At 36.1% G+C, this 72,089-nt stretch overlaps 1 protein-coding gene across 3 annotated transcripts; it reads right to left on the reverse strand.

The window, feature by feature from the left end:
- Positions 1-28,401: 28,401 nt before the first annotated feature.
- Positions 28,402-47,876, reverse strand: MBIP (MAP3K12 binding inhibitory protein 1). 3 transcript variants are annotated; one of them, XM_054588594.1, is made up of 9 exons: positions 47,768-47,876; positions 43,922-44,041; positions 41,905-42,129; positions 41,721-41,817; positions 39,174-39,239; positions 38,782-38,934; positions 35,110-35,207; positions 29,972-30,010; positions 28,402-28,995 (listed from the first exon to the last, which is right to left on the reverse strand). In XM_054588594.1, the coding sequence occupies exons 1-9, from the start codon at positions 47,849-47,851 to the stop codon at positions 28,888-28,890; spliced, it is 990 nt and encodes a 329-aa protein (XP_054444569.1). In that variant the 5' UTR covers positions 47,852-47,876; the 3' UTR covers positions 28,402-28,887. The 3 variants fall into 3 exon arrangements, with proteins under 3 accessions (XP_054444569.1, XP_054444492.1, XP_054444415.1); XM_054588517.1 differs by having other exon boundaries at positions 28,402-28,992; positions 47,723-47,876; XM_054588440.1 differs by having other exon boundaries at positions 47,723-47,876.
- Between the last annotated feature and the right edge of the window lie 24,213 nt (positions 47,877-72,089).

Below are 72,089 nucleotides of genomic sequence, written 5' to 3' on the forward strand. Positions count from 1 at the left end.
TTTATTTCCTGCCTTACCTAGGTGTGTGATGTTAGTGGTGCTATGCTTACCTACAACTATTGTTTTCTGGGTTTTTTTTTTCCAACAAGTGGCTGAATTTCAGCAGTGGGTGATTCCAGGGTAGAGGTCTAGCTCTTTTAATTAATTTGGCAGTCTTTTGCAGTTTATAAAAGATGTTCCCTTAACAGGTGACATTCAAACGAAGGAGCATTAGGATTTTTGACCTCTTAAAGACAAGCATACTAAATTGTTTGAATATAATTTTCAAACAGGCTTTTTATATATTCTTTAAGTTTATTGGGCTAACATTGGTTAATAACATTATATAAATTTCAGGTGTATACAACATTATAATTAGACATTTGTATACTCTATTATATGCTCACCACTCTAAGTCTAGTTGCCTTTCATTACCACATATTTGGCCCCAAAACGGCGTTTTTAAAAACCCAAAAGAAAAATAGTTGTGTTAGAGAGGCAAGGCTGGATAAACTGAGTAAATACACAATCCCCGGTGACAGCGAGGGCAGTCTACATCAGGGTGCTCCTGGAGGGAAGACGTTAAACCAAAAAATATTTTCAAGGATTTAAACATTACCTGGAGATTAGCAAATTTCTTTGAAGAAACTGATGTTTGTGCCTTTTTTTTTTTCAGAAACTGGTTATGAAGAATTTGCAAGAAGCAAATGCTAAGTGATTTATACAACAGTTTGGTTAGTTTCCTGTTAATTGCGTTCTTTGGAAGCCAGTAGCAATGGGAACTTCAGAATGAGATTTTAATGACATATAGAAACCTTTACCGAGGGAGGTTTTTAAGATTCTATCCTTAACTAATATCAGTTCGCTAAATATGATAGCCCAGAGAAGTAGTAAATTGAAAAGAAACTACATAGAACTTTCTAGATATAGAATACATCTAAGCTTTTAAATGCATAGTCCTTCAAGTATTGCATGTACAGACACGCACACACACACACACACACACACACATATGTGTTCATGGAAATCTCAAGTAAGGGTTTGCAAGAGAGTTTGCTCCCAAGTAGTTTTCTACATAAGCAGTTGAGAGAAAGTAGAGAAGGGAAGACAATGAATCCTGAAATGCAAAAAGCTTTTGTTAAATGGCAGGTTTAATCAGTAAGAACGCGTAAGTCAGCTTTTAGATGGTATGTCTTAGCGAACCTGATTGGTTTCAGGCTGGTAAGTTCCGGCTGTGAATTCTGCACAAGTTCATTTCAAAAAGGTTCCAGGGGAAAAAAACAAAACAAAAAAAAATGCTGCAATAACATTTCAGCATTAATAGATGGGGTTGCCATGGGCACCAGAGAGATCAGGCTAAGGACGGCTGCCTGAGGTTACTTGTGGGGGATGGGCATAAAACAGGAGGCACAATATGTGGGGCCTGGCCTCATCAGCTGAGTGGCAGTGTCTTCATTCCATGGGGACTCAACAGATGCAGGATAGTGCTGATCAGTGGAAAAGAACAGGTCTATATGTTTGTGATATGCTTGTGAGGTGAGACACACCCGGTACCCTTGCATTTATAAAGAGATAAACTGAAGTTCCTTGTCCAGGTGATATGAGAGTCAGTTGCTCCCATTCCTAGGTCCTGCTCTCCTGTGCCACAGTTTAGGGAAGTGGCTGGACAGGCGTCCTTTCTGATTGTAGCTTAGCTTGGGTCAGAATTAACCCCAAGTCGCAAATAGGGACAGAATTTGGTTATCTCATGTGGTCCTGCACCAAAACTAGCAAAAGAGCCAGGTAAGGACTAGTTCACTCCAGAGTCAAACCCAGAATTTGAGTTTATTCAGGGAGAGATCTGGAATAACCCAAATAAATCACTCCTTATGATTCTTGGGACTTCCCACAGGATGCCAGACAGACCCCAAAGGATCAGAAATAAAATGTGTCATCAAGTTATAACCACAACCCTGGGACTGAAAAGAGTTAATTCAACTTATTAAATCACATTCCATGAACATATAGAAAGAGCTTTATTGATTAATGGTAAGTTCACAGTGTAGAGTCTGTTAGTATTAGCATCATAAGAAGAGTGTCTTAAAGACAATGAAAATGATGGCTGTTAATAGGTTCAGCAGAGAAAATGAGCAAATACTCAAATGTTGATGAATAAGACATTCCCATCTTTCCTAAACTTGGGACTGAAGAGGTAGGTAAGAACCTGATCTTTATGCATTCTTTCAGCCAATAGGGAGAACTTTTAAAGAAAAAAAATCCATTGAATAAATTAGAAATGTGCCTCAAGACAGACAAAGGGAATGCAAAATTAAATTCTTGATGTGAAAGGGAAGACACAATGAAACTCTCTAGATGAGATACCTTTGGAGAAAATTTCAATTTCACTGTTTTCTTTTCTTTCTTACTTGCTTTATTTTTTCACAGATATGCTCTGTGAAATGCCTGAAAGCCTTTTTATTCTTTTTTCTTTTTACTATGTGGTATACATTTATTTATTTTTTTGTCTCCCTTCTATATTGAAGTAGTTCCCATTTTTCTAGTTTTGTTTCTGACACCAGGCTGTGACCAACAATACCTTCCATTGAATCCTTTCTTTCATCTGCTCAGTTCCTCTTATTTCCTCCTCTCTTTTCCCTTCACCTCCTCCTTACTTCTTATTAACCCTTGCAGTTCCAGGTATATTGTGACTCTCATAAAGACACACTTCTCTTTTTCAAGCCTGCCCTGTTTTTCAACATAAACTCAAGTTTATATCCATGATTCTATTTAACTCGATTCATGAACTCAATCTTTTTAGAAAACAGGGAACTCATATTAATTTATTATACATTACATAATTTTGCCTTTGTTTTCTGGGTGCTTGTAGGACGCTATTTTCCTTAGGAGACTAGAGTATGGTTTAGCCTTCACAAACAGCTTTCGATTGTACTAACCTGCTAAGTCACTGACTTCCAATGGTCTCTAACACTAAATTATGACTTGACATGACATGATGTCCTTTGCTAATTTTCCATATGGTTTTTCTTATGGAAGGCTGATGAGTATTCCATTGAGTGGCACTTATGTCAAGAAAATATCTTTAGGAAGCTAAACTTATGTGAGATGAACTAAAGTTTAAAATTGTCAGTAAATTTCAGTATCTTAATTAAGCGCTTTTTCCAAACACATACATGGGCATGACATTTGGGTGCATACAGAATTATTCACCATAAAAACCCAAATTTACAAAGAAGAGTTATCTCATTTACAGTATCCAACCTAATTGTGAATATTTGCTCTTTGCTATATTCTTCCACATATTTATATTTGGATGCTATATTCCTCTATATAAGGCTCTGAAACATAAGGAGAAAATAATATTCTTGAAAACCAGGGATTATCTTTGCTTGTGGATATGGAAGATATAAGCTTTTCTTCAAATAATATAAAATAAAGTCAGAAAATATATAATCTCCAAATGTGCTTATTTATCAGAAAAAAAGTCTTCCTTTAAATCTAACCAGAGAGGAATTTTTTAAAAAATTCACACTTTGACTAAATATTCAGACTTTAATGAACTTACTGGAACATTGAGAGTGGGGAATGGGCTGGGCTGGGCAGGGCAAAGAGGGAAAAATTGGGACAACTGTAATAGAATAACAATTAAATATTTTTTTAAAAATTGATAAATGTGGCACTATATTTTGCATGACTCAACTATGAGATATTTTACAAACTTAATCAACTTGGAAATTTCCTTTTTAGTGGTCTTTTCTATTTTGGAAATAAGGTTTATGGGAAGCAATTTTATTTTTTTCTCTCTCAGGGAAAAGTTTGCTTTTAGTATAACAGAAATAATTCTTTACTTTTAAAAACGCTTATAGAAGTAAAGCCTTGAGTGAATAGAAACTGAAAAAATTAGGGATAAACTTTTTGGATATATCTCAGTGACAAAGGAGTGTTATTTTTATGACAAGGTAATTACTAAGTAGAGCAAGTTGAATAAGCGAAATAAATCATGCTGAGGAAAAGACTATAATTAAAATTAAATTGAAATATGAAATATTTAGAAAATCTGAGAAACTATTTAATGCAATATTTAAAAAAATATTTTTAAAGTTATATTTTCCAAATTCAGAAAATATGCCAACTCTATAGGCTCATGTACCCCTAAAAATCATGGCATAGAGAACCGAGCTTCACTATACTATTTTAAAGTAGTCACAAACCTGGAAATAGTCATGCATCCAAATTATTTGTTCATACACCACAGATGAGTTTTTATGGATTACATTTAATGTCAAAAAGCATAGTTAAAAACTACGAGAAAGATAGTTTTAGGCAAATTATCTTTTTGTCTTAGAAGGAGTGTTTTTATTTTAGTATTCTCTTTCCTCTTAGTTGTCACTTACAGCATAAACTTTCATTTTCATCAATTGGACTTAAACAATTATATTTTAATTTCCACTGTGTTCTAGGGGGATTTTTAGAATTTCTTTCATTCATGAATGAGAAAGTATTGTTCCAGTGAAATGTGCTTTCAGGACTGCTGAGGATATCATATTCTTTTAATAGGCAACAGTCATTTTCTCCAACTACATTATGTCTCTCTGTGTCAGACTAACAATTATATGCTCTTGGTTTGTGTCATTACCTCCGGGATTCCCTGTCTCCTATGCACCACTTTTGACCATTTCATTTTATTCAACATACTCTCTAATTGCCATATCAAAGGTTTACTTGAACTCATTTTTAAATATAATGCATTTGACCATAAAATCATGCATTTGCAGTTGAGTATGCATTTACATCAAACTTGTAGCTTTAATTTTCACTTAGGAGAAAAGCCTCATATTTTAATGCAGGTTTTGAATGCAGATTTACTATAAAATAAGTGAATAATAATGCCAGGTTATTTTGGAAAGTGTTCTTTATGCAATCACTGCATTTAATACAATCACAAAATGGTCACCCAACAGGTGGTCTTTTCAGAGTGTTAAGCGACAACAATCAGAACAAAAAGGACTCCAGAATCTAATGTTCTTCAGAATTTAAAAAGCTGTTCACTTTCTTTTGTTAATTTTCAGAGTTAGCCATGTTCATTGTTGTTGAGTCCCAAATGCAGGGCATTCTTTTTTGACATTTTGCCCTAAATAGACACTGACCGGGGCTGACTCTCCAACTAGCTGTTTTGTCACATGCAAGCGGAAACTAGTTGTGAACAATGAGTGTGCATTCTTGGTACTTTAATGGCTAAGGAAAAAGCCAGTTTTGACATGCTGCAAATCTGGCGAAGTCTTGGTTAACAAAAGTGTATTTGACAAAAGATAAGGTTTCCTTTCCTATATTTTCCTCAAAAGTAAGTATTTAATTATGTCGTAACATATTTCCTTCTTTTTTGCCTGGAGGATTACATGTCCTAGTGACAAGCTCATTCACTCTCTGAGGTTATCGGATGGCATTTTGGACTGTAGCATTCAAAGCCTTTTGGGAAGAAACTATTCTTTAACCAATAATTATTCAGCTAAGGGAGAAGGATTACAAAAATACAAAACTTCATTGTAGAGTTACCATTACACTGTGGTGCTCAGTATTTTATAAGGTAAAGTTGTTTAAGGAAATTCTCAGAAAATTGATAAATATGGCAATATACTTTCCTAAGCAAAAGGTCTGGCTACATTAAATACAATAAGAACATTTCGAAGGATCTGAAGTTATAAATTCTCAAGTGAATCAAAGAAGAAAATAAGAAATTATTTTTTATGCTTAAATGTAAGACTTAAAGGTCACCTTAGAGTAAGTTATTGACTGTCTCAGCCTTCATCATAAAATCTGTAGAATTTTAGGTTGAGGTTTTAAATATTAATATGCACAGAGCATGGCATTGTTTATATTTCTGTAAAGCTAAATAATCCTTAGAGAAAGAGGCTAGTGGTAGGTGGTTGTGAGAACATGAATGTAGATCTTATGAATAAATTCAATTAATGTATATATAAGAAATTCTCATTTATCTGCAACAAATAAATAGGAAACTAAAATAGCTAAAGTGTTTTTGTCTGGGTAGTGTCACAGAAAGAAAAACGCTATAAAAATCTTGCATTTTTAGGTTCTATTTCAAAATACAACTGAGGGAATGTCATGGGCTGCTCCAGATACAACCAAGTCACCCTTACTTTCTGCATCAACTGCATTGTTCACAGAACACTGATGTTCAGAACGGTGAACCTGAAGCATTTGGAATTCTGACTTGTCTGCACAGTCATCAACAAAGATTGTATTGTGCCTGGCTGAGTTTTAAAAAGCCTCTCTATATTATTGTATCTTAATCCTTGACACTCAGTAATGCATGTACCATAAGTAGAACTTCCAGTTTCCAAGATACACAGTCTTTTTAAAAAAATGAAGCTATTATATGATGCTAACAGCTTTTACCAGACTGGCCTAAACAACTTTCATACTTGAAGCATTCCAAAACTTTCTGGTTTTGAGAATTTCAGGCTAACCATCTAAATCTCTCTCTGAATTTTAAAGTAGACTGAAGTTTCCCCATGTAAATTTGAACTTATCTCAAAGAAAACCTGGTAAGAAGAGGCCAGGGATATGACGGCCAAACCAAAAAATGGCTTACATGAAATCCGTGGTTCATATCACTTCTACTCACACTCCATTGGCTGGGACTCAGTTGCATGGTCTGTATCTAGCCGCACAAGGTCTGAGAAAGGTAGTCTTCTCTCATGCCCAGAGAAAGAAAATGGTATCAATGAACAGATCTCAGCCACAGTGATCTTTAGCAAAAGATTAGAGATCATTAGCTTTTCCTTTCAGTCATTTAGGTATACACATTTCTAAGCTTGGCCTTCTTCTGCACACATCTTTAGTATCTTCTTGACGTTTCTGGTCTTCACTGTATACCGCGTTGATCACTAGCACTTGAGGAGAAAAATTAAAACACCCTTCCAGTCCTTCCAAAATATTTTTAACTGACCTGGAATTTAGGAAAATAACTTTAATATTCTTCTGGTGGCATAAAGAAAAAAGTTTCCTGTTTTTTTCCTAATAAACACTGGCCTTTCAACTTGTTTAGATTTATGAAAGTGTCAAATCCAAACATAAAAAAAATATAAATTTGTATAGTATACCTCTGGAGAAGAAAGCCAAAAGGTTCTTTATAGACATTGTGTTATTTCAGTGGTACTAATTATAATTCAAAACAAGACTACAAAGGTATGAGGTTTAACATAGTATATTGTATATTACTAAAGTAGAAAAAATATATTCATTGAAAAAAAGAGGATCAGTGCTATGCATGAACTATTTGAATAGATGATGGCTTTCTGGATTATCAAACAAACATATCTCTTTACTTATTTTTAACAGATGATTATAATTTTTTACACTCTGGTTCAAAAGTGTGAGAAGTTTGTCTTCAATATGAAATTAAAATTTAACATCAAATAGCATTGGAGATGACTGTTCTTTTATTATGCTCTTAGAGACTTTGCAGTATATTGTGGAACTAGAACACTGTGCCATAATTAATTTGGGTAGCTAGACCAGCCACATGGAAAGAAGCAATTCACTTGCACTTATGAAGCTGATTGGGTAGAGAGAATCTATTTTACTGCTGAGATCAAATAGATTTTTCATGATATTGTTATGCTAAGTTGAACATCACACCTTTTATGTTCTCTCCATTTGTCCTTGAATAAACATCAGTACAATAATAATCTAAATGGTTTGCAAGTGGTCATGAGTAGTTGCCCATCTGCTTTGGACAGAATTATACAAATCAATTACATGAACATAAAAGCCAAACAAATGTGGGTGAATCAATAACAGAAATGAAATGGATGAACTCTTAAGTTTTGTTCATCATATATAACCCCTTTAGTAACCAAAGATGGGTAAATTACACTCATTAACCTTGAAAAATTAGATGATTTGTACATAATAGGTTTGAAACAATACCATTCTATTCCCGGTTATGATGAGGATTTTGTCCATGACTCAGCATAGTTCAATTGAAGATCTACAAAGGGAATTGTTTCAATATGGTTTATTTCCTCCTGGAGATTATTTGATAAATTAGCTTGTATTTGTTTTTCTCTCTATAACTGAAACAAAACAAAACAAAACAAAACAAAAAAACCCCAAAAGAATGAATTGCTCAGTTATGTTTAGGTAAAAGGGAACATTGACTTCCTAGGAGTAGATGATGTACGTATTTCAAGAAATCAGTACTGAGCCTGTGTCCAGAGGCTTACCTTGAGAGAGCCCAAAGGAAACCCTGTTTAAGCTTCCTATGAGCATTTGTCAAGAAAGTCTTACATTATTTATCACTGCCACAAAAGAAAAAAAACATCTATCAACAAAGAAAACTTGCATGTTGGGATTCAGCTTTTCTGATGCTATTCTTCTATGATAAAAGTAAGACTTACTGAGATGTTTTTTTCTGGTCCCGAGATTGTTGCGGTCTTACTGGGAAAATCTGAGGGATACATTTCAGGTCCAGGCTCTCTGATTCTGATAAAATGAGACACTTCAATATTACTACATTTTGGTGCTTCCACCCCTGTCAGAGAAGCCTCCAATTTATAGAATCTGGACTGAAAATTCCAATGGCCGTCCTCTCAGAAGGGCTTTGGAGGAAGCCTTTGGCCACAGGTTCTCCAAACAGAAAAACCTGTCTATGAAGGAACAAACCAGCTTCTATTGCAGAAAAAGGGTATTATGCTGGCATAGAAGGAACAATTTTATTGAGTGAATTGAAATAGACTTTGTAAGTTGACAGTTATATTGTTATTGTTAATCTTATGTGTCAACTTGACTGGGCTGCAGGATGTCCAAATAGCTGGAAGAACATTATTTTGGTGTGTGTCTGCGAGGGTGTTTACGGGAAGATGAGCATGTGAATCAGTAGACCGAATCATAAAGATCACCTTCACCATTGTGGATTGACATCAGTCTGTTGAGGGCTTGAATGGAACAAAAAGGTAGAGGAAGGGCAAATTTGGTCTCTGTTGAGCTGGGACACCCATCTGCTCCTGCCCTTGGATATTGGTGCTCCTGTTCTCAGGCCTTTGGGTTTGGACTAGAACGACACCATCAGCTTTCTTAGGCCTCTGGCTTGCAATCATTAAACTTCAGTCTCCAAAATTTTGTGAGCCAATTCCTCATAATCAGTCTCTATCTCTCTTACCTATTCATCCATCCTATTGGCTGTTTCTCTGAAGATCCCTGAGTAATACACACAGCTAAGACAAGTCATCTGATGTTACCAGCCTGGACAAAAGATGCCTTGTTCCCCCTTCTGTGCTGCAAATCTACTTAAAATGACCACAGAAAAATTTTCTTTCCATTCCTATATTTTTTCACTACTTGTTATTTGTCTCATGCTAGCTTTCCTTGAGTACTTACTTTTGCACCAGGGCCTCTGCTAAAGCTTTGCATCTTTTATATTCTTCATACCCTCCTCCTCCCATGGTTCCTTCTAAAGAGAGATGTGATATAAATGTAGCATATTTGAAGCCTTAAATTCTCAGGTTGTTCTGACAGTGTGTCTGGGCAATCTTTCCAATTTCCATTTGCCATCTTTCTGCATATTTTTTTTTTACTAGCACCTGCACACATCTTGATTTCTTAATCACTCTGAGTTGTTGCTTACCATTGTTATGTTTTTAAAGCTCTTCATGCATCAGAATTAATCCAGAGGATGTAAGCTTGGCACTGGGGGAGTTAAAACACTTGAGGAGTAGTGTACGTTCTTAATTAATACAGAAAGAAGAATCACTTATAATTTATTTAAAAATATCCAATGCTGATCCAAATAATATTTTGGAGTAAATGGGTATGTAGTGAACAGTCTTCTATGGTTCCTCATTCACCGATTCTTCCTGCTGGTGTGAGGGCTGTTCAAAACAGCACTTCACTTTTTGGTTTATTTATTAAGATCCTGCACTCGACTATAAGAAATTAGCCTCCTAGAGGTGAATCACTTCCTACACTGCAAAGAAGAAATCTGTTTCTATAGCAAAGAAGAAAGTCCTGCATACATTTCTGAAGCGTGCACACACACAAAGATCGAATAGGTTTATTGCATAGCCTATTCCAAGTGTGAAATAGGGCAGCTGGATGTTTAAGTAATATGGATTGTAGTGTCTGAAAGAGTGATCTCGTTACTACCCATTAGACAAGGGGTACGTAGGAGATGGGAATGTGATGGGTTTTATTTGGTGAACTTTTAAACTCAAAGCTCTTTAATAATTGAAAAATGGAATAGCTTGAAGAAAAGTGTTTCCCCCCATGTAGGATATTCTGAAAGCTAATAGCATAACTGCACTGGAAGAGACATTGAGAGAGCTCTAGTCGAGCCCTATGTCAGGTATGTTAAAAATCATCCTGCTGAGAGGTAAAGTCTGTGCTTTAATTATCTGCAAAATGCCCTGGCAGCGGGAATGTTTCTCTTCCCTCCTGTTCTCATCTAGTGTACTGGCTGCTGGTTTATTGCCTCAGAGTTTTCAAAGACTCCCCCGACTTCCCTTTCTGGTAGCTAATGCCAGTTAGACTGTAAGTCTCTCTGCAAATACACTCCTCAGTAAAGGCCACCTTGGGACATAGGTGTACTGATTTATAGTTGGCTGGCCTGCTGGCCTAAGTGATGCTACCTGTAAGCTCAGAGAGGCCAGACGGGCTGAAAGAATGATTACATTTGGGTTTGCCTCTCTTCCCTTCCTCCTCTTCCATCTTTTTGCTTTGCTGCTTTGTTGATAAGTAAAAAGGCACAAACATGTAGATCTATATTTAGAAAAACTCACACGTGGCTCACACCAAGTCCCACAGAGAGGCTAGATATGCTTTCACTTTGCTCAACTAAGCAATTTTTTTTTTTTTTTTTTGCTTGTTCAGATACAGCTAGTGAAAAACCTGAGCCTTAGCCTAAGGGCTGACCCCTAATTCCTACTTGTCATAACACATCAACAATTATTCCAGAAACACTGAGTGCTGACCTGTACACAGTGCTCTGAGGTATGTTGGATATTCAGCCCTTGTTCTCATTACCTAAGTATAGATGCTCCTACTTCCTGACTCGCTGGCTGTCTCTGTGAGGCAGGCTAATGTGGGCCAGCATTCTCCCCTTGCACCCTTCCTGTCAAAGCTCACTGGTCCCTGAAGTTTTTGGTAGTTGATGGGCCATTTAATGAGATGTGTCACATAATGATGCAAACAGGCATATTGCTCTAAGATCTCTACCATGTAGCAGGGAGGCTGGTTTCAGGAAGAAGAAATCTCCTGTGCTCCTCAAATCTCAACATGTGGATGACCATTGGTTGTCCAGCTGGCCTTGGGTCAGACTGTCTCTTTGACATGCATTGAACCTTCAGAGTAATGGGATCTCCCTCCAAAGTGAGTCTGTATTCTAGAATTTTTGGCGCAAATCTGGGTGAAATTGTCTTTTGGGGAGGGGAGGCCCACTGTCCCCTGCAGCAAGGAGTGTTACCCCGCCAGGCAGCTAAATTACTAAGAGCAGCTGCCATTTGGAGGACTTGGATGCTGACCAAACCTCCCTGCCCAGTGACAAATACCAAGTTCTGTGAGAGGGGCTGTGTTAAATAAGTTAATAAGTAGATTTATTTTCTGTAACATTTTATCTTCAATATTAGTACCTCAGCAAGAAGGCCCACTCTTGAATTCTATAGATCAATAGAAACTATGTTTATGGTTGTACTTGTGGTATTCCCCCAAAATTCAAAGTTGATACCCTCCAAGCTCCATATTTCTTCTTTTGAGAAGCAAATCACTTCTTTTGCTCCTATCAAAAGGGTAATTCCTCATGATTTTATTTATTTTTAATTAAGTTTTTCCTTTTCCTCTAGTGGATCATTTCTCCCTTTTCTTGTTTTTATTCAAGGTTACTCCAGCCTTTCCCCTCCCCATCTGCTGCCTAAATTAGCTGCACTACATACAAGTGTATTGGCAGCTTTTTGTAGAGGCAAGAAGGTGAGGCTTCAAGAGGCAGGGGGTAGGGGGAGGGGGGGAGGGCAGGACTCACCCTTTTCATCCCAAATCCCTCATCTGCAAACGGAGATATTGATACAGCCACCCCTCTGCCTTTTGTAAGGATTAACTGAGATAATTCATGAGAAGGCCTTCATCCTCTTCTGGTTTGGGTGAGAGTATTCTTAATTGCCTGCCAGTCCTTTCTTCCTTTTTCTCCATTTTTAACTCTTACCTCCATCTTAAGGTTGAGGCAAGGTATTGGTATTAAGGTTAGTGTTATAGTTTAGTTCAGTGTTTGGTTTAGGTTTAGGATACTATTAGGTATAGGGTTAGGGCGAAGCTGGGTTATGGTTAGGAATAGGTTTAGGATTAGAGTTAAGGTTATGGTTAGAAAGTTAAGGTTAGGGTTAGAATTAGAGTTTGTTGAGATTCACAGAGATAAAATTGCAGATGTTTGCTATACAGATAATGACTTTAAAAACTGCATTGAAATAGACTAATGAGATATTTAAAACAGATCTATTGTGGTTTCTTCAAAGGGGCCCTTTTTTTGAAATTTTCACTTTAAGGCCTTGAGTTTAAGGTTAAGACCATGTTTATAATAATAACTTTTAAATCAAGTATAATGTACCTAAGTATAGTAATCTAGTCACACTGGGGCACAAGCCAGAGCACTTTTCCTGCCACACGAGTCTGATTAGGCCCCTCCCCCCTCCCCTCACCCCCGCTCCTCCCACTGGCTTCTTCAACTGATGTCCAAGGCCCTTTGGACCTGGGCCCTCTCCTCTCTCAGGGTACCTCTCCCACTCTCCCTCCCCACCCCCAGCACCTGGAAGTGCTGCACACTCTTAAGCTAGACAAAGGCAGGGTGTTGAATGAGTAAGTAGATGAATGAATCAACAAAGAACAAGGTGGTTACGTATTCCATAGCTGGTATTGAACTCAAGAACTCCACAGGTGACTTTTTTGCTACAGCAGGAAAAGTTTATTTATTAATTTAAATACAGGATGAGGCAAAAAGAGGTTTACAGTGTGAGTATGCAAAATAATTTATTCTAGTGTTATTATTTATTAATTATTGTTTTATTTTCCACATGAACAAGTAAACCTGTTTCTTCCCACATGTAAACCTGTTTCTGCCTAACCCTGTGTATATCTGTATTTGTCTATTAAAGAAAGGTCATAATTGGACAATTCAATCAGTGTTAGGGTTTTTCTAAGGTAGATTTTTTCTCTCCATGGGAATTTTCTATTTTGTGATTTATGTGTCTGGTGTATTTTTTGGAAGACAAACTTTTTTTATAGATTACAGCTCCAAATGGACAACAATTATATTAACATAGATGCATATGTATTAGATGTGTAAGAACAGTGAGCGGGGAGAGATAGAAGTGCCTATGTTTCCCTAAGTGTTTTCAGGAAAAACTTCCAACTCTTCAAAACAATGGAAAAGAAATATTCCATTGAATATAAAATAAAATTCTTTAACTATAAAATAAGTCATGCCAAAACCATTCACATGGAGATGATTTTCCAGAGGAGGGAGACAGACAGTAAACATGATAGTTAAGTAAATTATGTAGTTTGTTAGAAGAAACTGAGTGTTATGAGGAAAGAAAAAAATAAAGCAAGTAAGAGGGATCTAGCTAGCATCTGGGGGCAAAGGGAAAGCAAGATGTACTTGGGTCAGGGTAGAACCTATTGTAGGCTTTCCAAATTTAGATAAAAACAAAACCCAAACAACAGGATGCCCAGTTAAATGTGAATTTCAGGTAAACAATGAATAATTTATTTAGTATACATCCCAGGCAGTATTTGGGACATATACTAAAATGCTATTCATTGCTTGTCTGAAGTCCAGATTTAACTGGCCCCTTGTATTTTTTCTGACACCCCTAACGGCACTGAGAGTGAGACCTGAGCAAAGATATGAAGGGGACATATGACAGTATCTCAGGGAAGAGTGCTCCAGGCCGAGAGGTGCAGCGTGGCGAGTGCGTTCCAGGTGGAAAAGAGGCCAGTATGGCTGGGGCTGAGGAGTAAAGAGGAGCCGGTCAGTGAAGGAGGAGGCCCGGAAGGCCTTAGGGAGGATCGTGTTTTCTCTCTTGAGGGAACTAAGAATCCATCGTAGGGTTTTCTGTACAGAAGTGATGTGAACTGACTTCTGATTTTAAGAGCTCACTCTAGCTGCTGTGTTGAAAATAGAGAAGAGAGGGGCAAAGGGAGCCCAGGGGGATCTTGAGATAATCCAGGGGCCTAGAGTGATGGTCACTCAAATTGGGGTGGTAGCAGACAATTCAAGAGAAATAGCTGGATTGTGAAGATACAAGTATTTTGAGGAGACAACAGAATTTTCTGACAAATTGAATGTGGGCTATGAAACAAAGATAGGAGTTAAAAATAGGAGTCAAAGGTGAGTTTTTGACCTAAGGGCCTAGAAAGTAGGGAATTGCCATCCATTGAGATGAGAAAGACGTGACTGGAGCAGGTCAGAGGAAAAGATCAGGAGTTTATAGTTTCCAGAGTGCTGAGTCTGATATAAGTCAAGACATCTAAGCAGTGACTTTAAGTGGGCTACTGGGTATAGGAGTCTGGGCCTGGCTGGAGACAGAACATTTGCACTCTCTGTAACCTCCATTTAGATCAGCACTCCCCAAGAGAAATGGCTTGTCGCAATCCTTTTAAGGAAATTTTTGCTCCATCCTTCTAATTTTACTTAGAAAATATATTTCTTTGAACCTATTGTTTGTTTAGTTTCCTATCATCATCTATCTATCACTTTCGAATGATAGGGATGAGAGGTGACAGATTTAAAACATTTCTTCAATTTTTTACCCCCTGAAATTTAGGGAAGGGGAAAGAGTCTTTTTGCTTACACAATGTCCCTTCTAGTGAGGTTTTTCTCAGCTTTGTCTTTGAGGGTCTCACTTTAGATAATCTTGTTCTTTTAAAATTTGACTTGCAGCTCTTTTGCAATCAGGAGGTAAACAGGATTTAAAGGCACACAAGTGGCTAGGCCAAGGCTTGCTGGATTCTGAGTTTATGTGGAATATGTAGCATTCCTAATAGAGGAAGATGGTAGGAATATTCGGAAAACAAATATTTTGAATCTAATAAACCTAAGGTCATTAGATTTCAGGGACCTAAAAGCTGGGGCCAGCTTGGCAAAGGTAATATTTTAAAAAAGATATCATATTGTAATTCGCAAGAAGGATTCTGATATTTTGTTTTTACAGGATTTTACAATGTCAAATAATTTTAAGGACATGAAATTGTTAAATAGCTCCAATGCATTGGATTAGGAATGACGTAATTCTGATGCTTTAACTACTTAGCCATGAAATCCTTGGGCAACATTCTTTTTTCCTTTTTTATTTTATTTTATTTTTAATTTATGAATTTATTTTTTTAATTTATAAATCATGTTTATTCTATTACAGTTGTCTCAATTTTTTCCCTTTGCCTTCCTCCACCCATCCCACCCCCATCCTCCGCTCCTACAGTCATATCCCACTCTGTTGTCCATGTCCATGGGTCATTCATACATGTTCTTTGTCTAGTCCCTTCCCCTTCTTTCCACCATTGTCCTCCTTCCCCACCCGCTCTGGTCACTTTCAGTCTGCACCCTGTTTCCATGCCTGTGGTTTATTTTGTTTGTTACTTTATTTTGTTGAATAGAGCCCACTTATAGGTGAGATCATATGGTATTTGTCTTTCATCAACCGGCTTATTTCACTTAGCTTAATATTCTCCATTTCCATCCATGTTGTCGCAAAAGTTAGGAGTTCCATCTCTCTCTTCCTTATTTCATTCATTCTTTCTTTCTTAAATGTAGATTGATTTTATTTTTTTAAATGTCAAAGTTAATTATAAAATATTAAAAAAATTTTAAAGCATTATAAAGTCTCAGCAATTAAACCAACATGACACCAGCACAGAAATAATCAATTAGATCAATGAAATATAATGAGCATTCTAGAGACAAAAGTATATATCTGTTTAACAATATATGATTAAGTTGATATGTCAAATCAATGGGGAAAATTAGACTTATTCAACAAATGAGGTACATGGACCACTATTACTTGAAATAAAATAAATATAGAGCTCTATTTCACACATTATATGAGAAATATTCAGGTGAGTTAGAAATCAATATGTAGAATCTAAGGAGTTTTAGAAGAAAATAGAACTAATAATTTTCATGACCTGAAGTAAAATATTCAACCCCAGAAGCTATCAAGTAAATATTGACAATATGACTATATTAAACATTTAAGACTATATAGTAATATACATATAAAAAAAGTTAAAGGTCAACGAATAGAATAGGAAAGTATTTGCAACACATCTAAAATATGGTTAATAGGTTTTGGGGGATTTTTTTGTTATTTTTTTATTTTTAGGAAAAAAAATTCTACAAACCTTTAATCAATAAATGGACAAATACCAAAAAGTCATTTAAAGCTTTTTAAAAAAATAATAGAAATAGACAGAAATATACAAAAACAGGTTTAGTTTCAACAAATGATAAAAGAATATTTAAAATAACATCATTGTCACAATCAGATTAATGAGTATTAAAAATATTGGTAATATCAAGTGTTGGTGAATCTGAAAGGAACTGGGTATTCATAGAAACTTTTTCTTCATCTTAAAGCAGTCCCTTTAGCATATTTTGCAGTGCTCATTTGGTGGAGGTGTATTCTTTTAGCATTCTTTTGTCTGGGAAACTCCTTATTTTGCCTTCCATTTTAATTGAGAGCCTTGCTGGGTAGAGCAGTCTTGGTTGCAGACCTTTGCATTTCAAGATTTGGAATATTTCTTGCCATTCCCTTCTGGCTTGCAGTGTTTCTGTTGAGAATTCAGCTGCTGGCTGCATTGGGGTTCCCTTGTATGTTACTACCTTTTTCTCCCTTGCTTCCTTTATGATTCTCTGTTTGTCTTTGATATTTGCCATTTTAATGATGATGTGTCTTAGATGGGCCTCACTGGGTTCCTCTTGAATGGGACCCTCTGTGCTTCCTGGACTTTTTCTCTCCTCCAATTAGGGAAGTTTCCCATCATTACTTTTTCAGACAGGTTCTCTATCCCTTCCTCATCCTCTTCTCCTTCTGGTATCCCTATTATACGGATATTATTACGTTCCAAGTTGTCCTGCATTTCTCTAAATGCCTCTTAATTCTTTTTGAGTCTTTTTTCATTTTCTTGCTCTTTCTGGGAGCTTTTCTTTACCTTTTCCTCCAAGTTGCTGATTTGGTCCTCAGCTTCATCTAGCCTGCTTTTGATTCCTTCTACTGTGTTCTCCAAATCAGAAATTGTATTCTTCATTTCCTCTTGTCTCTTATTGATAGTTTCTATGTCCTTTTTTCATGCTGATATAGTTTGCAGTAAGTTCCTCATAGTTTCCCTGTAGTTTTTGGTAATTCTCTCTGAGCTTACCGAGCTCATTGAACTTCCTTAAAATCATTGTTTTGAACTCAATATTTGATAGTTTACTTGCCTCTATTTCATTTAGTTCTCTTTCCGGAGATTCCTCCTTTCCCTCTGAGTGGGACGTATTTCTTTGTCTTCCCATTATTTGTGAGACTCTTCTCTTTTGCTTCCGCTTCTTAAGTTGATCTGTCTTGATTTCCTGACTTTGTGGTGTGAACTTCTATGGTTGGAGACTGCTGTTTTTTCTTTCTGGATCTGCCTCTGATGATGCCAGATGTTGTCGCTGTCTGACCTTAGGCTGTCTGTTTGAGACTTTCAGGAATCTACTGTTTGTGGCTGTCTCCTTCAGCTGTTAATCTATTCACTCTGCACTCAGCAAGGAGCCTTACACAGTTCAGGGCGGGGCGGACTCCCTCCAGGGAGCAGAGTTATTGGGTCCTTTCATGCTGCTGCGTATGGGGGAGGAGTCTGCACTGGGATCCCACTGGCTACTGTCTCCATTCTCTCCCCAAAGCCTCCCTCCCCAGTCTCTTCTCAAGTGTCTCCAGACCTCTCTGTGCCCCCTTTAGCCAGGGATCTACTCTCTGTGGCTGCCTCTCTGCGCTCAGCAGGTGATTTGGCACAGGGCGCGGTGGAATCCCTCCTGGAAGCAAGGCTATTGGGTCCTTTGACACTGCTGCCATTCAGAGGGAGTGGTCTCTGCCTCAGCAAGATGGCGGCTGCCACATAGGGGGTGAGTCAGCACGAAGATCCCGCCAGCTACTCTCTCAGTTCTCTCCCCAAAGCCTCCTTCCCCAGTCTCTCCTCAGGGTCTCTAGCCCACTCTGCCCCCTCCTTTCCTAGAGATCAGGGTAAGTGGCTGCAAATAAAAATTTATGCATTGGTCCCTTAAACAGTTCTCTGCATCTCCAGCGACCTGTGTCTGGCAGAAAACAACCCCACCGCTTTTCACAGCTGGCTGTTTTCTGTGTACCTTTTGGGCTCTGGTGCTGTGGGCTAGAGATTCCTGCTTTTGGTTTAGACCCTGCTCTTCTCAGGGGGATCCAACTGGCCGTTTCAATATCTTTCTGGTGCTGCTGCCCATGGGCACCCTGACCGCCTTCTCAGGTCTGTACCGTACTCCTTACCAGTTAGATTGCACGAAAGCCAATTCTTCTGTCTCTGAGGTTACAAGGCTCCTCTCTTGCTATTGTTCAGTTGTTTGTTCCAGGTGATTTCTCCCCAATTTAGTTGTAATTCCAGGTTGGTTCTGGGAGGAGGTCAGTGTGAATTCTACTTACTTCTCTGCCATCTTAAATCTGGGCAACTTTTTTAACTTCTGACATGTTCCAGGTCTCATATCTAAAAAATAAGGAATCAGTTATAGCTGTTTACCCCTTCTGAGACTAAGAATGGGATATAATTCAGATTAATGTATGTGAAAGTGCTCTAAAGACATAACATATTCTATAAATTCCAGAAATTATTTCCCTATTGGCAACAGTATTATTTAATCCAAGAAGAATTTCCCATAATCATTAACATAAGACATAGAGTTTAGCTTATTAGCAAAATACAACATAGAGGCAGGGACATACTTTTATTTCTTAAAGGAAGAGTGTTCTTTCAGTAATGGTATTTCATTGAAGAAGTGAACAGCAACTTAAATATTGAGTAATGCTTAATTTTTATTTTACTTCCCATTTGAAGTTTCAGATTGCTAGTATTTTGTTGGGAGCCAAAAATTATTATTAAGATTTTATGGGGGAATAGGCGCATCCCAATATTGATCTTGTCTCCCTGTTGTAGATAGCTAGTGCAGTCAGATGGAAACTTTAAAAACAAATTAGTTAATTTGTTTAACATGTATTCTAATTTCCCATCTATAGCCTTATCTGTACATCCCTGAGCTTTGCATAATAGTTGTCCTCTGGTTTGTTTGTTTGTTTGTTTGTTTGTTTGTTTTTACCCAGTAGTAGAGAACATTTGGCATGTGGTTGCTCAGTATTTTAAACTGAGCTAAAGTAGTCTAAGTCTAAGCCAATCATGGAAATGTAATTCCCTTGCAGGTGATTGGTTTAAGAAGGTGCATGTGATGTAGTTCTGGCCAATGAGATGTAAGAGACTGTCTCATAAAAAATGATAGTGGGAAGAAATACTTCTCATGCTGTTTATATGGATGTGAGTCCTGCAAGTGTGGCAGCCATCTTGCCGCCACAAAGACCTCAGGTGAAAAAGCAGAAAGATGGGAAGAACCTGGGTCTTCAGTAATGATGAACTAATGAATTAACCAAACTTGGACTTACCCCCTGTGTAATAATAAACCCTCTCATGTTTAAGCCAGTTGAGTGGCTTTCTGTAATCTGTATACAATACTTGAATGATATAAAAACCCTAATGTTTAGCGTTTCTGGTTATTATTATTCACATATTCTCTTGATCATGTGAATTATGCCTATTGGGCATTTCCAAATCCCTCTAGTTTTCTTGAAAGAAGCAACTGGGATTGTTGTCAATGCTGTGGATAAGGATATACAATGATTAAGCATTTTAAAAGTATATTTTATTGATTATGCTATTACACTTGTCCCATTATTTTCTCCCTTTTATCCCCACCCACCCAGTAACCCCCTCCCACCAGCATTCCCCCCACCTTAGTTCATGTCCATGGGCCTTACATGTAAGTTCTTTGGCTTCTCCATTTCCTATACTATTCTTAACTCCCCCCTGTCTATTTTGTACCTTCCAATTATGCTTCTTATTCCCTGCACCTTTTCTCCCATTCTCCCTCCTCCCCCTCCCCATTGATAACCCTCCAAGTGATCCCCATTTCTGTCATTCTGTTCCTGTTCTAGTTGTTTGCTTAGTTTTTTTTATTTTTTTATTTTAAGTTCAGTTGTTGATAGTTGTGAGTCTGTTGTCATTTTACTGCTCATAGTTTTGATCTTCTTCTTTTTCTTAGATGAGATCCTTTAACATTTCATATAATAAGGGCTTGGTGATGATTAACTCCTTTAACTTTACCTTATCTGGGAAGCACCTTATCTGCCCTCCCATTCTAATTGATAGCTTTGCTGGATAGAGTCATCTTGGATGTAGATCCTTGCTTTTCATGACTTTGAATACTTTGCAGCCCCTTCTTGCCTGTAAGGTTTCTTTTGAGAAATCATCTGATAGTCTTATGGGAACTCCTTTGTAGGTAACTGTATCCTTTTCTCTTGTTGATTTTAAGATTCTCTCCTTATCTTTAATCTTGGGTAATGTAATTAAGATGTGTCTTGGTGTGTTTCTCCTTGGGTCCAATTTCTCTGGGACTTTCTGAGCGTCCTGGAATTCCTGAAAATCTCTTTTCTTCATCAGATTGGGGAAGCTCTCCTTCATTATTTTTTCAAATAAGTGTTCTGTTTCTTGCTATTCCTCTTCTCATTCTGGCACCACTATGATTTGGATATTGGAACATTTAAAGTTGTCCCAGAGGTTCCTAAGCCTCTCCTCATTTTTTGAACTCTTTTTTCTTCATTCTGTTCTGGTTGAATGTTTATTTCTTTCTTTTGTTCGAAATCGTTGATTTGCTTCCCAGTTTCCTTCCCTTCATTGTTGGTTCCCTGTATATTTTCCTTTATTTCACTTTGCATAGCCTTCACTTCTTTCTCTATTTTGCATTCATATTCAGTCATTTTGGTGAGCATCCTGATCACCAGTGTTTTGAACTCTGCATCAGATAGGTTGGCCATCTCCTCAGTGCTTAGTTCTTTTTCTGGAGTTTTGATCTGTTCTTTCATTTGGGCCATATTTCTTTATCTCGGTGCTCCTATTACATTGTAAGGGGTAGAGCCTTAGGTATTGGCCAGGGTGGGGCAACCCACATTGCTGCGTTGTGATGCTGTGTGGTGGGGAGGGTCAGAGAGGGAATGAGGCCATTTGCTTGGCCCTTGCCCTACTTTCAGTCACTTTCCCCACTACCCACAAGCAAATTGGGCCCTTCTGGTGCTGATTTCCAGGTGGGTGGGTTTGTGTACAGGTTCTAGGACCCTGTGGGTCTCTCCAATGAAATCTCCTGTGAGGCTAGGAGTTTCTCCCATTGCCACAATCCCCACAGATGTTTACAGCCAGAGGTTTTGAGGTTTTAGTTTCCTGCACTGGAACTGAATTGTGTTGTCTGTCTCATCCCCGAGCTGTTCCCCGGGTTTATCTGCATGCAAATGTCGGACCACCAGGTCCCCCAGCCATCACCCTGCTGCACATCCTCTCCACTCCAGCTGCCTGTCTCTGTCCTTTCTACCAGTCTGGATGTATGTTTCTTCTTTAACTCCACAGTTGCTGGCCTTCCATTCAGTTAGATTTTCTGGCAGTTCTGGTTGTTTTTTATTTTTAAGTTTGTTGTTGTCCTCCTTTTGGTTGTGTGAGGAGACAAAGTGTATCTACTTATGCCTCCTGTATCTACTTGGCCAGTGATTAAGCATTCTGAATATAGAGATTCTGTCTTACGTATCAGTATATATCCAGCCTCATTATAGTGTTTGTTATTTTGTTATTCAATAAATGTTAAATGAATAAATCAATGTTCCATAATTCCTTTTTTAAAAATAATCATGGCACATTGGGCTGATAGTCTCAGGCAACATACTAAGGTTAACAGAATGCAGTTTCAATCCCCTTTTTCTGATTTTACCTTATAAAGGTAAATAGAGGTCAGAGGCCATGACTTTTTAGCATCAGGCATATTTTTTTTTCTCTCTAGATTTGTTAATTAGCATGAGAGTTCATCTATGCTCAGCTTTTTATTGAGACAGAAAAATGAGATTAGGATTCCAAGAGCAAGGGAAAAAGAGGCAGTGAATAGCACCTATTTAATAGGCTGCCACATGAAGACTGAAGTTCTTTAGCAACAGTGAATTTCAAAGCATACTTCCTGTGCTTTTAAACCTAAATGTTTAAATCAAACAAGATGATACAGGAAAGAAACAGAATTGTCACAGTTAAAAAAATGAATGTACATTTTAGTCTTGGTTATACTTTTCTGTCTACCATTTGGTATATATGGTTCTATCTGTAATAAATAAATAAATAACTTGTTAATTTGCATCCCTGTTGTAAAATTACATTTCAGTAAATCTCTAGGATAGCTTGTTTGCCAAGGTTGTAAGCAATGTGCTTGCAGGCTACCCACTCCAGAGCCCAGCAGACGCAGTCCAGGAGACCATCCAAGAAATAAAAAGGGTGGGAACAACTTAAGTGTCTCTCTTTTGGGAATTGGACAATAAACTCTACTTTATTCATACATTTGAAAAATTAGATGGCAGTTAAAGTAGGTAAAGTAGACCTACATAAATAAATATGCTTAAAACTCAAAACAATGTCCAATGAAAAACAAGTTTTAAGTATGATAGAATTAATATAACATGTTAAAAACAAAACAAGACTTTAAAAATGCACAAGAATGGTGCGTACTAACCTCAGAATTGTGGTTCCCTTGGGGGTGGGGAGGCTTGATTTTTCTCTGTATCTGTACTTGGCCTATTTCCTTAAAAATAAAAACTTGAAGTAAACATAGTAAATGTTAACATTTGTTATAGCTGGGTGGTAAGACATGGTTGTCTGATACACAGTCCGTGCTTTGCTCTGTTTGAAATAGTTCAGACTGTTTTTTTAAGGTTAATTTCACAATTCTAGAATGGCAAAAAATCTATTATTAACCCCTTCTGTTTGACAATTTAAACTTATATCAATATTTAAAATTTAATTTTAAGATAACTTGGAAAAAATTCTATTTCCTAGTGACTTATAGTAGTGTAGATAAAGGTCATCTTACAAATTCCATTTAAAGATAAGAAAATAGCACTTATAATAATTAAATTTCTCAGTTCTGTGCTTGCCAAGAGCTGAAAGTTATAAGAAATAAGTAAGCACATTTGAAGTATTTTATCCTACAAAGATGGATTATTTTTTAAAGTATCCCAACTTTTCACATAGAGAAAGCAGTCTGCCAGCAACTTAAAAATTTCAGATTTTTAAAAAGCACAAATGTGAACATTTTGCAATCCAAGGATTTTCTCAGATCTATTCATTTCTCTTAACTAAAGTTTCCATTGTTCTATTTCCTTATTATTTAGGAAGTACATTGGGAAGTAATTGCACATGTCTTTAAATTTCTTGGAACCATTTAAAAAAATAAACCTTTGAAAATGATTTACTCTATATTTAAGATATAAAAATACATCAACTCTCAATATACGAGGAAAAACAATTATCATCACTTACCACCTGGGTCTAATGAGTCTTACAATTTAAAAAATACACCGTATGTATTTAAGTAATTTTATGAATAATTTACAGAAGTATGAGATAGTTTAATTAGAAATTTTAATAAGAATTTAAGCATAGGAAACAATTTTTTATTTCATATATTTTAGACTTTGAAGTTATATATACTTGAAATGGGCAATGTTGCTTGAATAAATATCATCTGTTATGCATTAATTTAAAACATATTAATCTTGTAAATTGTGGCTGCAGATTTCAAATACATTTCTATTAGGTTAACTTATCTCTCCTGGTTCTTCTTTGCACTTGCATCATCAGAATGCAATATTTTTTAAAAACTTTGATGACATTTGTTGAAGGAGGGTAGTGATTATTGGAAAACATTTTAGTTTTTGGATTTGTAAGTGCCAATTAGGATGATCAGTCTATTTTTTTCCATTTCTACATCATTTATTTCCTTGCAATCATCTTTGTATACATAACTGTCTTCGCAGTGTTTCAATGTAGGAATTGTATCAAGTAACTTTTAGTGGATAAACATCAAAAAATGTGAAAGAATACTGCCATGCCACCCATTTAGCAAAATTAGATGGTCCAGATTCTTGTTGTAAAATATTGCTTGATGAAGACCTTCCTGTTGAAAAAGTGGATAAAAATGCTGTACTTCCTTTTTGTCTTTAGGAATATACAGTTCACTCATCTATTCTTGAGTTTGAGAAAACTCATTTAGAACATGCATCTGAAGAGTCATGGTCTGAAGTTTTGCTTACCTGATCAATTTATTCAACATCATTAGGCTCTAGAGTACAGTCTAATTATTTTGCATTCACCTTGTGATTCCTTTAGTAAATATGAAAACTTCTGTTAATTTCCTCTTATTTGCCATTATGGTTAAAGTGAAAAATTCTAAACTCTCAACTGTATTCATTGAAAGCCTAAAACAAAGGACTCCAGTGGTGGTATCTGTCCAGTCTTTTACATGCTCTTCAAAGCTGATGCAATACTTTGGTCAATGCTACATGAAAACTGAAGGATTATGTAACAGTGATCATTTATTTCACTATTGTGTTCTTCTTCCAGGTGATTTTATTATTGTTGCATGTCCTTATTATTTTAGTATTTTTAAGCATGGTTGGGAAAAGTTGATTAGTGATGATTAAATAATTCCTGGGATAATAAAAATAGCAAAATATTTCAAAAGAAGTAGGGAAAATCAAATCACAGAGATCCTATAACATATCTTAGAATTATAAAAGGGTCCAATAAACCTATATGGTATTTGAAGGATATGAGTTTTCTGATTTTTTAAAGTAAATTTTCTCTTTATTCTCTTGGAGAATATTAGGAGTGACTAAAAGTCATTAACATCAATTCTTATAGTTAGAACTGCTCAAAAAACTAAAATTTTGTCCAGTGGGCCCGGATGGGATCTCTAGGGTTAAGGGATCATAAAAAGTTTTCAGTTGAAGTCATGGAAAAAGTTATTTATTAGAGAACTAAAAACTTTAAAAAGGCCAACTGTCCATCAGCCTAGGTCACAGGGTCAGAGTACCCAGGCCCTGCTCTCTGTGTTGGAATTGCCCCTCATTCCACAAAGGGCTGGGCAGCTGGTCCTGGAGATCCTAATACTCAAGCCACAGATAATTGCTCCATGGGTGGACAGTTGACCCAGGATAAGAATACAAAGCCCTCTTTTCCCAGATTCTGAATTGTAAGAAACAAACACAGGACACTGGAGCCAGGAGCTAGGTCAGAACTAGCAGCACCACAGAGCCCAAAGTCTAGAGCAAAACTAAATCGCAAAGAAGCAGGAAAGAAGACATCTTCAGAGAAGCCAAGCCACAGAGTGAAGCAGATATACAGAGTCACAACAATATGGTCCAGCTCCAGGAAGGTGACAAAACCTGACTGAACTTTCTGCAATTTGAAATATTCACATTCTTTATAACAAAATCCCTTAAGTTAGAATTGGATTTCTGTCTTTGAAAAAAATATCCACAAAACAAATTGGTGCTAGGAATGGGAGTGCAAATAACAGGCTCTGAGTGAAAATGTAAAACGAGCTGTGGAGTCAAGGCAGAGGGATGGAGTAAAGGCGGGATAGAAGCCGACTAAAATCCTGGGGTAGCCATCACCAGAAGAGCCGTATTTCCCTTTTCCATGGGAAACTGGTAGTATCGAGGTAACAGATGGCAAAATAGCTAATTAAACAATTGTCTAAAATCTTGGGGCACAAACAACATGTCACTGAAGGCAAAGCTTCAGATGAAAAAATTGTCAAATATTGAAATGTAGGAATGTATTAGACATAATTAAAATTCAGTGGCAACGAGCGATTTTAATACCAGGTTGTCTGGCTAAAAGCAGATAGAGAAAAGCAGCAAATTACATATATATGTTTCATCAAGGGAAATATTTTCTGCTGAGATTGCTGAAAATCAAGTCCAGATATTTGTGAATTTGGAAAAGCTCAGGGCTCAGGAGCTAGCAATTGAAAGGAAGGTGTCTAGCAATAGCTAGAAGTTTGGGAAGCCCACCTCTTTTCCACAGGCTAATCATGTTGATGTCTACCACCTACGCCCCACCTCACTCTCAACTTCCAACTCCTAATAAAGTACTTCCCTAGCTTGGAATGTAATCTGTGGAGGGGAGGAATTTTTAGGGACAGACCACAGGGAAGTGCTTCCTGTCTTGCAAATCTCTTCCAAGTCACATTTTCTTCTTTATTCTCCTGAGGTCAGGGCCATTAAGAATAATGGCTCTAAGAAGGGCTGAATAACAAAAATCCTAAAGTAATGGTCATTAGATAGCCTGGTAAGGGAGCAAGCTTACCCCACAGAAATTCTTGTCATGCCTTTTACTCAATGATGTGCTCAAGAAAGACAATGATTGAAAGCCCGCTAAAATTCTGAGGTGGTTATCACTAGAAGAAACTTACTCTTGAACAGCACCTGTACCAACTTATACCAACATGGTGTTGAGTCCTGGCCTCTTCAGCAGGCTCTGACTCAAGTAGGAAAAGGATGCTGGCACCAGACAGTAGTCACTCAAGTGTAGTGGTGAGAAGACTCTCTAATGTCCTTTAGAAAAGCAGGACTGAAGCACAATGGAAAAAGGAAATCCTTCTAATGGACAGATCCCAGCGCTGTCAGGCATGACTTAGGAACTTGTCTACTGCCCAGGGAATCAACAAACATACTCACGGCCTTTATTTAGGGGCGGACTAGTGACCTGTATGTGATCCTGTTGCCTGGGTTTCTTTTTTAAAGATTTTACTTATTTTTAGAGAGAGGGAAAGGGAGGGAAATATCATGCCATTGCCTCCCACACACCCCCACTGGGGACCCGGCCTGCAACCCAACGCTTGTGCCCTGTGAACTGAACATCCAATGTTCCAGTTCGCAGGCAGTTCAGTCCACTGAGCCATGCCAGCCAGGGCTGTTTTCTAGGTTTCTTGTCCTAAATCAGCCTCTTTTTCTAAGTGATTATTTTTATTGGTTTACCTATTGCATTTGTGGTATGATGCTGGTAAAATGTGACAATAAACCCACAGGGGTCATTCTGGCAAGATGGTGATTACAAGGACCAGATGGAGACTGAAGGACAGGCATTTGTATCAGTTGTACCTGTAATGCTGGAGCATGGTAGGCATAACTATCTTGAAAGATGAGTTTAGTCTACAGAGAAGAAATATAGTTTAGAGTTAGTGAAACTAACTTAGTGTGCACCCCCATTTCTTGAGAATGAGTCCCAAACCCCCATTTTTTTTTACCAGGTGACTCTATTTTCAAGGCTTTCACAAATGGTTATGCAAGGTTGTATGTACACTGCAGTCATATGAAGAGGTTCCTGTCCCCACCATCCTGGTCCACAACTGATTGAGACCCCTAATTGCACTGAGATTCAGTCTCTGAAGACCTTGAACTAAGAGATTCAAGGATAGGTAAGCAGCAATGGTCAATGGAGTTGTGAGGTTCTATAGCATTGGGTTCAGAGTGTGCACCATGGTAGCTCTGGGGCATGAACAAGCCAAGGCTACAAAGACAGGACTAACAGGTCGTCCCTGTGTGGGAAGCAGAAATGAAGGGGCCTTCAGAGAAACCAGTTCACAGAGAATAAAGAAGATGCATAGATGATTATGTGTAAGAGAAAAATAAAGAGGGAGACAGAGGGAGAGCAAAAAACGAGGGTGGAGGACAGAGACAGAACTAGATAGAGAAAAGGGACAGAGGCAGCTAAGAGATATGAGATCAACTTTCTAATGACTTTCTAGACATCACAATGTCTATACCTTCTGCAATTAAATTCCAGATTTCTCATCTTTTTTTAACAACTCCCTTTCCACAAAGTAGGTAGACTACTTCTGATTCTTACAACCAAACAATTCTTGACCTAAACATCTGCTCCTTAACTGTAGTTGCATCTTTTAAATGTTTAATTTGCAACTATGGAAATATATGTACTGCCTAACATAACTGGGGTACTATAAAAACAGTGAGGCTCTCAAGAAGGACTATAATTTATAACATCTTAACAATTTACCAAAGATAGACTTGGTTTTATACAATAATAGCTAACATTTATTGAGCACTTCTGTTGGGCCAGTTTCAAAAGTGGTACATGCATGATTTCACCTATTCTTCATGACAACCATAGGTTTTATCATTATCATTCCCATTTTACAGATAAGAAAATTAAGGCACAAAGAGCGATTAATGAGTAACTTGCTCAAGGTCACAGAGTCAGTAAGAGGATAAAGGTGGAATATACTGTTTATTTATATTAAAATTGACATTTGAAAAAAGTATGCATTTGTTTAAAATTCATTTTGGTCAATTTTTTATTGAATGCCTTATGTACAAAGTACTAATTTAAACTAATAAACTGGTTAACATCAGTGTTACAAATATAAAGTCCTCTTAAAATATCACTATGCAAAACAAATCTTCCTTCTGTGGTATATACGCACACACGAAAATGATGTACTTTCAAATTAAGTTTTTTAATTTCCAAAATACCTCCTTTAAAACAGAAGGAAATAAATTCTGACAATGCTATTTTCAATGCATTAACTATTTCAAAATTTATTGGAATATTTGAAGATTACTTGCTGTAAGCTAGACTTGTGAAAATAAACCTTGATTTCAGAGGGACATCTACATTGATAAATATGTATCCATTTCGTTAATTGCAATGCACATTACACACATGAATATAAAAAAGTAGTAAAATGACAAGGATAAGAGGAGTTTTTCATGGAAGGTGGTGAGTTGCTATGGATTCTGCTTCTCTTGATTTTCGAAGCAGGGCTTGTTTGAGAGCACTAATTTTCTCATCAAGTTCAGCCAGTGAGTAGTTCTGCTGTAAACAATAAGAACAAAAATTGCTGAGTAAGACTCTGAAGTATCTCAATGCAGATAAAGTGCTAAATGAATTATAAATATTTAAAATATCAGAAAGCATGGTAAATGTCTCTTTTGTTTCTCATGAGAATAATTTTAAAATTGGATCATGTATGTTGACTGTATCATAATTTTTAAGGTATAAAATAACTAGGCTTATCTATTTCTTTCTTTCTCTTTCCTAATGAAAGATCTCCTGGGCCTTTCATACTTTGAAAGGATTATAAAAACTTTTAAAAACTGACCATACTCATAATCAACAGTTAAAAAACAAAAACTAAAGTTTAGAATTAGCATAAGTCCTTGAAATACCTGGAAATTCTCTTTTTATGGCTCAACTGCAATTAACTACCTCTCCTGGAAAAAAATGGATGCTCTAAAAAATTTACTCTAAATTTTACAGTAAAAAAATAAGTAACATGCTACTCTTAAAAAATAACCCAACCAAAAAATTTTTTTAAGTTTTCCCCAACTTTAAATTTACATTACCACCACTGGAGGCTAGCAAAACCTTTCTAATTATGATTCAACTAATTAATACATTATTACTGTGGACAGAGATGGGCTGGAGACAGCCTATGTCACTCTGCTTTGCTTTAGATGTAGCTAATTAGTGGCGCCTGCAAAAGGGAGTAGGGATGAGATTTAAATTACTTAAGCATTTATTATTTTTCAGCAGTTTGTAACTGACATATTCTTCTACTATACACAGCTGAATACAGACTTTTATATTTATTGGGCACAGCTAAATCATCCCATGCCCTTGAAATAAAATTATTTCTCTAATTCAAGTACATTAATTTATGCTGCCCTTTTAGTTCTAAATCCCAAAGTATGACCTAAAAAGCAACCACAGTAGAAACTTTTATTTATTACAAAACATATAAAGCCAATCAAACCGTTTCAAAGGCTAAAATGAAAATGCTGTAACTTACTTGAGGTGGTTGAACTTTTCTTCTTTTGCCAGAAAAGTTCTAGATTAAAAGTAAAAAATATTAAGTAACCAATGCTTACAAAATCTAAACAACAATTTTCCTTTATAGGGTGCTGAATAAAATATGGACAACCCAAGCAGAAACAAAGCCCACAGGCTCCCCAAGCACTACCTGCAACCAACATCCGCTTTCTTTTATTTTGGAAGTTACCCTCCAGAGACATTAAAAGTATATAGTAGTAACTTGACCACAACACAGTTGTCCCTGGCTATACACACTTTCCCATGAATTCTCAGCTTCTAATGAGGCTAAGTGTTTGTGGCAACAGATGTTCTGAGGATTTTCTTAGTTTCTCTTTTTATAATCTTTCCATCCCAGGATACTGAACAAATGAAGCAGCAACAGGGGAGAACAGAATTTGGGCTACCAGGCCAAGAGGTGAAAACACACACATACACACTCCTGACTAACTCCTGACTGACTATAGCGGGACATTGTGGCTGTGCGAGCACCTACCCACTGCTCCTCTGCATGGCTGGGGCATTCGGGTCCCGCCTCACTGGTCCTGTCCATGCGGGAAAGGGCATGGGCCCAATTCCAGCCCGTGAGTAAGGAGAGGTCTGCTGGGGATTAGGGGGAGAGCTTCGGAACAAAGTTTCCTCACTTCTAAGAGAAAACCCTCAAAGGAGGCAGTTCCTCTGGACATTGCCGCTGGGCAGCGCTGTCATCATCTTGCCATCTACCTGAGGAAAACGCCGGCACTAAGGAGAGCTGAGAGGGGAAAGCGCCCGATTCTTTGCCAATCATGATTTAGCCAATAAGTCACTTAACCTTCAGGACTGCACTACCATTGAACTTCCTCTTTTATAAGGTAATTCCTATACTGTTTTAGCCATTTTGAATTTAAATTTCTATTATATTAAGCTGACGACATCCTTACACGCTGCTGAACCTTTTAAATCCTGACCTAATGAATTCTGTCTAAATACTGTTTTTGGTTTCAAAGAACCACAAGCTTCCAAAAGGCAAATAAGAATGTTAGTCCATTTGACAAAGAAACTGTCAATGCAGAAGAGAAAGTTTTCTCATGAACATTTCTGACCACTGAGATTTAGAACAAAGGCGAAAAGACACATTTTCCTTTGTGTCAAAAGTTGTTTCGAAGAACACTGAGGCATGCCTCATCAATAGTTATAAATGGGAAAATATTTAAGTGTGAGAATTACTAAATATGAGGAAAAACTGCTTAAATAAATATGTTCCGTCCTTTGCCAAACTGAGCCATATACTGCTGGCGCCTATGGACAGGTAAAGGCTTAATGTTTAATTTGATCACTGCTCAGTCTCTTACCCTCCCCAGAGGTGGCTTTTTACACATCACATGAAAACATACTCCCCTTTGTTTTCCTGACAGTTGTATTGCTAGTTGCCATGTCATTGAGTAATCAGATTATTATTGTCTCATGAAACTAAACTGAAAAGTATCAGAAAAAGGGCATCAGTGGTGCAATGACTTAGAAACAGTAAAATGTGGGCCCTGGCCCGTGCGGCTTGGTTGGTTGGAGGGTTGTCCCATATACCGAAAGGCTGCGGGTTTGATTTCTGGTCAGGACACACACCTACATTGTGGGGTTCGATCCCTGGTTGAGAGGCCTATCAGAGGCAACCAACTGATGCTTCTCTCTCACATAGGTGTTTCTCTCTGCCTCTCCCCTGCTTCCTCTTTTTCTAACAAGACTGAAAAAAAATGTCTTCAGGTGAGGATGAAAAAAAAACAGTAAAATGTCTAAAGGGCTTATCTTAGATCTGAGGAGAGTATTTTGACAGGCTGAATACACACGCACACACACAGAGGTGCAGGGAGCCCATGCTCTAAGGAAACTCAGGGGTAAGCCTCTTTTATAACCAACCCCTTTCCTTTCTTCTAAGCAGTTAAAAAATACTGATTTTAAAGGTGCTGTGTCTTAAATATTTCTTCCCTTCTAGTCCAACTGCCCTGATTCAGAACTTCATTTCTCCCTGGTATGGACAATGATGTTCCCTATACTACTCTCCTTGACTCTTAATTCCTCTCCAACTCATTTTCATTCATAATGCCATCAAATAGGAACCTAAATTACAGGTTTCTTTTTCTCAATGACACTGGAATTGCAAACCGGTTCCTGTGACCTTCAAGGCCCTCCAAAATGTGTTTGCAATTTAATTTTCCAGCTGGAGGCAGTGCTTGCTTCATGCTTCAGGTCCACCATGCATGGCCTGTGTGCATCATAAAGCTGACTTGGTCTTCAGCAACCCCTTCTCCTGACACTTTCCTTAGAACCGGAAGTAACCATTACAGAACACATTTAAGATTCCGCCTAGTCAGTGCTCTGGAACAAAGTTAACACACCTTCAAAAGTTCAATAATTATCAGCCAAGTCCTACTCATTCATTTCTACATTTATTCAATGCCTACTACATTCTGTGTGTTAAAAGATGAACAAGACAGTTCCTGTCCTTCAGAGATTCAAAATACAGTGTGAAAAACAGATGTGAAAACATGTAATTATAAGTGATAAGTACTATCAAATGAACAAAGTACTGTGGAAATATACTTGTTAAGTATGTTATACTCACTGTTTTCAAGGGTCATAATTTAAAATCAGTAATTCTTCAAATACTCTTAAGGATTGTATCTTTTAAATGGTCTGTTAAGCGATGTCCTTAAATTTTTTAAAATATTACCAAACAAATCTTTCCATGTTGAATGTGAAAGGCAAAGATTTTTAGAATGATTACATTAAAAGGGGCAAAAAACACTATTCTCTGTTGTGATTCCTACTTTTATATACATTTGTTTTTAGTTTTATGTCTTTAATAAATGAACTTTACATAGTCTAGCTTTATTTTATAAACCCAATACAATTTATATCTTATTTTTCTGTTAATGCTTCCCTTTTCATGTGCTGTGCTTCATCTTGAAAAGCTTACCCAGTACTTCTATCTGTATATTCTGCTATGACTTCAAATTCACATTTCCTTCCAAAATATCTCCCCCTCCAGATCTTCTTATTTCTGTCAATGATAGTATCATTTTCCCAACAAGACACTGGACTCAGCCTTGCTCTATGTCTCTCCACATATTAATTATCAACACTGTATTTGTCAACTTTTCTTTCCTACTGTCTCCTGCATTTATCTTTTCTATTCTCACGTCCTTAGCTCAGGATCTCACTTCACATCTAAGCTAGTATAATACTGTCTCCTTATTCTTAGTCTTTCCATTTTCATTTACTTCCCGGGACAATACCAGATAAAATCGTCTAAGTAACACTTGAACAAGTTATTTCTGAGCTTAAATGCTTTCAAGAGCATTTAAACTTTAGACACTTTAAACTTCTGGGTATACCATTTAAAGTCCTCTATAGTTTGACTACATCTATCTCTTTAACAAAACACCCTAAATATTCTATCCTATGTATAGCAGATCCCCTAAAACAAGATTATTATTTGAAAGACCTGTCCTTTTGTTAACCAAGTAATATAACAGGTATATATTAAGCTTTTGTAAAACAGAATGAGAGAAAAGAGCTAAATGATGGGGCAAGGTCTCACTGGAAGCATCAAATACTCTGATATTCGTTTGTAAGATCAGTTCTATTGTTAACAAGAATTTTATTAACAAAGTATGAAACTGAACTAGAAGAATAACCTGCCTAGGGATTACATAATGAAGGCAACTTTAATGGGAAAACTTATGGTAGATTGATGTAGGAAAGGCATAAAATCTTTAGGAAGCTTCCTAGAAAGATACATTAAAAAAATAACCCTAAAGTATGAAGACCTTTGAAATTATATAGTATAACCAAATCTCAAATTGTTTAAGTGTAGGCTAGTAGAATTGTGTGACTTATTCACATTTATACAGCTACTTCATAGAAACGAACTATCTAAGGCAACATTTAACGAGGTTTTATTTTCTATGTGCTTGGTAGGGTGGTAAGTGCTTGACTGGTGTTATCTCATTTAATCCTTGCTTTAGCCCTTAGTACTTTACTAACCGTTGTTTTACATTTGAGGAAAGTAAATCACTAAAACTTTTTGAACTTTAGAATTCACTGCTCACTTTTGTTATGTAACCTGCCTTCTTCATCTGGAAATAACTTCTTTTCTGTACCTCACTATAAGACTCAATTTAAGACTTTGGAAAGATTGATGGTATACATAAAACAATTTTAAATATATTTTCACCAGTGACTTATAATGATCCATGCTAATATGAGTTATTTTACATACTCTTTCAAAAACAGTTTTAGGGGAAAGAAATCACTAAAAATTGTGTTCGCTTTTACATTATTTTAGTTTTTTTCCTAATATGCCAAGGCTTAAAAAAAAAAAAAACCCCTCCTCCCGACCCCCCACACACACATCCAGACCTCAGAAAAGGCAGTTGTTAAGGAAAATCACTCCAGAAGATGGAGGAAATAATAACACAATGAACTCAGGATCTTTCGTCTAAAACACACTGATGTTAGAAAGAAGATACTTATTAGCAAAACACTGTTTCTTACTGTCCTTCTAAAAGAGATAAGAATGAATAAATGAGTAAATAAATAAATGCTAGAGTTGAAGAATCAGACAATACAGACTGGTCTTTCAGAAAGTCCAGTGGCTAAGGTAAAGAAAAAGGCAGGGTGGCAGACTGAGGTCTGTTTGTTTAGCATGGGGGAGGAATGTAAACGTGCCTGAGCTGAGGAAAGGGGTCTGTGAAGAGTGAGGGATTAAAGAGACAGAAAGGATGACTGACAGAGCAAGGTCCCAGAAGAAGCCTTTGTTTTACAAGACAGCAAGTTCAGAGTGACAAGATGGACCATTGTCTAGGTTGATATGTTATGCCACGAAAATGGCTTAAGTTTCAGAAACTGGATAATGTACAATAAAAGTACCCCCTTTAAAAAAATTAAGTCTACAGTACCATATTTGGAATCATAATTTTTTAAAGAACTAAGCAACAGACACCCTACATAGAACTATGTTCATTCATCTTTGAATTATTAAAAGTGTTTCACCTACAGCAGATCAATGAATAAATTATTATATAATGAAGAATCCAAAAATAAAGTAACATTTATTTATTTTTAAAAGATACTTATACTTACCACAGATTGAAAATACTCAGGAGAGATGCCTTCCAATTCAAGGATCTTATCCTCAAGTTTTTTGATTCTCTGATAAATGTCTCTTGGCACTGGACCACCTAAATACATTTAAAAACATTCTGAGATACCACTGAACATTCTCCTTACAATTTTTATTCTTAAAATAGTATTTAAAGATACTTATGCATAGAAATGGGAAATATTTAAACTTAAGAAAATAAATTAACAAGAGTATATTAGAATGAAATTCTTAGCTCACATTTTCATATTATATATTATAGGATATATTACTATACTACACCTCTTTCCAAGCTCCATTTGTGCTTCCTGTATCACTATGAGTTTTGTTTTATGTTAAATCCATTTTACAAGATATCGAATAGTTCCTGTATAGAACAATTTGTATTTCTAATAGACTTCAATAGTTACTTGGGAGGAGAAAAATGTAGTTATAATTGATAAATTCAATTCAGTGGTTGCAATAAGCCGTATCATTTTTTTCAATTTCTATTTCTCTCTACATGGCCATACTTTCTCCTTTTATCTAGAACAACATTATGAGGAGCTTTACACTATTTCTAAACTAACAACATTATGAGGAGCTTTACAATATTTCTTAACTATCAAAGTTCCAGGGTTGGAGATAGTACATTAAGGTTACTTAAATTTCAAGTTTATGATTACATCCCAAATCCTTTCATTTCTCAACCCCTCCAAAGTGACTGCTCTGGTCCAGACCACCACCTCCCCAGATCGCAACCTCTGGACTGATCGCTTTGTTGCCTTGTCCCCACAGGAATTCCCTCAAGGTAGCAGCCAGTGATCCTTTTAAAATGTAAGTCAGATAATATCACTTTTCGGCTCAAAGCCTTCTAATACCTTCACATGGTATTCAAAGTCAAAGCCTTTATTTACAACAGTCTACAGGTCCCACACAGTGTGGACATTCTCCTCATACGTCAGATCATCCCAGCCTCTTAATTCCTTCTTCCTGTTGTTCAACTAGGCCAAGTACCCTGTTTTAGGACTTGTGGTTCCCTCTATCTCCATATTCACGCTGGCCCTCACCATCCTCAGGTCTTGGTTCATAACCCTTTAAAAAATACCAGTGCTATACCTCCCTCTACCTGGCACCCCATCCTCTTTCCCTTATTTTTCTCCAAACCATTATAACCGTCCAACATTCTGTATACATATTTTGTTTATTTATTGATTCTCCACTCTTAACTCCAAGAGGGCATAATTTTGTTTTGTTCATTGGGTATGGCTGTCGGCTTGTGCCCTGCACAAACCGAGGAAGCATCGACTCATAGACTACACAGACAGGTGCTCACTATTTAATGACTGAAGGAACCCATGATTGTTCAATGAAAGAATATAGGAAAATGGCTTATCAAAAGTGTTAACTTGTAAAATATAAAAATTCTAAAAATATGTAATTATCTTAGGATCTTGATAGTTCTTGCTCTTGAATAAGGTAAAATGAGTAACACCCATTTGACTCTGTTCTTGCTGCTCCCTTTACCTAGAACGTCCTCTGCCTCACCCTTGTACTTTTCAAGAGCCAGTTCAGGTTTCACTGATTCAACAAAGCATTGACCGAACTACTTCACGTCATGGCTCCTTGTGCCCCACCCCTTCCCCTCTCTTCACACTCCCTTTAACCTTCAACTTCACTATTATTAATCTGTCTTTCTCCCAGATTATAAAGCCTTTGAAGTGAGAGATCATGACTCCATCATCTCAGTATCCCTCATGTTTAAAACAGGGCTTGGCACATAATGGGCATTCAACAGGTACTTTTCAAAATTAACTACTTGATACTACCAGACTTAATAAATCAGTCAATCCTTTCATGCAGCGATATTTTAAATTGATCTAGTTCTGGGCAAGGGGATTAATTTGAACACTAATCTCCTATTACCCTCAAAGATTTACTCATTCTCTTATTTTCTTCTACCTGAAGTATCCAGCAAATACTCCAGCTAGAATAGACTCAGAAATTCCTTGAACCATATTTTGTGCCTCAATACTTTTTGCAGATGCTGTTCCCTTTTGGAATCCTTTGCTCCTGCCCACTGAAAAACTCTTACTAACCCTTTAAAGGCTCAAATGTCACTTTACCAGGATACTATTCCTTGACCTCCCCAGAGAGCTAAATGCTAACTCTGTGTACCCACTTTATCTTGCACATATCTGAAAAGGTAAAATGAGCAAATCATTCCTTCAACAAACACTTAAATACCTGTTTTGTGCCAGGCGCTGCACTAGGTACACAGTAATGAACCTGACAGTTTGCTCTCATTGACCTTACTATCTAGCAGAGGAGACAGGAGTACCAGGTGCTATGAGACTATATAACAAAGGGTAATCCACACTAGCGTGGGATCAGGAGGGGAAAGCATGGGTGAAGAAAAAGCCTGGGTAAAGGCCCTATGACAGTAAAATGACTAGGAAGCTTGGGAAGCCCGAAGATGTGGCTGAAACAAAAGCTGTAGATCATGCTATTTAAAATTACTACCCCTACCCATATGAATCTCCTTCCCCTTCTCTTGGCCAAGCTACTTCATCCATAGCCCTTCTTTCTTCGTGTAGCGTATAATTGATGTACTAGAATTTCGGTCTACATGTATTCCCAATGCCTAGAACAGTACCTGGCTTACTATAGGAACTTAATACCTTTTTGTGGAATGCAGAAGTACTAAATTTGATATGCATATAAGGACAACAAAAAAGGACAACAGTAAAGAATTTTTAGTTGGGGAGTGGCAAGATAGGATTTGAGCTTTAGAAAAAGCAATTGGGCCACAAGAGTAAAAAAACTGGACTCAAGAAGGAAGTCCAGTGGCAAAACAACCAGTTAACATCCTTTCATCAGTCTAAGAACACAGTCACTTCAACTAGAGTAGCTGCTGTGGAGATAGAAGTGGGTAGATTTGAGAGATATTTTTGAAGACAGAATCAACAGAATCTGGTGACTAAATGAGGAGGAAGACTCAGGCTTTGCAGCCAGTTAAGATCTAGGTTTGATTTCTAGCTGTTACTTCCTTGGGCTTGTTGCTTGAGCTCTAAACTTCAGTTTCCTTATCTGACAATAACAGCACCAAACACCTCACAAGGGCACTGTTAATTATTAAGTGAGTTGACATATGCAGAATTCTTTCAGAGTGACTGGCTAGCACTTAGTATTATTCAATAAATGTTAGTTCACTTTCCCTATGGTATTTATTTATTTATATGCTTATCCTCACTGAAAGCTCCTTGAGGACTAGGATCACATTTATCAATACTTTGTACCTAGCACAGTAGGTGATAAGAATAAACAATGGTCACGGTTGAGTTATGAAACTGGCGCCAGGAAAAGACTGCATTAGTTTTCAGCTCTGACTTTAATAAACTGGGAGTGTCAGGATCTATTTGAAACATGTTCCCATTCTACTAAAACTTTCAAATTGGTGAGAAGTGTAAGAGGAAGAAGAGCATAAACATATGAACTATAAATTCCTTCAGAGCAGGGACTACGTTTTTCTGTTTTCATTTCTGTACCAACAAGAACAGTGTTTTGTACAATACACAACAGGTGCTCAATGAAAATGTGGTCATTACATGAACTGGCATTTCTTTAGCCTCTTGCAGAGGTGTGTTATGGGGCATGCCTGGTACCTTGCTTACCTGTCTGCAATCGCAAGTGAGCCTCAATATTTTGGAGTCGCTCTTCTACGGCCTGATTACCACAATCTCGGAGCATACTGCTTGGTTTATGACCTGACCCTTGAACTCCTTCAGGTCGAGTCTGCGGTCCATATGTATTCACAACTCTAGAAACTAAGTTAAGAAACTTTTGAGCCTATTAAACTTACATTTCGAAAATCAGAAACTTCCTCCTTAACAGTACTTGATATATTTTTCATATAGACCATTTAACCACAAACCCAGGTATGAAAAAAAGACAGGATTTTTTTATTTAAAATAAAATTTAGATATGAAAGTGATTTTTATTCCATTTTGCTTATGATCTAGAAAAAACTTGTCAGTGATAAAGATATCAAGTAGTAGATACTTACCTTTTACATGACTTTTAAACCCAGGATAAGGAGTAAAAACGGCATCAGTTCTTGCACAACTATTTTCTAAGGAGAATTTAAATGAATATAAGTATATTCATACTTCAAACATATGAGATTTTGACAAACTTCTAATAACTTGTATTAACATATTATTCATAGTAAGAGAATGTAATTTTGAGTTATAGTAATTAAATTACCATCACATACAGGATAAAATTTAGTGATCTTTGCCCTCTAAAGTTTATAATATCTAATTTTCAGATTTATACATATAAAAGTCCTCAACATTTAGTGGCACAATGTAATTTTTAATGGATATCAATATCCCTAAAAACCATCTGGGCCTCTGGGGGAAAAATTTATATAGTATAGAGAATATTTTAACTCTAAGCCAAAGAGATGTTATTCACTTTATTTCAACATGGAAATAAACAGAACTCGTTATTTTTACTGAACTTTCTTTTAAAAGATATATCATTTTTTAACATTACATACTGACCAAATTAGTGAACATCTAACAAAAAGGATTAATTATACACTTAACACATTTTTATTTCTGAACTTCACACAAAAAAGACTTTGAAACCTCAAGTATAAAACATGCTTTTCCACTTCACCTAGATTTCCAATGCTCCTTTAAAAATTCCCTATGTCACTAAAGCCATCTACCTCTTTCCAGATTGCCCCTTTAAAAAAAATGCCATTTAATGAAAGATACCTTGTGGAAATTTGTTCCATTTTTTCTAAGATGAAAAGTATAGTTTCTTTCAAATTAGATATCAATAAATAAATTAAAAAACAAAGGGGGGGCTACTGGAAAGATGTTAATATAACATAAATATTTCAAATATAAAATGATATTTTAAAATTACATTAGGTAAAACCATCCATTGCAGTGCATTTTCTGAAAAATTCTCCTTATTTTATAATAAAATGAATGGTAAAAGATACTGAAAGAAAATTATTTTTCCCTATGGAATTTAATTTTTTTAAAAAATCCAATGCTTATATATTTAAGTCAAATTGAGAAATATTAAAAGGAACACACTAACACATTCATGCTGTATATTCAAATACATTTGTATTTTTTTAGTCTAAGTTTTCTTAATAGTTCTGCTGATAAAACCAAACTGTGTGAATAAAATGCCAAATTCACTTACCTTTTATATATAGATACTAAACAGTCATTTTCTTTTTCTTTTTTAATTTTTGTTTTGAGACACCTCAAAAAAATGTTTAAAGGGCCATCACTTCTCCATTCCCTTTCTAAAATTTCATAGAGCTAAGGGTTAAAAAAAGAAGCCATCACCCATTTTGGAGCTATATTCTAAATACATAGATTAAATGACCTATCAGAGAGAAATTCAGCATGGTGTGAAGACGGTGAATGTATGAGTGCTAGTCACTCTCCACAGCAATTCTTGCTAGCACTGTTTTGAGCCAGCAAGAAATTGAATGGGCCAAGGAATCCTGCTGAGCATTTCAATTCTTGTCAATTTCTATCCCCTGGTGGTTTATAATAATAGAGTTAGCAGGGAGAACAGAGGAATAACATTAGTGACACATGCGCTTGCTCCCTCAACAAACCCTTTCTCATGGGTTGCTTGCAGTTGGACTGTAGTACCTGAGATTCTGCCACTGTTGCACCTGTTTTGAGAAACAGGAAAACAAACCAAACCTAGAGATACATACAATGTTAATAGTAGAAAAGGCTGAATTTAGGATCCAACTTGAGACTGTATTATTTCATTATTAAGAGAATCAGTGTACTAATGTGATAAGAGTCAATTCTAGGTTCATCTGGCAATTCTACATTCATGATCATTAGCCATGAGCTATTAGAAGCAACAAGGAAAATCCCCATTCCAATTAGGAACTCTTCTCCATAATTTTTATAAGACTACTTGTTCTGATTATTACTACGATACCTGAATGATCTATGCTTTACAATATTTTGTATTCTGCAGCATACCTGCAGATCTGTAAATATACTACAGCATCAACTGGGGAGGAAAAGGAGAATCTGATGAAAAACAGCAAATGAGAGAAAGAAAAAAGCATAAGCACCACAGTTTCATGACAAACTGGTTTTATCGTGACATAAAACATTTTGAACAGCTTAGGAGTATTGAGAAAACTGCTCCCTCTTGAGGAGTATTAACTTTACTAACTTCATTTTATGGAAGTTCACATCATAATTTCCTAAGTACATTTACAGGCATGAAATTTATATAGCTTAGTTCCTTTTTACTAATGAGATGAGCAAGCCTATTACCCACACTTCATCTTCATTTCCTAAAAAAATTCTAAAACATTTCACCTGCAGTAAACAAGAGCCTTTTATTATGTTACCATTTATTTGATTTTTGTGTAAATGAAACCATTTTGCAACATAGTCTATTATTAAACAGAAGGAAATTCTGTTTCTAAATAAAATTCCGAAATAAATTGCATTCTTAATGTTATTTTAAAAAAACAAGTGAAAGAGCAGAATAACTGTAAAAATTGTTCTTAAAATCCTATGAAAATTATTCTTCTAGTTACCTTGATTACAATCAATAACATTGCAAAATTCCCTGACGTTGTTTTCATTGATTTCAGCTTGCTTTCTTTCAATAAATGCACATATTCGTCTGTCAATCTACAAACAATAAATATGCATGTTTAAACAATTAAAATATATCAATATTTTAAAAGAATGCCCCCCCCCCCCAAAAGCCCTTCTTACTTCTGCTTTTCCAGCCTTTATTTGAACTACTTCCGGATCAAAATGGATCTGCGTCTTTTTCACATCTCCTAAATCACAATCTTTGTGCTTTTCTTCCTTTTGTAGGTCGCCAACAGAAAATTTGGCATTTACTTCATTCTTGCTCCCTGTTTCTCCTTTTCCTATCTCTTCAACAACAGTTGTATTCTCCTCTTTAATCAGAGGCTGAAGTTTTGCTAAAAAAGGCTAAGAAGAACACAATCCATCTGCTGGGGTTCAAACTAATCAAAATTAATTACACATTTAACATATTTATATAAATTTCTGCTACATAAATGCAATATTTAGTACCAATTAGCTAAATATAAAAAGTTGGTATATCGGAACATACAGATCTGACCACAAGTAAATGTATGCTGTTCTCTGCGACTGTGACCATTACCATTTGTTATTTATCTGGTTTTTGGTTTTGTTTTGTTTTTTTTTAAAGAGAAAAAGAAAACCTGAGGAAATTTAAAATTTTCTTTGAGGGAATCATTCTGTCACTCATCTTTTATTTTGTGCCATATCAAAGCCTCAGCCTCTGGCACCAATGCCACTTAATTAACATGTCATTCAAATGCCTCCTCAGAACACTAGGCTTAGTATTTTTCCTCTTTAACATGAGAGCCAGTGCTCTCACTCAGCAAAGCCCTGCATTATCACTATATCACTGGAGATTCTCCACTTGAAACTGCAGTTGGCCAAAGTGAATGAAAGAGTATAGACATGAAATACATAGGTGTTACGCTGAGTGAACACTCAGGTTTTCCCCCTGCATGGCAAGCTATCTTCTTGGGTCATGAAATCAAATCTTTATAAAGAAAATGAACAAAAAACAAAACACAAAAAAACCTACCATGACCCACAGATGAAAAGAGACAGATGCCTATCAGTATACTGGGGGGGTGGGGGGGGGAAACGACCCTGTTATATAATGTAAATTATACTACTCGTGTCCCCACCACAATTAGGCTTCCGCTGAGTTCTATAGTCATTGTGTCTGCCCTTTGAAACTAGGGTTAACTATTACTTTCACCATAAAGCAGAGTTAAATTTTCCCATAAAGTCATTAAACAGAGGCCTGAAAATTACTGTCTCTTCCATTAATCAAAACACAGCAACACTTGTCAATATTTCAATTATTTTTTCATACCTACAATTTTGTTTCCATTGTTTGCTATACCAAATACTCTTCTGAAAACCTTATCTAACCTTACATCGCAATAGCAGCAAACTGATGAAATAGTTCTTTCAGTTACCTTTTTGACACTTCATATTTTATATTTTGATTAGAGATAAACCACAAACTTGTATCAATTATAATTGCAGACATGTTCAATTGAAAACCAGCAAGATCAAAATACTGTTCAGTTATCTGAACTGATAAACTAAATATTATAGCAATACTATTATAAATAGTAATTCAATGTTGACTTCTAATACAAAGTATGAATTATTTCAAACTGTTAAGAAAAAGAAAAGATAAAATAGTGACTGGATACTCACTAAGATGAGACATTAATGCCACAGAAATTACTTTCTTTTTAAAAACTATGCTGAAACTGTTTAATTGCAATAGACACTCCAGGATGTGTCACGCTGGGATAATGCCACTTCTTGAACCACTGAAAGCACTCCATGAGCCTCCAAACTCACCCAAGGCATGGAGTCATTATCATGGCATGACACACACCTGCCGTGTCTTATTGCTTAATTATAACCCACCATAGATGCAACTGTATTGAATTTTCAGTGCAAGTCTAGAACTGAATTGCATTCATTCATTCTTTATACCCACATCGGCCTATTGGGCTATATTCCTGTAGCTGTCCTGATCACTATGTAAATTGACAGATTTGGATCCAATCTGGATGAAGTAATCTTTTATTATTAATACTATTAATATAGTGTTAGGATAGAACTGACAAATACTCCAGCTTATAATTTAACTACACTTAATACTTGTATCGAGTTAACATTTTAAACAAGAATTTACCTGTAAATATAAAACGTGTTGTTCAAGTGCACTAAAGAGCAAAGCAGGCTGGAATGCTGAGAGGCTCTGGAGTTTGTTCCAATCGATTGTAATTTTCACCACATCATCTCTGAGGTTAAGCTTCAAAGGGGCAAACCAGCAACATTACAAAAATTATACGATTAAGCTGTACGTATAGAGGATTATCACACACAAAAAGATTTCTATAGAGTAATATGCCTATTTAGCTCAAAGTTATCAAGTTCTTAATGATACCTGAACACTCTCTATCAGGTTACCATTTTAAAAGGCCAAGGAAGGTGCAATTTTCATTAAAAAGTAAAATGACATCTCATTCTAATTCTATTCTTGGGTCTGTGTAATGGGATCATTTTGGGGGTGAAACCATCCACAAAAGATGAAAAGATGAGGCTTTTCTGACACTTGAATTTCTAAAAACCTTTTAATGGAGGCCAAGATAGGCTTGCCCTATTAAGAATCCTACACTTCAGGTTCAGAGCATTAAACAGAGGGGGCACGCACATTTATGAAAGTTATGATATGCCCATTCTTTCTGGGAAATATATACATAAATATATAACTGAACTATATTATTACTCTGATGTCTTCTGTATCACATTTTTATTGTTTTCAACTTTAGCCAATTTTAAAAATAATTTAAAAATCATAATTAGTCACATATATTAGGAAGTCTAGGGATAAATGACAACATGTGTATCTACTTCTAATAATAATTAAACTATTATTTAGCTGTGGGAACCTGAAATTGAAAAACAAATGCTTTTCTACTATAGTGAAATAAATAGCCAGAGACTGGATAAAACAACCAGATCTTTTGCTGAATTGTATTTTCAATTTATTATAAGTTAGCGAAGTGTGACCCATTTAAATAAAGTTATATATCGAAAACTACCAAGAACCTACATATACAATTAATATTAAAATCAGCAGAAATTTTAGAGGGAAAGCCTCCATCCTTCGTCTTTCAAATGAATAAAAGTGAACCTCCATAAACTTTTCTAGGAACATGTGCTTATTTATACTATAAGAATATATACTGCATAGTAGGATCAAATTAACTACTATATTATTTTTTCAGAAATAGTTTTTAAAAATTAGTCATGTTTTCTACAAAATGAAGACAAGCGTAACATTAGTTCAAATACAGGTCTTATGATAATTATAATAAAGCAAAAAGATAAATAACTGTACAAAGAACCACAGAAATTCAAGACACTATAGAATGAATACTATATGATGGAAATTTACCACCCTTTGAATATAAGACTAGAATCATTTAAAGTCCATATTAGACAAGTATAAAGAAAAAGGAAGTTTTGTGTAGGTTGCACTGGCAAAGGTTAGTTGATATCAATCTAACTAAGGTTTTACATTAGGATTATCACATCAATCTTGTGTTACTTGATGCCTATAAAGACTTTTTTAGACAACAACTTATGTATGGAAATAAACTATTACTATAGTTTTACAGTCCTCAAAGAGATCTATATCCAACTATACAAATTTATGAACACAGTTTGGGGGTAAAGCAAGCTATCCTTAACTAAAAGACAGCATCAAATTTTCTAGGGAAAATAATAACTTACAGAAAATAAATCATAATATTTGGATCATATTCTCATTTTAAGCCAGCAGGATTATTATGTAAGCCCTCAAGTGAAATGAAAGAAGTACAATTTCAGAAGACCACACAATAATGTTACAAATTAAACTTACAACTATCCCAATACATCCAATTATTTACTCAACAAATTCCCTATTAGTAATATAAATTCTATGCATTTTTTACTCTACAGAACTTGTAACTATTAAACACTCATTCAAAAATGTATTAGTCTGCCATTAACGTGAACTATTTAAATATGCATTTTCAGTAAAACCTTTATTAAATTAATATGAAAATCCAAGCTAAAAATAAGCAATTCTTCAGCTTGGTAAAATGGCCCATCCAAAGGCAAGCAATAAAGTTAAAAATCAGTAAATTTGAAATCTGAAATAGAAAATACTTTTTAACATTTAATTTTAAGAATTGAGAGCCTTCTGAGAGCTAATAATTCAATGATACTAAAGAGAATGAACTCAGACATGTTACAACATACATTTTTTTAAAAAATCCTTTAAAATTGGTGCAAAAGGAAATAATTTTCTCCAGGGGCAGTTGTATTAAGTATGGTACTCTGGCTTCCATTCTCATCTTTAAGCAATACATCTCAAAATATAGAGTATTATCAAAACGGTTAGCCATTTAATTGATGATGCAATCTTATTTTTTAACACTTGTATACATGGTCACTTCATTGTGTTAGGTAATTTGCCAAATATATACTCGAAACATTTCTGACAGGTGAGATGAATAAATTTCAATCACACCTCTACTCGTACCTACGGAATACCTAGATGTTTAACATTTTAAATGAGTTTTAAAAATTCAGTATGCCAAATATTTCAAAAGACATGTTAAAACTGTCTTTTGTCATTTAAAAAAAAATCTCATCACAAAAACCAAAAAAACCTTAAAAGTTCAATGTACACGCCAGAAAAAGTTCTCAAAGTTTTAAACCATTTACAGGTTTTGGGTCTTAAGACTGAAATGTTAACATCCCCAAGTCTTTGAGATTTTTTTAATAAGTTCATGGTAAATAACTGAGTTTAAAAGTTACAGCTTTTAGCAGATTCTATTACAATTCGTTCCATTACACCAAACTGAATGTTTAACTTAGAGCGATGCTCTTTGTAAATCACGATAAACATATTACGACTTTTTAAAATACTGAAATAACTTTTTTAAAAAATTGATTCTCCATCCACCCAAGGCTTTTAAAAATAATTTTCACAAATCAGACAAACGCTCTCTTTACATAAAGTTACTTTACATTATCTTTTGACACAAACGCCTCCTGTTCCTTCTACATGCACTAGTACCAGCCCCTAAACAAACTTTTATAGTTACAAAATACTCCGTCTACGCTATAAAAGAAACCATTTTTTTCTAAAAGAAGCCAAACTTATTTTCAAGTTGTTTCTCATTTAACATTTGCTTTGCATTTTACATCAGGAAACGAAATAGTGACTCGATTGGAATAGTTTAAGGAGCACTTTTATTTAAACGCAACTTTATCCTGACGTTTCTACAAAAGCTATTTATCAGCCAGTTAAACTAGTTAATAGTTAAACAACAGTTGTAACGCAAACAGTATCCACCATGAATAACTCATAAAACTTTCTGCTCTAAGTATTTCATATTAATTTATTTTCCTCCCCCTTTGAAAGGGTAATTGATGAGCACAACGGTGGGAAGGAAAAAAAGAAACAAAGTCAGCGACTCCTAAGGGCAAATTATACCAAAAAAAAAAAAAAAGTGAAGATATTTTCCAGAAACCTCAGGCCATACTAACCTATCAATTTCTACAGTGAATGAACTGGAGGAAAAGGTATCCTAAGCGCCAGGAGCCTCCCAAACCCTTAGAGCTCTTGCGCATCGGTTCTGCCCGTTCGTCTCGGAACCACGTTTCCACTTAACCTCACTCACTCCTGGGGAGAAGAGTTACAAGGAAATCTAGCCTGCAGCGGGTCCTGAACTAGGTTCGTACGGCCACCCTCACTCCGATCGCAGGTGGCTGGGCGCTGGCTCCTCCCCGGCCTCAGCTAGTCCAGCCGGGTCCCAGGCAGGCCTCCACGGTCCCGAAGCCCCTGTCCCCTGTCCCGCCCCTAGCCTCCGCTAGAGGAAACAGGAGGGGCCGGAGTGCTCCAGTACCCCTACTCCCACAGGCCATCACTCACTTGTCCAGCCAACGTATGCAGGGAGCGAAAGATTTCAAAGAGCACCTCTTGGGAGAGGTTGGGGCTGCAGCTCGGCTCCAGGCTCCTGTCACCGATGCACGGGAGACTAAGCTCAGCGACAGCAGCCATGACACCTTCGAAGGCCGCCCCCGACTCAACCCCCTCCCCTCTCCTGCTCGCGTCGCTCGGCGATGACGTAAAAACACAGCGTCTCGGCAAAAGCGGGACTTGGAGTACTCACTTTTTCGACGGGACGGACAAACACAGGCACTAATTAGGTGCAGCTATAACTTTATGTCGAGTGCTAGGACGGGATAATTGCCCACCTGCATGGGGCTGGATACAGTATTTGGGGGGTGGGAGTGATTGCCGGTGTGGTTCTCTGAGGGGTAGCGTTGTGAAGTTTTTCTTGACTGTTAGGTGTTGCTTACAGTGCTGGTAAGAGGAAACTTATAGTTAAATATAGAATTTTAGTCCCAAATTAAAAGTTAAAATTTTAACAACGCTGTGGAGAAAGATCGCTGGTCAGGGGTGCAAGTGCCCACACATTTCTAAACGCTGGAAAGCAGAATTGTACTACTTGGATAGATCATTTTCATCTCTGTGAGGTAGTTTAAAACTTTCAAAAGTTAACGCCACTAATTACAACTAATTACAATTGTCCCAATTTTCCCCCTTTGCACTCCTCCGCCCAGCAACACCCCCCACCCCCAGCTCCGACAGTCAATCCCCTCAACCTTGTCCATGTCCATGTCCATGTCCATGGGTCCTTCAAATATGTTTCTTGGTTAATCCCATCACCTTTCAAACAGTCACCACTTCCCTCCTCCTGTCTTACAGCTGCCAGTCTATTTCATGATTGTATTGCTTCTGGTTCTGTTTTGCTCATTAGTTTATTTTGTTCATTAGATTCCTCTTATAGGTGAGATCATATGGTATTGGTCTTTCACCCGCTGGCTTATTTCACTTAGCATAATGCTGTCCAGTTCCGTCCATACTGTCCTAAAAGGTAGGAATTACTTCATTTTTTCTGTGGTATGGTATTACATTGTGTAAATGTATTACAGTTTTTTGATCCACTCTTTATTGATGGACAGGTAGGCTGTTTCCAGTATTTGGCTATTGTGAATGGCACTGCTATGAACATAGGGGTGCATAAGTTCTTTTGAATTGATGAATAGTGATTCTTAGGGTATATTCCCAGCCGTGGAATCTTGGGGTCAAAAGGTAGTTCCATTTTTAATTTTTTGAGGAAATTCCATACTGTATTCCACAATGGCTGTACCAGTGTGCATTCTCACAAACAGTGCACTAGGGTTCTCTTTTCTCCACATCCCTGGCAGCCCTTCTTGTCTATTGATTTATTAATGATAGCCATTTTTGCAGGTGTGAGGTGATATCTCATTGTGGGTTTTTTTCCACCTTTCTGATGGCTAGTGATATTGAGCATCTTTTCATATGTCTATGGGCCCTCTGTATGTCCTCCTTGGAGAAGTGTCTATTCAGGTTCTTTGCCATTTTTTAATTGGATTATTTGTCTTCCTGGTAGTGAGTCATATGGGTTCCTTATATGTTTTGAATATTAAACCCTTGTCCGATGTCTTATTGGCAAATATGTTCTCCCATACAGTCCCTTTTCATTTTGATGATGATTTTTTTAGCTGTGCAGAAGCTGTTTAATTTGGTGTAGTCCCATTTGTTTTGTTTTTTTTTTTCCTTTATTTCCCTTGCCCTAGGAGATAGAGCAGCAAAAAATACTGCTACATTGAGATATCTGAAATTTTACTGCTTATGTTTTTCTCTAGGACTTCTTTGTTATCACAACTTATATTTAAGTATTTTATCCATTTTGAGTTTATTCTGGTATATGGTGTAAGTTGGTGGTCCAGTTTCATTTCTTTCTTGCAGGTACCAGTCCAGTTCTCCCAACACCATTTATTGAAAAGGCTATTTTTATTCCATTGTATGCTTCTGCCCCTTTGTCAAATATTAATTGACCATAGAGACTTGGGTTTATTTCTGGGCTCTATTTTATTCCATTGATCTATGTGTCTGTTCTTATGCCAGTACCAGACTGTTTTGATTACATGGTATTGTAGTATAGTTTAATATCAGGTATTGCAATCCCTCCTACTTTTTTCTTTTTCAAGATTGCTGAGGTTATTTGGGGTCATCTTTGGTTCCATATAATTTTTTTAAATATTTGTTCTAGATCTGTGAACTATGCCATTGGTATTTTAATAGGGATTGCATTGAATCTATAAATTGCTTTGGGTAGTATGGACATTTTAATGGTGTTCATTCTTCCAATCCATGAAAGCAGTATATGCTTCCATTTTTTTGTATCTTCCTCAGTTTCTTTGGTCAGTGTTCTATAGTTTTCCAAGTACAGGGCTTTTCCCTCCTTGGTTAAATTTATTCCTAGGTACTTTACTTTTCTTGTTGCTATAGTAAATGGGAATTTTTCCCTAGTTTCTTGGTTCCTAGTTTCCTAGTTTCTGATAGTTCATTGTTGGTATATGAAGAGTGTCATCCATTTCTGAATATTGACTTTGTATCCTGCTATTCTGCCAATTTACTTGTTAGGTCAAGTAGTTTTTTTCATGGAGGCTATATGTAGGGTTTTCTATGTACACTATCATGTTGTCTGTGAATAATGACAGTTTTACTTCCTTCTTTTCAATTTGAGTGCCTTTTATTTCTTTTTCTTGTCTGATTGCTGTGGCTAGAACTTCCAATACTATGTTGAATAAGAGTGGTGAAAGCAGACACCCTTGTCTTATTCCTCATTTTAAAGGGAAAGCTTTTAGTTTTTGACGGTTGAGTATGATGTTAGCAGTAGGTTTGTAATATATGGCCTTTACTATGTTAAGGCATGCTCCCTCTATTCCCACTTTGCTGAGTGTTTTTATTGTAAATGGGTGCTGGACTTTATGAAACGCTTTTTATAGCATTTGTTGATATGATTATGTGATTTTCGTCCTTCATTTTGTTTATATGGTGTATTATGTTTATTGATTTGTGACTATTGTACCATCCTTGCATTCTTAGGGTGAATTCAACTTGATCATGGTGTGTGATATTTTTAATGTATTGCTGCATCTGGATTGCCAATATTTTGTTGAGGGTTTTAGCATCTATGTTCATCAGAGATGTTTGCCTGTAGTTTTCTTTCTTTGTGGTCTTTATCTGGTTTTGGAATTAGGATAACACTGGCCTCATAAAAAGAGTTTGAGAATCTTCCCTCCTCTTAAATTTTTTGAAATAGTTTGAAAAGGATGTGAATTTCTTTTTCTTTGAATGTTTGGTAAAATTTGCTCTTGAAGACATTCAGTTTCAGGCTTTTGTGTGCCAGAAGTTTTTTTGATTACTGCTTCAATTTCACAGGTTGTTATTGGTCTATTCAGGCTTTCTGCTTCTTGATTCAGTTTTGGAAGATTGTACGTTTCTAGAAGTTTGTCCATTTCACCCAGGTTGTACAATTTCTTCACATATAGTTGTTCATTTTAACTTCTCACAATCCTTTGTATTATTGTGGTATTGTAATTATGTCAAGTTTTAAGATGTGCATCAGTTGCTATCCCTGAGTGATACAGTAGGGACATTTACCCTAAAACTGTTTTCAAAAAAGTGATAGCTATCAATATGACTCCAGCAAGAATTTAACCCAAGTGTTGCATGCAGCACAATCTTTGAAATGAGGGAGACATAAATCTGCATTGAAATTTGACAAAATATTATTTACCAGATAGCTTTATTAGAAGATATTTGTAATTTCATAGTCAAAGTTCAACATTTAAAAAAGTTTTGTTGTCCAATTGAAAAAAAAAAAGGTTTAGAAGAATTTTTAGTGTTAAGCTCTATTCAAAAACTTGTGAAAATAACAGTTTAAAGATAAGGGAAGAGGGATTTAAAATTCTTAATTCTAATAGTTTAGTAAATTACAGTAGAGGAAGCAAAGGTGGAAAGTTGCACAATGTGTATTCCTCAGTTTTCAAGTAGACTGAATGAGACGGGAGCAATGAGGCACCAAGGGACTGGGATAAGGACTGTAAGGATAAAAAATTCCTTTAACCTATCCTTAGGGAGCCTCTTAATTAGGCTTTTATGTCTAAAGATTGCAGGCTTTACAGGGTTTTGAGAAATCTTGTCTGTTCCCTTGTTCCCAGCAAGATATCAAGTTTATAATCCAGCCTATGTCTAGAGACATCCAGGAAAAAAATTTGCAATATCTAATCCCATACTGAGCAACCTTCTCATTCAAGCCATGCTTCCTATATCTAACCTACAGGCATGATTCTTTGGAATGTTAGCATATTTTCTTTTCCTCTGGTTCTCTTGTAAAAGGGAAGATAATTGTAATGGGGTAACCAAAAGTTTTGGTCTTATAACAAATTAGCAACCAGTTTCAGATCATTTGCTTTCATCTAGGTGTGAAGGAGTTTTTTTCCTCAAATATTCAGGACACTGATATAAAACACATTTGGAACATGTTTTGCATATTACAAGAATACGATCTTTAATTAATAAGATACTGCTTATTCCTTGATTTGCCATCACTGATTTGAAATTTCAAGTTTTGCTTGTTTCCTTGAACTCCTAATAAAGAATTCATTGATAGCCATTTTACCCCCAAAATCCAAAAGCAGAGCGCTCCCATCAAACCTTTCATAAGCTGCAATGGTGTAAATTGAAGATGCAATTACCATTAATTTAAATAAAAATATTTTTGAGTATTCACAGACCCCCAAAATGATACCACACATGCTTAATTACGTCCATTTTCACGCTAAGCATACCATGCTTACTGGCTCTTTTAGGCTTCCCGATACCTTTGTGCTAACAGATGCACAAAGTAATTCTGTGCTTCCACTTATACCTTAGCATTAATAATGCTTAGCTTAGATAACACTTAGAATTTAACTCATTTATGCATTATTTCTTCTTTCCAGGGACGACTCTTACTCTTTCCTAATGCCCATTACCTTCGTTTTGAAAAAAAAATTAAATCTTCTATTTTTTTTTTAAGAAAGGATATTTGTAGGTTAAAAAGATGGGGATTTCCTTGGGCTAACTTTAAATAGAAATATATAGATAATAACATATAACAAAAATAAGATGAAATGATGAAGTCTAGAAAGGGAATAAGATAAATAATTTGCCTTTTGTGGAAGACTAATTACAGTTTATAAAATGTGTTGCTGAAAAATCTGCTGCATGGAAGAAATGGTTTCAGTGTAAAGTGTTTATTGGTCTTGGCATTGGCAAGAATTAGAAATACTATCCTGCAAGTTTATGCAATTTGGGAGGATAGTAACAATAGTTGAAATCTAGGCTGTCTACCTAATCAACAAAAATATCCTTTATGAAGAGCTTTAGAAGTACAACTCTATTAAATAATCCAGTGTCCAGCAAAATGCCTGAGGTATTATATGTGCTCGAGATATTTGGGCAAAGTATAGAAGTACAGATTTTTTTCTAATGCAGAAAACAAAAAAATAAATGTTATTTTTCTTCTCTGGCTCCCTATGGCCTGCTGAGTGAGTCCAAATTCCTTAGAATGGCAACTGAGACTCTTCTCATGATCTGGCCTTTGCCTAAATTTCCAGCCTCATTTTCTACCACAAACCATTTGGTGCCTAATGCTCCTGAAACTGTTCTTACTTCAAAGCTTTACTATTTTATTTGCCTCCATGTTCTTAAATTTATAAAACCGTGCCTCTTGTCTGCTTGGAAAACTATTTCACCTTCAAACTCCAGCTCAGAAATCTCTGGAAAGTCTTTCCTCATATTCCCTTTCATAAAAATTTTATCTTTTCTGCTAAACTACTCTGACAACTCATATATACTTTCATTATTGTACTTGTCACATTGATACTGAATATTTGATTACGAATCTGTCTCCCCGCTGAACTATGGGCATTTATATGTATCACGTTTGTGTACTTAAGGTTTAGCACAGTTTCCAGCAGAGTAATTGCTCAGTATATTCTCCTTGAGCTGAACTTAGGTATTTGCCTATCTAAGGTGGACAGATTTGTAAAATGGAAAAAAACAAACAAACCCCAATAAAAACCAAGTTCCTATTCTTGAGGTGAAACTATAACACATAGTAAGAATGCTATAAACAATTCATTTTAAATAATGAATCATGTCTGTTTATCCTCTTCTGGAATACCCAACTCAAAGTGCTCAAATTTTTCTTAATGAATACATATAGCTGGACCTCATAACCATTTTCATAAATGATATGCATGCAAATTAACTATACTTATCTAATGCCAGACACTCTGGTCAGCATTGGAGGTACAAAGATGAATTTGGACTGGAGTCTCTCTCAAAGAGCTCCAGTTCTAGAGGGCTAGACATATATGAAAACAACTATGACATAATATGACAGTGATCACGTTGGAGGGATGTATAAAACAGACAATTTTCTTAGGGGTGGTATTTGGGTTCAGCTCTAAAAGCTCTAAATGCTTGTAAAACAAGGATTGAGACCCAGATGATGAGTAAAAATTTTCTATATAGGTAAAACATGAGGAGCAACTTAAACATGATTGATGTGTTTAATGAGGATTACATCGAATAGGGAAGTAAGGCTAAGCCACCATTTTCCAAAGTTTGTTCTGCTGAATACTAGTCTTATAAGAAGCTTCTTTCAGCAAAAATTTCCATGATTAATAGATTGGAGTAATATTGCCTAATTGTGTTGCCATGTCACAATCTTCCACTTTGTATTACCAAGCAGCTCAGCACTACGATCAAGCCCAAGGACACAAATAAACCAATCTCAAAATTCCATCTTTGAGGATTTGTTTACTGGGACTCTCTGTATCAATTTTTGAATCAGTCAAGTTTAGTCAGGAGACAGAAACTATGCCTGTTATTATAACAGAAAATTTTAATAAAAATTGTTAGAGTAAGTTGTTAATTAACTGAAAAAATAACAAAGAACAATAATATATCACAGAGTTAACAACTTCAGGAAGCAGCTAACCTCTTTAGGGCTGGGGGAACAAGGGATGAGTTTGGAAATATTAAATTAGGAGCTCAGAGGAACGTGCCTGTGGAGACCTTCAGAAAACGATACTACTAGCTGGGATTTGTGTCTTAAGTAGGGGCAAGAAGAAGCTGATTTGGCAGTGCCTTAATATTGCAGATAGAGCATACAGGCACTAGAGGACCACACCATGCTGTCTCACATATGTGTAATTGGAATCCCTGAAGGAGAACAGAGAAGAAACATATCAAGAGATGATGATGGAGAAATTTCCAAAAATAATGAAAGCACCAGACCACAGACCAAGAAACTGAGAGAACTCCAGTGTTAACTATGTACTGCTGTGTAACAAATTACCCCAAAATTTAGTGGCTTAAAGCAACAAGAATGTTTCATCTGCCAGGTTCTGTTGGTCAAGAAATTGTGGAGTAGCTTTGCTTGGTTGTTCTGTCAGCCACTGTGGAGAAAGACAGTAAGATAAAGGCCACAGTGCCTTTCAGGGCCTACTCTCTTACTGTCATCTAATGCGATTTGTTAGGTGCAAGTTGCTGGCCCACAGTCAACAGTAAAATATTGGGCTTTGTATCTCACTTTCAAATCTGAAGGAGAAATAAATATTTTTTAAGTAAACAAAGTGAAGATAATTTCTTACCAGCAGATCTGCACTGTAAGAAAAGTGAGAGGAAGTTTTTCAGGCAAAAGGACTATGATACCAGAAAGAAATTTGTATCTACACAGTGAAATTAAGATCTTAAGAAATTGTTAAAATAAAGTGATATATAAAAGAAATTTTTCTTATTTTTATTTTTTCTTAAGATATTAACTGTTTAAAGCAAAAATAGTGGCAAATTATTGTGCGTTTACAGCATATGCAAAAGGAATCTATGACAACAATAGCATAAAAATCGAGAGGGAAGAACTGTAAGTATACAGTTATAAGGTTTCTTCCCTGCACATGAATCTATATAACATTATTTGAAGGTGGGCTGTAATAAATTAAAGATGTAAATTATAAGTCCTAGGGCAACTACTAAAATATTTTCAGAATAAATATAAATAATAAGCTAATAATGGAGAGATGAAGGAATCATAAGACGAATTCAAAAAGGTTGGAGTGAGAAGAAACAAAAAATAAATGGGACAAACAATAAGGTAATACATTTTAATTCAATCATATGAATAATAACATTAAATATGAATGATCTAAGAACAGATTAACTGACTAAGAATTTGTCTTAAGTATATGCTGACTAAAGGAAACCCATTTTAAATATAAGGGCTGAGATAGGTTAAAAGATAAAGCATGAAAAACTATATATGCAAGCCCCAATAAAAATAAAGCCAGAATGACTATTTTAATATCAGGCAAAGTAGGTATAACAGCAGTATGTAAACTTAAAAGAGTCAATACACTAGCAAGAACTAACAGTGCAAGCAGAACAACTATAACAGCATAAACAGTAAAAATTAAATAAAAAAAGACAAGAGTGCTGTTTGTGCGCCAACAACATATCTTCAAAATATCTGAAGCAAAAACTGATAGAACTGAAAGAAAGATACAAATACACAATTATGTTTGGAAACTTCACCACCTTTCAATAATTGGTAGAAGTAGAAAACAGTATGTAAATTACTAATTTTAATAGAAGATAGGCCAATTAAAAGGAAATGGCTCGTTCAAGGGAAGAAAAGTACAGTATTAAAATTTGTCATTTCATTTTTTAAATTTTATTGATTATGCTATTACAGTTGTCCCAATTTTTCCCCCTAAGTTCTTCAGCTACTCCATTTCCTATACTATACTTTACATCCTTACGGTTATTCTGTAACTACCTATTTGTACTTCTTAATCCCCTCACTACTTCGCCCATTCCCCCACAACCCGCTCCGATCTGGCAACCATCAAATAGCCCTCTGTATCCATGATTCTGTCTCTGTTCTTGTTCACTTAGTTTGTTTTTTAGATTGACTTTTTGATAGATATGTATTTACTGCCATTTTATTATTTATAGTTTTGATCCTTTTTTTCTTAAATGAGTCCTTTTAACTGTCATATAATAATGGTTTGGTGATGATGAACTCCTTTAGTTTTCTCTTGTCTGAGAAGCTCTTTAACTGATATCTAAATGATAGCTTTCCTGGGTAGAGCAACCTTGGCTGTAAGTCCCAGCTCCTTATGACTTTGAATATTTCTTGCCAACCCCTTCTAGCCTGCAAAGTTTCTTTTGAGAAGTCAGCCAGTCTTATGGGAACTGCTTTGTAGGTAACTGTTTTTTTCTCTTGCTGCTTTTAAGCTTTTCTCTTTTCTTCAGCTTTCGGCATTTTAATTATGATGTGTCTTGGAGTGGGCCTCTTTGCATCCATCTTATTTGGGACTCTTTGTGCTTCCCAGACTTGAATGTATATTTCCCTCACCAAATTAAAGAAGTTTTCTTTCATTTTTTTCAAATAGATATCCAATTTGTTGCTCTTTTTCTTCTTCTGACTCCCCTATGATGCGAATGTTGGAATGCCTAAAGTTGTCCCAGAGGCTGCTTATACTATCCTCATTTTTTTGGATTCTTTTTTCTTCTTTTGTTATTAGTTGTTTTTTGCTTCCTTATATTCTAAATCATTGATTTGATTCTTGACTTGATCCAGTCCATTGTTGTTTCCCTATAAATTGTCCTATATTTCAACTAGTTTTATCTTTTGTTTCAACTGGATCCTTTTTACGCTGTTGAGGTCCTCACTAAGTTCCTTGAGCATCCTTATAAACAATGTTTTGAACTCTGCATCTGATAGATGACTTATCTCTATTTTGTTTAGTTATTTTTCTGGAGATTTGATCTGTTCTTTCATTTGGGCTGTGTTTTTTTGTCTCTTCATTTTGGCAGCCTCCCTGTGTTTGTTTCCATGTATTAGGAAGAGCTCCTATGACTCCATGCCTGGTATCATGGCCTAATGTACTAAGTGTCCTGTAGGGTCCAGTGGCACAACCTCTCGTATCACCAAAGCTGGTGTGCCTTCAAGGTGTGCCTTTGCATGGGCTGAGTACACCCTCCTCTTGTAGTTGAGCCTTGGTTGCTGTTGGCAAGTCAGTGGGAGGGATTTACCCAGGCCATTCAGCTGCAAGGGCTGGCTGTACCTATTGACTACCAACCTCCACCCTCCCTGGAGGATCAACTGTGCAGGGGCAGGGTGGTGGTGCTCCAACATAGTCTGTAGCTGTTCACTGGGTATGCAGGCTCTGAGGTTTCCTGGGTGGTGTCAGCGTAGGTCAGCCTCTACCTGTGTTCTGCCTTGGACCACCCTGCTTGAGCTATAAAGCAATCTGCAGATGGCTGCTAAATATGCTGGGTTTGGGGATTCCCAGGTGAAGCCAAGCTTCACTGAAGCTATGATTCTAGGCTGGCTGCTGCTAGCATCAGGTCTGGAGCCACTTAGCAAGAGGTATGGGGGCTGAAGGCTGGGGGCTTACTAGGCTGGCTGTTGCTTGTTTGAGAGGATTTCAACAAACCAGAGGATTGGTGAAGCATGAACCAAAACCAGCTATTCATATCTTGGTGGGCCTTGAACTTGGGTGGGACAGAGGCTCGGGATCTCCATAGCAGGGCAAAAAGTGTTAGCTAGGGTGATGGAGTCTCAGATATGGAACTTGCCTTCCAGCTCTGTGACTCTGTGGGGGAAGGTTTCAGAAAAGGGCAATGGTCTCTGCCTGCTCTGTCTGGAAGAAAGCTGTCCCCCAGCTCCTGCCTTGAGGCCACCTACTTCACTTCCTCCCTGTGTGCCACTGGTGTCTTTTAAGCTGCTTCCCAGATGCTGGAGCTCAGAGGAAATGAGTCTGAGTAAGTCTGTGTGTGAGTTCTTTAAGAGGAACTGCTTGGGGCTCCAAAAGTATCTTCCACTAACTCAAACTCTGCTGGTTTTTGCAGCCAGAAGTTACAGGGCCTTATCTTCCTGGCACTGAAACCCTGGGCTGGGGCCTGGGGCCTGGTATAGGGCTGGCACTCCCAGCTCCTGAGATATCCCTCCTGAATTTTTATCCACCACATGTGGATGTAGGACCAACCTTTCCACATCTCCATCCCTCCTACCCATTTGGATGGATGTGGTTTCTCTAATTCTGTAGTTGTTAGACTTCAACTCAATTTCTGATGGTTCTGAGTGATGGTTGTTCTGTATTTTAGTTGTAATTTTGATGTGGTTGTGTGAGGAGGCAAGCTGCGTTTACCCTTCCCATCATCTTGACTGGAAGCCTGTCCTTTCATTTTTTATACTTATTAACCACCTTATTTATTTTTAATGAATGCTCACCTTATATTAAAAAGAGATTTTTTTCGTAAACCATGTAAATCAAGCTTTACCAAATTATTCTGTTTTCCCAATTGTATTTTAATTTCAGAGGTAATTTGTATTTATTTCTAATTTATTTTCATAAGTCAGTAGCTCCTAATATTTAAGGTGTAAGTTTCCCAGTAAATGTACAAAATCTATACAAAGAAAACTGTAAGACACCTCTGAGAAACACAAAGTAGATGAACAAATTAGAACACATTCCATATTCTTGGCTAAGAATTAAATAACATGATGTCAACTGTTCCTCCTATATTAATGTATAAAATTAATAAAATTTTAGTAAAAAGATCAACAATTCTTTTTTCTGGACCTGTAAGTTCATTTTAAAGTTAATGTGGAAAAATTAACAAGAATAGTTAGGAAAATCTATATATGTTATATCCTTGCACAAAAAAATGATGATTTGGCCTTGCACAATTATCTTTTAATGAAACCAAAAAATAAAGAAGTATATCTTATGTTAATGTGCATATTCATTATTTCTCGTGCTTTGCATCCTTTGTGTAGATCCAAATTTTAATCTAGTATTTTCTCTTTGCTTGAAGAGCATTCTTTAACTTTTCTTGTAGTAAAGATATGCTGACAATGACTGCTCTTAGTTTTTGTTTTTCTGAATAATTATTTTGCTTTTAACTTTTAATATATTTGTTGGGCAAAGAAATCTGCTCTTTTTCTTCCTGTACCTTAATATGTGTCTCCATTATCTTTTGGTTTGTATTTCTTGAGAAGTCTGCTGCAGTTCCTAACTTTGTCTGTATTTATGGTTCCTCCCCTGCCCCCACCCCCTAGCTGCTTTTAACATTTTTCTTTTTATTGCTTGTTTTCCGAAAATTTGATTATGCTATGCCTTGGCATCATTTTCTTTATTTTTATTCTACTTAGGATTCATTGAATTGCCTGAATCTTTGTGTTTGAAGGTTTTATCAATTTTGAAAAGTTTTAACTTTTATTTCTTCAACCATTATTTCTATCACCTCCTTTTTATCTTTTACTTTGGGGACTTTTACTACACATATGTTAGGCCACTTGATAATATCTTAGATATCTCGTTATTTTTTTCCTATTCTTTTTCTCTTAGTGCTTCTTTTTGAATTTTCTATACTGTGTCTTCAAGTTCACTGATATTATCTTCTGAAATGTTTAATTTGTTATAAATCTTATCTAGTGTATTTTTTTTAATTCTTTACATTGTACTTACCTTCTCAAGAAGTTCCATTGAAATCTTATTTATATCATCTATATCTCTCCTCATTATGGTTATGTTTCCTCATATTTTTAAACATATAGAGCATACTTATATTAGCTATTTTAATACCTTTGTAAGTTACGCCATTTTTTAAATATCTGGGTCTGTTTCTACTGAATAATTTTTCTTATTGTTATGAGTCATATTTTCCTAATATTTTGGATTGCCAGATAGTACAAATTTTACACTATTGGTTTCTGGATGAAGCATTAATTTAAATAGGGTTTTATTTTGGTATGCAATTTAGTTATGTATAATCAGTTGGATGCTTTTGAGGCTTGTTTTTAAGCTTTATCTTAGCATGTCCAGAGCAGCTTTAGCCTAGAGCTTATTTAGCCCCACCACTGAGGTGAGTATTCTGACTAACGCCCCTTGCATTGCAGGAGCTTTCAACTCTTGTTGGTGAGAACACAAACTGTTTTCATCCTTGTGGGAGCACTGAGAATTGTTCTGCCTATTACTTTCTAGTCCGGAGTAGTTTTCTCTCACATTTACCTAAATCAATACTCAGCCAAAGCCTCAAGGGGATATTCCTGCAGATCTCCACAACTTTCTCTTCAGAGCTCCCTTTTCTCTAATACTCTGTCCCACAAACTCTAGCTGCCTTGCCACCCCAAACTGTGATCACTATCTCGTCAACCTAGTGAGACAGGTCTATTTGCATTCGACCTCTTTAAGCTGCAGAATGTAAACTGTCTATAGGCTATAAACTGGTGCAATTGTAGGGCTCAACTTGTTTGTTTCTTTTCTCTCAGAGATCAGTCCTATGATTCCTGTTGTCCAGTGTCTGAAAAGAGTTGCTTTTTATCCCCCCTGTTGTTTTAGTGGGAGCAAAAATCTGGCCCCTGTTACTTCATCTGGGTCAGAACTAGAGGCCTATCACTGCTTTTATTAGGCCTTTTGATTACCTTATGGATCGTGCAGTGGTTGTGACACTCTGCACAGGTAACATCCTCTAAAACCAAGAAAGCCAAATTCATGCTAATCCAGGGGGGCTATATTTTCATAAGGGTAGGGACAGGGTGTTGGGTAAAGCACAAACTGTTCCCATATGTTCCTGACAATGACCCTACCTTTAATTTTCTCCTGTTCTGGAAAGTTCACCTTCTGACTTTGATTTAATACCATTTAAAAGAGTAGTTCTGATGCCAAGTTTGCTTTAAGAACTACAGTTACAAGTCTCCTCCAAACATCTTAAAACAAAGATCTGTAGGTGTTAAACTTTCTGCATTCTTTTTTTTTTCTATGAAATAAAATTTTTTTCCTTTTATTTATTTATTTATTTATTTATTTTTTAAATACATTTGTCTCTGCCTCCCCCCCACCACTTTCCCTTGCCCCCTCCCTCCTTCCCTCCTGCAAGAAACTTTCTGCATTCTTATGTGTCTGAAAGTATCTTTATTTTTGTTTTCACTCTTGAGTGATAATTTGACTTGTCAGAAACATCTAGGCTCAAAGTTCTTTTTTTTGTTGTTTTTATTTTATCTCACTACTTTGGGAGTATTTTCTTTGTTTATTTTTTCTAGAGCTAGTGTTACTGATGAAAAATCTAATGACATTTTCTTGTTCTTTATAGTAATCTTTGTTTTTTCTATAGAAGCTTGATTCGCTTCACTTTTTACAAGTTTCATTATGAACTTAGATGAGTTTTGTTTTTTTCAATTAATTTTGCTCATTATTTGATCAGTGTTTAAAATCTGAAGACACAGGTCTTTTTTTTTAATTGTTGTGCAATTACAATGACCCCATTTTCCCCCTATTACTCTCTCCCATACTACCCACTCCTATCTCCCACCCTCAATCCTTCCCCACTTTGGCTTTGTCCATGGGTCCTTTATACATGCTCCTTGATAACCCTTCCTCTTCTTTCCCCTGTTAACCCTGTCCCCTCTTGTTATTGTCAGTTTGTTCTTTATTTCAATGACTCTGATTATATTTTACTTGCTAGTTTGTTTTGTTGATCAGGTTCCACTTATAGGTGAGATCATTTGGTATTTGTCTTTCACCCCCTGGCTTATTTCACTTAGCATAATGCTCTCCAGGTCGATCCATGCTGTCACAAAGGGTAGGAGCTCCTTCTTTCTTTATGCTGCATAGTATTCCATTGTATAAATATATCATAGTTTTTTGATACACTCATTTACTCTTGAGCACTCAGGTGGCTTCCAACACTTGGCTATTGTAATTGTGTTGCTATGAACATTGGGGTGCACAGGTTCTTTTGAATTGATGCTTCAAGATTCTTAGGGTATAATCCCAGCAGTGGAATTGCCGGGTCCAGATACAAAGTCAATATTGAGAAATTGAATGCATTTTGTACACCAACAATGAAATATCAGAAACAGACAGTTCCATTTTTAGTTTTCTGATGAAATTCCATAGTTTTCCACAGTAGCTGCAACAGTCTGCATTCCTACCAACAGTGTACTAACGTTCCCTTTTCTCCACAACCTCACCAGCATTTGCTGTTTGTTGATTTGTTTATGATGGCCATTCTGACTGGTGTGAAGTGGTATCTCACTGTGGTTTTAATTTCCATCTCTCTGATGGCTAATGATGCTGAGCATCCTTTCTTATGTCTCTGGGCCCTCTGTATATCCTTCTTGGAGAAGTGTCCATTCAGGTCTTTTGCCCATTTTTTAATTGGATTGTTTGTCTTCCTGGAGTGGAGTCATGTGAGTTCTTTATATATTTTGAAGATCAAACCCTTGTCCAAGGTGTCATTAGTAAATATATTTTCCCATACAGTATGTTCCCTTTTCATTTTGCTGATATTTTCTTTACCCATACAGAAGCTTCTTATTTTGATGAAGTCACATTTGTTTATTCTTTCCTTTATGTCTCTTGTTTTCACTGGGACGTATCAGTGAAAATATTGCTGTGTGGAATATCTGAGAGTTTCCTGCCTATGTTCTCCTCTAGGACTTTCATGGTGCTGTGACATATATAAGTCTTTTATCCAACTTCAGTTTATTTTTGTGAATGGTTTAAGTGGGTGGTCAAATTTCATTTTTTTGCATGTAGCTGTTCAGCTCTCCCAACAGCATTTGTTGAAGAGGCTATTTTTACTCTATTTTATGTTTCTGCTCCCTTTTTCGAATATTACTTGACGACAGAGACATGGGTTTACTTCTGGGCTCTCTATTCTGTTCTATTGATCTATGTGTCTGTTCTTTTGCCAGTACCAGACTGTTTTGATTAACATGGCTTTGTTATATAGTTTGATGTGAGAGGACCCAAATAAACAAAATCATAAATGAAAGAGGAGGGATTACAACTGACATCACAGAAATATGGAGGATTGTAGGGAATTACTACAATCAAGTATATGCCAATAAATTTGAAATCCTGGGTGAAATGGACAAATTTCTAGAATTAGATAATATTCCAAAACTGAATGAAGAAGAAGAAGAAAGCCTGAAAAGATTGATAACAGCTGGTGAAATTGAAGCAGTAATCAAAAAACTCCAGGCACGCAAAAGCTCTGGACTGGACAATTTCACAGGAGAATTTTACAAAACGTTTAAGGAAGAGCTAACCCCTATTTTCCACAGACTATTCCAAAAAATCCAAGAAGAGGCAAGACTCCAAAACTCTTTTTATGAAGCCAGCATCATCCTAATCCCAAAATCAGATAAAGACACAACAAAGGAAGAAAACTACAGGCCAATATCACTGATGAACATAGATGCTAAAATCCTCAGCAAAATATTGGCAAACCACATCCAACAATATATTAAAAAGATCATACACTATGATTAAGTGGGATTCAGCCCAAGGATACAATGATGGTACATTATTTGCAAATCAATAAATGTAATATATCACATAAACAAAAAGAAAGACAAATGATAATATCAATAGATGCAGAAAAAGCATTTGATAAGGTACAGCACCCATTTATGATAAGAACACTCAGCAAAGTAGTAGTAGAGGGAGCATGCCTCAACATAATAAAGGCCATATATGAGAAACCTACAGCCATCATCATACTCGATGGGCAAAAACTAAAAGCTTTCCCACCAAGATCAAGAACAAGACAAGGGTGTCTGCTTTCACCACTCTTATTCAACATAGTATTGGAAGTCCTAGCCACAGCAATCAGACAAGAAAAAGAAATAAAAGGCATCCAAATTGGAAAGGAGGAAGCAAAACTGTCATTGTTTGTAGATGACATGATAATGTACATAGAAAATCTTATAAGCTCCACCAAAACCACTTGATCTAATAAGTGAATATGACAAAACAGTGGGATACAAAGTCAATATTCAGAAATTGAATGCATTTTTGTACACCAACAATGAAATATCAGAAACAGAAATCAGGAAAAGACTCCCATTTGCTATAGCAACAAGAAAAATAAAGTACCTAGGAATAAACTTCACCAAGGAGGTAAAAGACCTGTATTCAGGAAACTATACAACACTGAAGAAAGAAATTAAGGAAGACACAAACAAGCAAGCATATAACATGTTCATGAATTAGAAGAATTAACATCATCAAAATGTCTATACTACCAAAAGCAATTTATAGATTCAGCACAATCCCTATTAAAATATCAATGACATATCTCACAGATATAGAACAAACATTTCAAAAATTTATATGGAACCATAAACATTCCCAAAATAGCTGCAGCAATTTTGAGAAAGAAGAACAAAGTAGGAGTGATCATTTAATGTTTCTAACCCAGACTTTTATTTATTTTTTGTTTTAGAATTATTTATTAAAAAACACATAACAGAATCATAAAGAAATAAATCCAATAGTACTAAAAAAATCAATATAAAAATGTTTAATTAAGGTGCAATTAACATACTCAAAATGGCATATATACCTATTATTTCAAGACAGTATAATAGCTTTTTATGTAAATAAATTATTTTTTATTGTTTATTCTATTACAGTTGTCCCAATTTCTTTTATTCCTTTTTGCCTCCCTCCACCCAGCACACCACTCTTGTCCACAGTCAATCCCTTCTCTGTTGCCCATTGCCCATATCCATGAGTCATTCATACATGTTCATTGACTAGTCCCTTTCCCTTCCTCCCACCATTCTCCCTCTTCCTCCTCCCTTCCTACAGCTATCAGTATGTTCCATGTTTCAGTGTTTCTTAATTCAGACTTTTATATTTGGTCAAGCATTTGCTGGTCAATTCTTTCTTAGATACTGTGGAGACAATTTCACCTACTTGATAAAGTTGTGAGTATGAAATAACATAATACAAAAAAAATTTCTCAGAAAAGAGGTTAGCCATACAATAAGCCAACTATTTTTTTTACCACTCTTCTCAAATAATTTGATTATATTCTTTTCTTTGATTCTCACTGATACTCCTATCATTATCCTTTCTATTTTTAGCCACCTATTACTTTAAAAAGAAAGAAATGAAAAGTGCACCATGTCACTCATTCTGTCTCCCAGTTGTTTCCGTCTCCCATTTTAATGGTTTCTAACTAGAGATTCTACACCGTTCCTCAAGATCAGAAGCTATCTCTCAGTGTAGCTCCTGATGGCTAGCAGTAGTTTTTCTCATAGTCTACATTTATTTAACAGAAGTCTAAACATACCTCCTGTGTCAATAAATTGGCTTGCTGCACATAGTTGTTGAGGTGATTACTCTTCATCTCTCTTCTTAATCATGAAATATTCTTTATTGAATAAATGAATGTAAAATGTTAGCACAATGTGCCTCAGTAAGGTTGGCTACTACTATTATTATTAAGATCTTTATCTTTTTGAAAAAAGTGATTATTAAAATTGATGATATTCTTTAAATATCTTACTATGCTAAAATAGAAACTTATGTGTTTTCTTCCTTCAACAGGGAACATAATGAGAAGAGATAATACAAACTGTGATTTAAGAGCTTCTGTCTTTAACATTCAAGAAGGATGCAAGGAAAACTTCCTATAGATTTTAGGGATTGTAAAAAGTATGATTGTTCTCAAGGGCAATGAGTGAATACATAAAATCAAATCCTTTCTGACCCTGTCTGTGCCTTCTTGTATTTGGTAAATGTAATCTTACAATCTATCCTAAAAAAGTGTTCTGAAATACAACAAAAAAGTTTTGAAGAAAATATCTATTTATGAATATTTAAAAACCATAAGTATCCTATGCAGTTATTAAAATAATATTTAAAGAACCAAGGAGGGAAAATATTGGCTATAATGTCAAAAGAAAAATGTGGGATAATAAACTGTATAGACTATTAACTCAAATACTTGAATAGTTTCATAGAAAAAAGACTGGAAGGAAGTTTGCCAACATATTATCTGTGATTGGTTTAGAGTAGTCTTTTTCTGTATATCTTCCTATATTTTAATTTTCTGCAAATTTGTTGAATGATCAAGGAAATAGAAAAATATCAATGGGCTAGTATTAGCTGCACAAATTGACTTACAGGTTGTTCATATCAATTGAGAAAGAGTATGTGAATGCATGTTGTAAACTATAAACCAAAGTAGTAAGGTAAATTATTGTTATTGTCAGTCGCTGAAGGGTAATATAATTCATCTTTTGAACTCTCATATGGAGAGCTTATTTTTCAGCCAATTTTATCTCATTTATTTTTGTCAATATAAATGGAGTTCCAAAACACTTGGAAAATCTCCCTGAAGATACTAAACTGTATTATCTGTTTTGTTATTGCTTTGAACTATTACAGTAATGATAATAAACAAAACCTTTAAGCTGGTTTTGTCTCCTGGTCTTACACCCAGACAGCAGCAGCATCCACCTGAAAAATAAAAACAAAAAAAGAGAGAGATAAGATTATTTATATTTAAAATACAGTTTTACAACTTTCTTGAAAAGATGAGTTAGTTAAATCAAGGGCAGAGAAAATACCAAAATTTACACGAACAAATATATGCCTATTAAGCAACACATCAACTGCAAGTGATTTCATATGTAGATTACCTGTAATTTGAATGCAATTTTCTAAATTTTTTTTAAAGTACAATTTCCATTTTATTTTTTTCCAGAGAACTTTTCCTCAGTCCTTAAGGACTTAGCTCCTTACATGGGCTTTGGTGGAGTTGTGGAACAGCACCCGCAGGTCTGAATCAGGGTGGAGGGGTTTGGTCCTTCCTGGCTTCATGAGAACAATTCCTGACTACCTCTCTGTGAATGGCACAACTCACACAGTAATGCAGTTTCACATACAGCTTGGGAAGCACAGATGTCGAAGATACTCGCTTCCAAAATGTCCCTGATGGCTGCGGCTTCTACTATGTTTTGAATGACGAACTTCTTAACGGTCTGTCCTTGGGCACACATTGGGCGCAGTTGGTGCAGCAAATAGGCTGCACATGGCCACAGCCTTTTTTGGCACAACCGTTGTTCCTTCTTTTCGTAGTCACCTTGGAAGTGAAGGCCCCCAAAAAGGCAACTTTTTACATTTGTTTAATGTGAGTCTTTCCAAAAGTTTTTTGGTGTTTAATAACACATGCTATTATTAAGACAGTTGTTAAAGTACACATACTTTTTTGTTCAGTGCCTGACCCTTTCAAGATACTGCCTAAGAGAATGCTACAATAGTTACTTAAAATTGGAGGTAAGTATTTCTGGATGTCCTGGTGTCCTTCCTCTTCAACTTCAATAGTGTCTGACACTTCGGTAGGCAGTGGAAATGCAGATGTGAACAAGTCAGATATAGACCCATCTTTGGGTTGTATGGAGTCTAGTCATATGAGTATTTGAGTGTCTGGTGTAAACCCAGCCCTATCCTGAGAAATTTAGGGTTCCCAAAGGAAAAGATAATCCATGTGCTTGAAGAGCTTTTCAGCTCTTACCCTCTTGAATGGTATTTTCCTGACTATTACGTAACAGCTTATATTGCCCACCTACCTGGCTTCCCAAAGAGAGGAATTAAGAGTAACCAGAGTAGTTAGCTTCTTTCCATCTGAAATTAGGAACCTATATAAAATGAGGAACATCCAGGTGTTAGAATATGGAATTAAAATAAAAGCTACTAATTCTGCTATAGAGTTTGAGAATTGTGATGTATTCAATCATAACAATTTTGAATAAGCTAATGCCATTTTGCCATATTTTCTTATAGTCATTTCAAATATGAAAAAACATGGTATGTGTAAATTCTGACTGGACAAGCAGAATAAATGAACATGATAGTAGCTAAATCAGTAGAGGCTGTTCTTTAATTTGTATAGAATTAATGCCGTCTGTAAGGGTCTCCCAGTTTATTCAAAAAAAGAATTTATATGATTTATAGTATGGGATTTCCAGAACCTCACAATGGAAAAGTAACTTACTTATTTATTTAATATTAATTTTATAATATCTTGCTTTTAACCCTTGTATAGTTTTATAAAAGTTTAAGATAGGAGTTTATTATAAGTGGACCCTTCTGTGGACATTTTGATACAAACAATTCTAAAACAAATTTACTAATGATAAAACCGTTTCAGTAGTTATGTTGGAATGTGATTTTAGAAAAGGACAGGAATTTAATAATTCATGTTTTATGGGTTAAGAATATGGGGAATATCACATAACACAAAATTTTGAAGGATAGAGAGGGCTTACCTTTTAGAAGAAGGAACAACTCCACTTCACATTTATTAAACCCATATCTTTCTGCCATACAACCTCACCTTCAATCACCACCCTATTTCTATGTGTTTCCCTGATCCTTTTCCTGTACTATGGAGAATTTCATTAAATAGTATTCTTGGAGAAAGTCATACCACTATGTATACTGTGGCCTACTGCAAAATCAATCTATCCTACTCCAAATGGGTTCTCATTGCTGCTTTACAATCTTGATATTGATCTCCCATTTATTCCCTAGCAGCTACTCCCTAGCAGCTACTCCCTTAGCAGCTACTTCAGGTCTCTTTGTTCACACATCTGATTCGCTACTTACCCTTTCCATTCTCACTAGGTAATAACTATCCTACTTTCCTGAGACGTTCAAGGGTAACTAATTGTGCTTTCTCATTATTCCTTATCTCTACCTTAAAGCAGCAATCTTTTCTTGAGTATCAGTCATGTGCCAGGCACCATACTTGGGCAATGGTATGTCAAAAGTGATATAGCTGATTGATCTTTGTGTACACCACACCTAGCACAGTTCCTGACAGATAGTAGGTACTCAATAAATGTTGAAGTGAATGTATGTATTCATGAAAAGATAGGTCTAGAGGCCAAGATACTTTAGGTTGAGGAGGGGGAAGGTAAGGAAGCACACAATAGATATTGTTACCTTAGATGTTCTTTGTTAGTGGAGAAGGATGGTTTCTTACTCCAAGGAAGAGGTGCTTTTTACTACCACAGCTAAACTCCTCATACCATTACTTTCCTCTTCCTCTGTGAGCTTGATTTGACTCTCTCAAAGGAGGATCATGTCACTACATCTAAATCCCTCCTCCTGCAAAAAACAAAACAAAACACCATCATCACCATCAACAACTAAAATTCTGACTCAACTGACTATAAACATCCTATTTCCATACTTTCCTGTTGCATAATTGGTCTACAATTACTAGAGTATACTCATGGCCTTGCCACCATATTGACCACTTGCATTCATTTTGTCTGTTTTATTACTTTCAACTACACCAACTGAAATCTCACCTATTTTTTTAAGAATGAGCTTAATACTTACCTATCTGACCAGGCCTTCTATGGCTGCTGTAACTGGAAGCTTCCCTGAGAGAGTCAGCATATTGTGTGCTGCTGCTATGACATACAGCCTAACCTGCCTTTTACTACTATGCAATGTCATGGGTTTCATTTTCATAACAGCCGAGGTGCAATAGATATTGGTTGAGTCACCATTGATAAACTGAATACCTTAAATAAGGATGGCAACAAAAGGTTAAAGGTTTTGTTTTTTTAAATAAGCTTTTTTCTATAATCACTCTAAGAAATGATTCATTAGAAGTGCTATTTCTATTCATATCTGACCATTAGAATAAATAAATTTATCAGTAATTTGGCTAGTTTCCATCTTTAGCTGGCAGCATATTATTAGAAATGGTGATGGTGATATAATCTTAGTTCCTCCCTCTATTGTGGGAGCATACTAATACCTTAATATCATACGTGTTACTAAAGTCTTGATTTCTTTAGTGAAACTTCAAGGGAATTGCAGGTCATCTTTGAAAGACTGGTTTCTGAATCAATTCCAAGTTGTATTACTTAAGACTATACATGAGGATTTCTGGTTTGCTTTCAAATGGTTCTGATATTCTTCCTTTTGTCATGTTTTTCAGATGGTACTGGTTATCACTGTACTTAGCAAATGATATCCTCATTTCAACTGAAAATGAAGAGGATCTTGGATACAGAACTTGTAAAGATCAGGTACAATAATAAAATTGTGAATGGTTCTTGGAATTTGGTAAAATGAAATGCTGCATCTAAGTGCAACATAAATGCAAATCTTAGCCATATAAGATCATTATCATAAAATAATCATGATTAAAAAACTCTAATTGAATCATTATTCTTCCCAAAAGATTGGAATTCTAAGGATACTTCTCAGAAGCTCTCAAACTTAATATGAGGCAGGAAATATTGCAATGAGTCCTCAAGAGTAAGAAATAAAAAAAACAATTGTGCTGTTCTTTCATTATGCTTTTTAATCAATTCATTATTCATAACTATATAATAATGTGAAGAATGTAGTCATAGGGAAATGTATCTGTCAGCATATTTTATTATAAAAAAGAATAAAAGTAAAAACAAAATAAGCATACTCAGTAGGTTCTCATATTTTATATTTGAAACTTAAGATATATGTTACTTTTTGGAAAAAAATATTAAAAAACAAATTTTAAGGTGTGTATTTTTACCATAACTAGATAAAACAATAAACAAAATTTAAAATAATGTGTCTCTGTGCAATAACTAGGTAAAAGCAACTCTTTTATTTATTTATTTTTCCTTTTTTGTAACTATTCTTTTTTATTGAATTTATTGGGGTGACATTAGTTAATAAAATTTTATAGGTTTCAGGTATACAATTCTATAAAACGTCATCTGCATATTGTATTGCGTGTTTACCACCTCAAATCAAGTGTCCTTCTACAGATGACATCAGAGCAGGAATCAATAAGCTTCACGAAAAGCATTTCCAAAGGGAGGCTTCAGCAAGCACCAAACCCTGCTGAAGCAAATTCCTCTTCCTGTGGTCAGCACCTGCACAGCAGCTTGCACATGATGGTCTAGGCTAAGCCTCACAATCAGCCAGCCTGAGGGTAGATCCCACACACAAATGGGCCAATAGCAATCAAGACTCAATTATAACACATAACCCACACAAGGGACATTCCTAGAGCATGCAGCTCAGGTGAGGAAGGAGACTGCGCCACTCGGTCCCACAGGATAGCTACTATCTATAAGACCCTACCAAATCTTGAAGTCATAGCAGATAAGTCTAATACATAGAAACAAACACATTGAGGCAGCCAAAATGAGAGAAAGAAAGAGGGCCCAAATAAAAGAACACCATAACTTCCTAGAAAAAAGAGCTAAATGAAATGGAGGCAAGCAATTTACCAGATATAGAGCTCAAAATAGTGGTTATACGGATGCTCAAGGAACTTAGTGAGAATTACAACAGCATGGAAAAGGATATTGAAAACATAAAAAGGGCCAGTCATAAATGAAGAATACAATATCTGACATCAAGAATATGCTGGAAGGAATAAACGGTAGGTTAGATGAAGCAGAGGATCAAATCAGCGATTTGGAAGAAAGGTGGGAAAAAAACACCCAATCAGAGCAGTAAAAAGGAAAAAGGAA

This window comes from Pteronotus mesoamericanus, unplaced genomic scaffold, assembly GCF_021234165.1.
Source record: "Pteronotus mesoamericanus isolate MK-2021 breed Mesoamerican mustached bat unplaced genomic scaffold, CSHL_Meso_final contig_100, whole genome shotgun sequence".
NCBI classification, from domain to species: Eukaryota; Metazoa; Chordata; class Mammalia; order Chiroptera; family Mormoopidae; genus Pteronotus; species Pteronotus mesoamericanus.

Bases quoted from the DNA above. Each gene is read 5' to 3' on its own strand.
- MBIP (XM_054588440.1), bottom strand. From the start codon at position 47,851: ATGGCTGCTGTCGCTGAGCTTAGTCTCCCGTGCATCGGTGACAGGAGC. The intron at 44,042-47,722 runs GTGAGTGATGGC...GCCCCTTTGAAG, and splicing joins TGCATACGTTGGCTGGACAA to CTTAACCTCAGAGATGATGT. The intron at 42,130-43,921 runs GTAAATTCTTGT...TGTTCTTCTTAG, and splicing joins AACACGTTTTATATTTACAG to CCTTTTTTAGCAAAACTTCA.